General features: G+C 36.8%; 1 protein-coding gene across 1 annotated transcript; it reads left to right on the top strand.

Moving 5' to 3' along the window:
- The first annotated feature begins 29,458 nt into the window (after positions 1-29,458).
- On the top strand, positions 29,459-60,885 carry LOC131413290 (HLA class II histocompatibility antigen, DQ alpha 2 chain-like). The gene is made up of 4 exons (XM_058553869.1): positions 29,459-29,553; positions 59,367-59,737; positions 60,198-60,479; positions 60,721-60,885. Exons 1-4 carry the CDS (start codon positions 29,459-29,461, stop codon positions 60,873-60,875), a joined length of 903 nt encoding a protein of 300 aa, XP_058409852.1. The 3' UTR covers positions 60,876-60,885.
- Positions 60,886-72,089: the final 11,204 nt, after the last annotated feature.

The raw sequence follows: 72,089 nt of genomic DNA, 5'->3' as shown, positions 1-72,089 counted from the left end.
GTTCTGTCTAAGATCTCTAATATAATAGCAAATATAATAGCAAATATTTATTTTCTATTATATATAAAAGTGTATAGTAAATGCTATGTTATATAGTACATATAAGGCATGAAAATGGGAAACTTTGTCTCATTCCCAGCCTGAAGAGGAAAACTTTTAATAATATACCATTACATATAATATTTGTTGTAGTTTTTTTCTAAAGATAATCTTAACAGGTTAAGAAAATTTCTCTCCATTCTTATCTTGTTCAAAGTTTTTATCATGACTGTGTGTTGAATTATATCAGATTTACCACATCAATTAAGATAATGTCATGATTTTCTTCATTTATTTTTAATAGTATAATTCTGTAAGTATAGTGTACTTACATTTGAAAATTAAATCAGTCTTGCATTACTGGAATAAACCCTATTGTGTCATGAAAAAATATACTATTTTACGTATTGCTGGATTTAAATTTTTGTCAATATTTTGTGCAGAATTTTGTATCTTTGTTCATAAGAGAGATTAGTCTATAATTTATCTTCTGGCTATTTTGGGTTTAATTTGCTATTTTTTCCCTAAGTTCTTAAGGTGGAAGCCTAGCTTATTGATGTGAGATCTTTGCTCTTTTCTAATAGATATATTTACAGCTATAAATTTTCCTCTAAACACTGCTTTAGCTGCATAACATAAGTTTTGGTATGTTGTGGTTTTGTTTTCATCAGCTCTAATTTCCCTTATGATTTCTTCCTTGACCTGTGAGTCATTTAGGGGTGTGTTTTCTAATTCCTAAATAGTAAGGGAGTTCTCAAATTTCTTTGTGTCATTGAATTTTAATTTAATTCCACATACTTTGTATCAATACTTTAAAATTCTTAAGACATTTTTATGGGCTAGCATATGATCCATTGTGGAGAATATTCGATGTGCACTTGAGGACATATGTATTCTGCTATTACTGAGTGGATGTCAGTTAGGTCAAATTGATTGAATACATTGTTCAAGTTGTCTATATCCTTGCTGATTTTCTGACCAGTGGTTCTATTAATTGTTGAGAACAGTGTATTGAGATCTCCAATTATTTTTGTAGAATTGTCTGTTCTCCTTCTAATTCTGTCAGTTTTTGCTTCATGTATTCAGAGGTTATGTTGTTAGTTGTATATATGTTAATAATTTCTATAACTTCTTGAGAAATTGACCCTTTATCATCATGAAGTGTCCCTCTTTGTCACTAATAATATTTTTAAAATAAAGTCTATTTTTGTCATATTATTGTAGTCACTCAACCTCTCTTATGGTTACTGTTTGTATGACGTATCTTTTTCCATCTTTTTACTTTCAAACTATTTGTATCATTGACTCTAAAGTGTGTTTCTCATAGACACCACATAGTTGGATCATGTTTTTTAATCAGTCTGACAATATCTGCCTTTTGGTTAAAGTATTTAATCTATTTAAATTTAAGGTAAGTATTTAAATGGCTGGATTTACATTTGCCATGTTGTAATTTATTTTTTATACGTCTCTTTTTTGTTGCTTTGTTTCTTCTTTATTGCCTTCTTTTCTGTTGAATAGATTTTTATAGTATACTATTTTAATTCTTTGGTTCATGTTTTAACTTTTTAAAGCTATTTTCTTAGTGTTTGCTCCAGGGATTACAATATGCATCTTAATTTATTACAATCAACTTCAGGTTAATACTAATTTAATTCCAGCAAAATATTAAAACTTTTGCTCCAGTACAGTTTTATACCCTCTCACTTCCTAGTGTGATTATTGTCACATATATTATCTACCTACACTATAAGCCCAACAATTAAGTATTATAAGTATTGCTTTATACGATATTATATCTATTAAAGAAAATAAAAGAAGAAAGAAGAAATATATATTTATAGTGTCTATTGGCCTACGTATTTACCAGTTCTGGTATTCTTGATTTCTTCCTGTGCATTCGACTTAGCATCTAGCATAGTTTCCTTCCTCCAATATAGCCCTATTCCTACTCCCACTTCTTTATGCTATTGTTTTCATATATGTTACATATTTATGTGTTATAAACCCAATAAGACAATTTTATAATTTTGGTTTTTGTCTTTTAAAAAAATTAAGAAAGGAAACCAACAGATATATTAAAAGGTGTTCCAGATCATTAATCATCAAGGAAATGCAAATCAAAACCACAATGAGATATCACTTCACACCAGTTAAGATGACTGGTGGCCCTGTGGCTTAGTGGTTAAGTGCATGCACTCTGCTACTGGTGGCCCGGGTTCCGATCCCAGGCACGCACCGACGCACTGCTTCTCCAGCCATGCTGAGGCCGCGTCCCACATACAGCAACTAGAAGGATGTGCAACTATGACATACAACTGTCTACCGGGGCTTTGGGGAAAAAAAAAAAAGGAGGATTGGCAATAGATGTTAGCTCAAAGCCGGTCTTCCTCAGCAGAAAGAGGAGGATTAGCATGGATGTTAGCTCAGGGTTGATTTTCCTCACACACACACAAAAAAAGTGACTACTATCAGAAAAAAAGAAGAAGATAACAAGTGTTGGTGAGGATGTGGAGAAAAGGAAACCCTTTTACACTGTTGGTGGGAATGTAAATTGGTGCAGCCACTATGGAAAGCAGTATAGAGATTTCTCAAAAAATTAAAAATAGAGCTACCATATAATCCAACAATCCTACTTCTGGGTATATATCCAAAGGAATTTAAATTAAGATCTTGAAGAAATATCTGCACTCCCATGTTCATTGCAGCATTATTCACAATAGCCAAAATATGGAAGCAACCTAAATGTTCATTATTAGATGAATGAATGAATGAATGAATGAATAAAATGTGGTATATACATACAATGGAATTTTATTCAGTCTTTTAAAAAATAATGAAATCCTGCCATTTAGGAAACATGAATGAACCTAAAGTACATTCATCATGCTAAGTGAAATAAGCCAGACACAGAAGGACAAATACTACATGATACCACTTATATGAGGAATCTAAAATAGTCAAACCCATAGAGGTTGAGAGTATAATGGTAGTTATCAGGGGATGGGGGAGGGAGAAAAGGGGAGATATTAGTCAAAGGGTATAAAGTTTCAGTTATGCAAAATGAATAAGACCTAGAGATCTACTATACAGCATGTGCCCATAGTTATTAGTACTGTATTATATAATCAAAATTTTTCTGACAGAGTAGAACTTATGTTAAGCTTTCTTTTCACAAAAATAATAATGATAATCAAAATAATATAATTTAAAAGAGTGAGAGGAAACTTTTTGAGGTGATGGATATGTTTATGGAATAGATTGTGGTGATAGTCTCACAGATGTATACTTATCGCCACAGTCATCAAGTTATGTACATTGAATATGTACAGCTTTTTGTATGTCATCATACCTCAATAAAGTGATTTTTTTAAAAAGAAATATGTATATATCATATATATACTCTTTTATAATTACCTACATGATTACCTTTACCAGTGTTCCTTCTTTCTTTATGTGGATTAAAGTTTCTATCTGTTGTTATTTTCTTTTAGTTCAAAGAACTTACCTTAGTATTTCTTGTAAGGCAGATTTGCTAGCAACAAATTCTCTCACTTTTTCTTTAGCTGAGAATATCTTCATTTTGACTTCATTTTTGAAAGACAGTTTCACTGGTTATAGAATTCTTGGTTGAAAAGGTTTTTTGTTTCAGAACTTAAATATGTCAACTGTCTCTCTACTGCCTGCCATTATTTATGATGAAGAGTTAGTTGTTAATACTATTGGAAAACCTTTGTGCACATTACTGCTTTCAAGATTTTGTCTTTACCTTTAGCTTTCAAAGCTTGGCTATGATATATCTAAGAGTGTATCTCTGTGTTTCTTCTACTCGGATGTGTTGATTAATGTTTTTCATCAAATCTGGGAAATGTTCAGCCATTATTTCTTCCTCTTTCTCTTTCTATTCCATTACATGTATGTTGGTATCCTTGATTATGTCCCACATGTCTGTGATGCTCTGTTTATTTTTCTTCATTCTTCTTACTTTCTATCCTTCAAATTGGATGATTACTATTGACCTATCTTCAAGTTTCTGATTATTTCTTCTGCCAGCTCAAATCTACTGTTGAGCACCTGGTGAATTTTTTCCTTTCAGTTACCACACTTTTCATTTAGTTCTTTTTATAATTTCTATCTCTTTATTGATATTCTCTATTTAATGAGTAGTTTTCACATACTTCTCCTTAACATTTTAAACATGATTTCTTTCAGTTCTTTAAGCATATTTATCAAAGCTTCTTTGAAGGCTTTTATGGGCAAACATCTGGATCCTGTCAGAGACAGCATCTGTTGAATTCTTTTTTTCCTGTGTGATGGTAACTCTTTCCTGTTTCTTTACATGTCTTGTAATTTTTTTGTTGTGAATTGATATTTTATATAATATACTGTATTAACTCTGAATTCTTATTCCACACCCTCCAGGAGTGAATGTTCTTGCTGTTTGTTTGTTACTTGTTTTAGTGACTTGCTTGGGCTAATCCTGTGAAGTCTGTTTCCCCATGGTATGTAGCGTGTGGTGTCTCTTCTCAGTTTCTTTTATAAATCTTATTTTTATTTTTAAGTCTGCCTTCCCAGGGTCACCCATGGGTCATCATAACTTAATGGTAGCAGTGATTCATCAGATGTTGTGCTTCAATACCTTGAGCCAGTAAGGCTTTACACTTTGCCATTGGATCTGTGTATGACTTGGGAAAGTTTTCAAGGCTCAAGGAGTTTACAGATGTGTCCCAGTTTTTGATTTCTGCATTCACAAAGCCTCACATTCAGTCAGGGATGAGTAACTTCCTAGGAATCTCTTTGGTCCCTCTTCTGCAGGCATAGCCAGCTCATGCACACAGCCTTACAGACCAACAGGGATAAATGGGATTTTAGCAAGATTATCTTTGGATGTCTCATTCCCTGGATCTCCTTGGTAAATTTCTGACTGGTCTGCCATTTTATTGCTTGCCTCAACCAGTATTGTGACATCAAGCTAGTCGAGATGTTAGTCTTCCCTGATTATTTGCCCCTAAGATCTCTGCTTTTTCTACCCCAGGATATTTAATTTTTTATGCTCTTTTCCAAATAATGTCAGCTACATCTGGTAGAGCAGAGGAGTTGCCGTATCCCTTGACCTGCTTTCCCACCCAGGTAGAAATTCTGCACTACCAATTTGATTTGAGAGGGGGTGCAGCTGTAAGCAGCCTCTGGCTAAAGTGCTGTAGATTTCTGCTGTATTATTAGGATTCAGTATAGTTATTTAATTGAATGTTCCTTAATTTTATGCCTTTTGGTCAATTTCCAGAGTCTTTAGATGGTTGTTTTTAACAACGTTGCCCAGTTTTATCTTTGCTTTTTACATTTATTTAAATGTTTTCAAAATGTCAATATATGTGGAATATTTTGGTGTATATTCCAGGTGACTTTGAAAACAAAGTATGTACAGCAGATGTCGGTACACACAAACTTAAGATTATACTTCTTTTTGGTGTATTGACTCATTTCTTATGAAGTGTCTCACTTTATCTCTCATAATATTCTTTATTTTGTAAAGTTTACTTTGTCTGATACTAATGTAGGCCCTCCAACTTTCTTATTAGTATGTGCACAGTGTATCTTTTTCCATATTTTTACGTTTAAGCTATGTCTTTACACCTAAAATGCTCTTCTTGTGGGCAGCATATGTTTAAAATGCTTTTATTTTGGGAAGTCTTGCTTTTTTATCCAATATAGCAATTTCCGCCTTTTAATTGGCGTATTTGATGATATGCATTTAATGGAATTGTTGTGATTGGATTTAAGTCTACCATCTAGTTGCATGTTTATTTTTTGCCTCATTTACTCTTTTTATTTTATTCCTCTTTACCTGCCTTTGTTGATATTCATTTTATCTCTTCCCTTGGAAGTTGAGTAGAGAGATGTCAGAACTTGGGCCTTTAAGATTTGTGGAACTTGAGTGGAAAATCTCAGAAAACAGGAATACCAATACAATTAAATCCCAAAATACTGCATTTGAAAGGAATGTAGAATATAGCTCCCTCTTTGAGTCTTCATTCTTTTTGTTATTTTCTCCTCAATTTCAACCAAATCTTTCAGTATCAAACTCTGACCTCTGTCTTCTCACCCTAATAAGACTGTATATTTTTGCTTAAGCTCTATTCTTCCATCTACTACATTAAACCAAAAAGCAACCTCAAGGTAAGATCTAGGTAAATGTTGAGCTGGGTAAATGTAAGAGCTGGGTAAATTGTCTCCCAATTCATTCTGTCTGCTTTGAATGATCTCCAATGATTTCAAATAGTTTTTCAATCATTTGTTTAGCTGGAATTCTATAATTTTTATAAGTAGGAGTGCTAGATGTAGATGTATGGTTTTTGATATAAATGTAAACATGTTTATGTGTATGTCCACAAATAGGACCTGAGATTTTTGACATCCCAATAGCAATGAGTACACCTAGCACACAGATCTTGCTCTCCAAATACCATTCTTTCTGAAAGACATCAGAACTCCCGCGAGAGATATAACTAATTCTAGAGCTGAGGAAGGGAAAATGCAAGATGATCATAGAAAGTAAGAATGTATTCAAAATGGTGGATACATGTCAGATGTCAGAAAATAAAGATGAAAAATAACTGAAAGAAAGAATGCATAACATGAAAACTCAAATCACAATAAAGATACTATGGCCATATTAATATCAAACAAAATAGTCTTCATGAAAAGAAGTTTTGCTAGAAATAACAAAGGATATTTCAGTGATAAAGAAGACAATAAAAGAAAGTGAAATCAAGAACACAATTCCATTTACAATTGCATCAAAAAGAATAAAATACCTAGGAATAAATTTAATCAAGAATGTGCCAGATCTGTTCTCGGAAAACTTTATGACATTAATAAAATACATTGAAGAAGACAAATAAAGGGAAAAATATTTCATGATCATGGCTTGGAAGAACTAACATTGTTAAAATGTCCCTAATACCCAAAGCAATCTACAGATTCAATGCAATTCTTATCAAAATTCCAATGACATTTTTCACAGAAATAGAATGGACAATCCTAAAATTTGTATGGAACTACAAAAGACCCCAAATAGCCAAAGCAATCTTGAGAAAGAACAAAGCTGGAGGCATCATGTTCTCTGATTTCAAACTGTATAACAAAGCAATATTAAAAATACAGGATAGTACAGTCATCCCTCAGTATCCACAAGGGATTTGTTCCAGGACATGCCCCCCCCCCAACCCCGCAGATTCCAAAATCCATGGATGCTCAAGTGTCTTATATAAAATGGTATAGTATTTGCATATAACCTACACACATCCTCCAGTATACTTTAAATCATCTATAGATTATTTAATGTACCTAATACAATGTAAATCTTATGTGCATAGTTGTTATACTGTATTGTTTAGGGAATAATGACAAGAAAAATAAGTCTGCACATGTTCAGTACAGAGACAACCACTGTAGATCTTTTGCTCTGTGGTTAGTTAAATCCACAGATGCAGAACCCACAAATACAGAGGGCCAACTGTATTGGCATAAAAACAGACACATAGATCAATGGAACACAACAGAGAGCTCAGAAATAAATCCAAGCATATACAGTTAATTAATTTCCAACAAAGAAGCCAAGAATATATAATAGGGAAAGGACAGTCTCTTCAAAAATGGTAATGGGAAAACTAGATGGCCACATGCAAAAGAATAAAACTGGACCACTATCTTACACCATACACAAAAATTAACTCAAAATGAATTAAAGACTTGAATGTAAGATCTGAAATCATAAAATTCCCAGAGGAAAACATAGGGAGTAAGTTTTTTGACATAAGTCTTGGCAATGAGTTTTTGGATTTAACACCAAAAGCAGAGTCAACAAAAACAAAAATAAACAAGTGGGACTACATCAAACTAAAAGCCTCCTTCTCTATGTGTATTAGGGAGGTGCCACTAAACTCAGTGACAGCAAGGAGACAAACCTGAAAAACCTTTTCACTTAGGTTAAATTATTGACTAAACTTCAATTTTTTTCAGTTTATCGGAGACATCCCTATCTGTGACGAGGTACAGATTATACTCTCCAACAAACAGATATAATTCTGTCATATCCCAGTCTATCCCAGTTACCAAGGGATGCTGCTCATTGAGTTATCCACAGAATCACAGCATCTTCCAGTATTGAAATACCCAAAAGATTGCGGTGCCTTCATTTCAAGGGTGAGAGGTTAAGTAATTTTCCCAAATTTACAACACTAAATTATGGGGCAATAAGGACCAGATTAAAGGTTTCCTAACTTGAAATCATCTTCCCTCCACCTCCTCAACTCCCAGACACAAACATACATTTGTCAAAACAGCTCTGTCTTCAAGTGAGAGAGATGAATGCTCCTAAAAGGCTCAACTTATGTACACATCACTCATCAGCACAGAGATGGCTCACAATAGGGGCCCAATTGAATTGTTTCAGATACAACTGGATCAAACCTTTAAAGTACCAAATTAAAACAATCCTCCTATGTGCCAGACCCTGTGATTAGGGACCTGGGGACATCTCAGGGTGATTGGGAAGCTGGCCAGTGCCCTGAGGTCACAGAATAGCCAATTGGCCAAATGACTTGCTTCTTATAACTCTTAAGTTCAAATTAACCAGATTTTGTTTCGTATCCACTAGACCATTTTATAGAATATTAAATTCAGTTTGTCATTGACCCAGGTCCCTATTGCTACGGCTGGAGACTTCAGCAATGAGGGGGCGAGTGGGGTAATTCAGAACAGCAGCCTCAGGAGGGAGGGGTTTGTGGTAAAGGAGACAAGCAGTGACAGACAAAAGCAGGAGGGCTGCCCTGCTGGTCTGGAAAGCTTCCACCCCCTCTTCCCTCTTCTCTGAATTTTCATATCACCCATTACTCCCTTCAGAGCCTCGCAGATTGAGGTAATGTGAGAAAGGAAGGAGATGAGAAGGCTACCTGGGGAAAGCCCCTTTGAAAACGTTGGGTTTTCACTGGGATTCTCACCACAGAGGAAGTTGAGAAAATCAATTTACATTTCGGTCTCCAGTGCCATCTGGTAGTCGAAGTGCACATCACCTTCTCGGAGCAATGACCTGATCCTTGCATAACAAAACCAGATTCAAGTTTAAGACTGTTAAATTTCTAAACTTCTTCAAACTGGAATTTTACATGAAGGTTAACCTAGCATTGTGGAGGTGCTCCTCACTTTGACATGAAACCCTAGTCTTCTTTCAGCTCATCCTTGGTTTATTAAGGCTGCTATAGATGAGGAGACCTTTCTGCCTGGAAAATCCTACCCACAGAAGACCCATGACTGCCTCTCACATCTTACCTTCCCACAGTCACAGAACATTCTGGGGCCCAACCTTAAGATGTCACCACACTTCCCTGGAACAATGATGAAATGAAGAAGTCTTCCTGATGAAGCAAGGAGGCAGAACTGCAGATTCAGGCCAAATTCTGGGTGAAATCTTTGCTACCAGGGATACTCCACAGAATCTTACTCTCTTAGAACTCACATAGGCACAGTCAATAAACACTGAAAAGCAGAAAAGATGATCATTTGTGGACACCCAGGGGAAACCAAGAAACCCTCCCACTGACAATCCATCAAAAACTTTTCTTCAAATTGAGGACAAAACACTTCAAGAACAGCATAGACAAGTAGGATTGGAGTGATCAAGATAAAAATCAATGCTGGCGTGGTTGAGGCAAATCAGAACATAACAGACATGGAGACTCCATGACCATGAGAGCCACAAAAATTAAAATCTGCAATCTGAGCAGATATGGAGGAGGATGGGGCACAAGGTCTGAAATGGTAAAGACTTGGCCCAGGTGGAAGAGGTTCAGAAACTTAAGAATCTTTGTTATTGCCCTGAGGAAGTGAAGTGGCTACAGAGACAAGAACTGGACAGATTGTTTTTATTGTTGGAAGTTGGTAACAAACAAGGCAGGAACAATGAAGGATAGCTGTTCATTTTCAAGCACTTGTGTGATGGACAGTTAGCTGAGCTATGGCAATATAAAAATGAATTAATTAATAAGATGTGGAGCCCTGCTTACCATCCAGAAAACACAGAAACAAACAAGGGGGCTTGGCAGAGGAAAGTCTAAAATACTCTGGAGTCATAAAGGATAAGGAAACTCTCTAGTGGAAAAGACATTCAAGCTGATCCAGAAGGATGTGAAGAATGGCTTCCAAGTCTAATGACGCTCAAGAGGCGTGGAGACAGGGAGAGGCACAGGGCTTTGAGGAAGGTCATAGTAGTTTGGAATTGGTAAAGCAGGAGAGGGACAGATAAAACTAAAGGGTTGGGGATAGGTGTCTCATACATCAGACTAAGGACTTTGGATGTTATTCTGCAGACAGAAGGGGCCATTATGCAGGTTGATAATAAGGAAAGTACCATGAGCAGTGTCACATTTTAGAAAGAATATTCTGGTGGGAAGGGTGGATTAGAGGGACACAAGAAAGCAGTTAGATGATGTTGGAGTAACACAGGCCAGACATGATGGAGCCAAAACTAAAGTAAAGTCAGGGTGATACAGAGGGTCAGGGAGATGCAAGGAAGTGGATGCAGGATGATGTGCTTTCATCAGTTGTATACGGGGGACAGAAGAAGGGGAAGAGTAGAAGATGCTTGAGAGGCCAGGAGGGTAGATATTCCAATCACTAAGGAGGTCAAGACAGATGGACGGAGAGTTTACGGAGAAAGAAACATTTCCATTTCAGATATTTTGCATTTACTATGGGACACTCACATGAAAATTCACAGTAGGCAGAATAATGCCCCTTCCTCAAGATTTCCACATATGAATTCTTGGAGCCTATGAGTATATTACCTTACTTGGCAAAAGGGACTTTGCATTTGTGATTAAGTTAAGGTTCTTAATATGGGAAGATTAACCTGGATTGCCTAAGTGGGCCCAAAATAATCACAAGGGTACTTGTAATTGAAAGAGGGAGGCAGGAGAGTCAAAGAAGAAGATGTGCTGACAGAAGCAAAGGTCAGACAAAGCAAAAGTGATTGCTGGAAGAGCCACAAGCCAAGGAGTGCAGGTGGCCACCAGAAGCTGGAAAAGGCAAGAAATAGATTCTCTTCTAGAGCCTCCAGAAGGAACACACAGACCTGCTGACACCTTGATTTGCTCCATATGACCCATTTAAGGCTTATAACATCCAGAACTGTCAGAAAAGGAAATTCTGTTGCTTTTTGCCACTAAATTTGTGGTAATTTGTTACAATGGAAATAGGAAACTGATACATCTTGTAATTGAGAAGCAATATAGTTCAGAATTCAGGCTCTGGGGACAAAAGGATTTGAGTTCTTATCACAGCTCCACCACTGCCTACCCATGTGAACTTGGGCGTGTTAATTAACCCCTCTAAGTCTCTGTTTTCTCACCTTGAAAATGGGGCTATCTAATAGAGTTTGTGTCTGGAAAGGGAATAGGGGAGGCAGTGAGGTCTGCTGTTTTTTATTACAAGCCTAATAGAAATACCTGATATTTTAAACCATGTCCATGTAAAACTTTGTTTAAAACATAAAATGATTCTAAAATATTAAAATACTTAGGAAAATCAAAGGAGGAAAACACCTTCATTTCTATCTTCTAAGATGAAAACTCTGATGCATTTCATTTTTAATCCCCTTCAAAAAAAAAAGTAACTACCATACTTGTGAGATTTATAGAAAGTTCCATACAGTTAATATTAAATATATTTTTAATCAATACAAATTGAATTAACTGTTTTTGGTTAAAATGTTAACACTATTCTACTAAATTTTCACTGCACTTGTCTGACTTAAGGGCTTGGGACATGGTCAGCAGAGGAGATAGAACTTGCTCTTCTTACACAACAGCCAAGAAAGTGAAATAGACAAGGTGCTGAGTGTTCACTACACTGTTAACTCCAAACAGTTCTAATGTCACTTGATGGACAGAAAGTACTAAGAAACTGAGACAAGCGCATCACTCTACTTAACAGTAAGGTAGACAAGCTAAGTGAAAAAATTTCAAGCCCTGACTGCAAAAGAGACTTTCTAAGCATAGAAATAAAGTCTGATAGATGATTTGAGATGCAGAGTATTTGGAAAATAAGTCAGGATTCCGTTTCTGGATAATTCTCAAAGTATAACACAGTAATGGCTCTTGAATGATCTGTTAATGGAGATTACATCAGCCTGAATAATCTTAAATGCAGGCTTGGCTCCAAAATAACGTAGAGGGTTTGTCTTAGAGGAAAAGATAATACAACAGGACTCTCCAGGAACAGACACTGTAGCACTGGAAGAGATAATGCCCTGGCAACAGAGAATATATAAATATTGTGGGTCCAAGTACATGTACCACATGTGTAAGAGAAAAAGATGCTAGCGGTATAAAGGAGAATCAAATGTAAGTGCATTCATAAAAAAGCTAAACTGTAGGAGGCATAGACCAGAATAAGTGCTTAAGTAGCTGAAATGGTATCAATTTATGTTGGAAACCTGAAAGGAAGTAAATAGATGATATAGACTCCATGTTCAAAGACATTATGCAGGCAGTAAATGGGAAGAATACAGCTCGTTTGACAACCAGTAGAAAAGGCAGCTGTAAGAAAAGTATAATCCAAGTTAATGATGTATATATATGGAGTTACATAATTCAACACCCATTCATGATAAAATGATCAGAAAAATAAGAATAGAGGGAGACTTCCTCAACTTGATAAAGATCATCTACAAAAAACCTTATAGCTAAATAATAGTGGTAAAAGACTAAATGTTTTCCCCCCTATAATTGGGAAAAAAGCAAAGATTTCCATTCTCACCACGCTCATTCAGCATCTTTGGGAGTTCTAGCCAGTGCAATAGGCAAGAAAAGGAAATAAAAAGCACACAGATTGCAAAGGAAGAAATAAATATGTTCCTATTTTCAGATGACATGATTCTCTACATAGGAATTCCAAGGAATCTGCCTATAAACTACTAGAACTTACAAATGAGTTCAGCAAGGTTACAAGATACAAGGCAAACATATGAGAATCAATTGTATTGATGCAATGAACACACAAATATGAAAATTTAAAAATGTAATACTATTTAAAATTTCTCAAGCCTTTTTGGAAGTGACTGACTACCCTTGAAAACATGCCTCTTGTAAAGGCTCTCCTTCATCTCTCTCCAGAAGAAGAAAAACAAGAAGGAGTGCCTGGTGCAGAGACCCACTTCCTACTTGACGGATGTGAAACGTCCAGGATGCTATAAATTCGCCATATTCTTAGTCGTGCAGAAAGACTCACAAGAAGAAAATTTAGCTTACAGAAGATGTTCCTTCAGACAGAAGCAGCACTAAAAGCACCTTAAATCAAGATGAGTGGGAAACCATCTAATAAACACATTTTGGAACTTTAAAAATTGCTCAAAAATGAATTATTTAAGTATAATTCTAACAATACATGTGCAAAATTTGAATGCTGAAAATTACACAATACTGATTAAAAAAATCAAAGAATAAATAAATGGAGAGACATACTGTGTTCACGGATTGGAAGATTCAACAAAGTAAAGATGATTCTTCAAAACTGATAAACAGGTTCAACTAAATTCCTCTCAAAATCCCAGCAAGATTTCTTTTAGATACAGACAAGACTATTCTAGAATTTATACGGAAAGGCAAAGGAATTAGAGCAGATAAAAATAATTTTGAAAAAGAATCATTATATGGAAAAACCCATATACCTTATTTCAACTTATTATACAGGTAGAGTAATCAACACTGTGTGGTATCGGCAGAGGTACAGAGACACAGATCAATGGAACAGAATAAAGAACTCTGAAATAGACCTGTGCCTTATGCACAACTGATTTTTGACAAAGATGCAAAAGTAATTCAATAATGGAAAAGTAAACTTTTCAACAAATGGCGCTGGAGCAATTAGACATCCATAAGCAAAAAGTATCACACATTATATAAATATAAAGTTAAAATGGATCACAGACTAACATGTAAAATGTAAAACCTTAAGACTTTCAGGTGAAAATCTTCAGGACTAGGGCTAAGCTAAAAGTTCTTAGACTGGACAGCAGAGCATGATTCATAAAAGAAAAAATGATTAATTGGATTTCATCAAAAGTAAAAACTCTTTCTCTACAAAGGCCCTCTTATGAGAATGAAAAGACAAGCTACAAACTGGGAGAAAATATGTGCAAATCACATAACTGAGGAAAGGCTAGTATCTAGATATATGTATAAAGAACTCTTGAAATTAAGCAGTAAAAAAGGAAACAATCCAGTTAGAAAATGAGCAAAAGACATAGAGTGACATTTCACCAAAAGATATACAGGTGCCAAATAAGGATATGAAAAGATGTGCAACATTGTTAGCCATTAGAGAAATGCAAATTAAAACTACAATGAGATATCACTACATATCTATCAGAATGGCTAAAATTAAAAATAAGGACAATACCTAATGGTGGTGACATTGCAGAGAAACTGGATCTCTAATACGTTGCTGGTGGAAATGAATATGGTAAAGTCACTCTGGAAAACAGTTTGGCAGTTTCTTTAAAACTTAAACATGCAATCACCATACAACCCAGCAGTTACACTCCTGAGCATTTATCCCAGGGAAATGTGTCCACACGAAAGACTGAACATGAATGTTTATAGCAGCTTTATTCATAATAGCCAAAAACTGGAAACAAACTGTGGGACATATATATCATGGAATACTACTCAGCAATAAAAAGGAACAAAGTACAGATACACACAAAAACTTGGATGAATCTCCAGGGAACTAGTCTGAGTGAAAAAAGCCAATCTCAAAAGCTATACTATATGATTCCATTTATATAATATTTTTGAAGTGACAAAATTATAGAAATAAAGAGATTAATGATTGCCCGGGATTAAGGAAGGAATGGAAATGGGAGGGAAGTGGATGTGGCTCTAAAAGGGCAAGATAAGGGAGATTGTGGTGATGGAAATGTTCTGCATCTTGACTATATCAATGTCAATATCCAGACTGGGATAATTTACTATAGTTTACAAGATGTTATCTTTAGGGGAAACTGGGTAAAGGATGCGTGGGATCTTTGGACTATTTCAGTAAGTGCATGTGAATCTACAATTATATCAAAATTAAAAATTTAATATTAAAAAACATAATAACAATATTTTCAACAGAACTAGGTGACAAGGTACCCCATGAACCTCAAAAAACAAGTTGGTGGAGACAAACCAGTAATAGTCACATGATCTGCCTGGAATAAGCGTCTGTGCTAGAGAAGACAGAGGGAAGCAACCAGGCATTTGATATATCCGAGAATATGATAAATCTCAAACAGATAACAGGTCCTCATTGAAAAACACAGCAGACCAATATAAGAACAGCAGAAAAAGATGAGGAGGGGTCTGCCCAATCCAATAGCAATTGAACACAAAGGGCCTGGGTGAGGTTAGAAGGGGATGGAGGCGTCTCACCTCTAAGAATTCCCTAAATTAACCATCTAGTGGCCTTTCCAAGGCAGGTCCTATACTGAGGAAAAATTGGGTATAGAATCAAAATTGAGCCAGACAAGTACAAGGAGATGAAGGAAAAGAAGTTCACAGTGAGAGATGGAAACAGAATCAGGAATTCTCAAAAAGCAAGCTGCCATATTTTTGAGCACTACGCAAAAGCAACAGAAGAGAGAGCTCTGTGAAGTGAAAGGAAACCATCTTGGAGTATTGCATCCTTCTAAAATTCAAGGCACTTAATTTCATATAAAATGAGCAACAGAAAAGGTCTGAAGCTATATTTCATAGAAAAAAGAGAATATGGAACAGAACGAAACCCTTACAATGAAAGCACACCAGAAAAATCATACTACCAAAATAAACTATAACCTATTTCAAAAGAAGCTAAAAGTCATTAAGAAAGTGTTAGAGGATGTGAAATAACAACATAAATCAAAATCAGAAAATCTCATAAATATGGTGACAGTACTCAGGAAATAATTAGAAATAAAAGAAAACCCATTTCAAAAATGAAGACTAAACTAAAAGGAACAGAAGAACAAATAAACACAATGAAGAAGGCGTCAATAGGAAGAGAGAAAGTGAAAAGGAGAATAATATTTTAAATGAAAAAGAAATGAGAGATAAAAAGGATTCAAAAGAAAATGACAAAGATTGAAAATATGCAAAAAAATGAACATGTAGATGAAAGGACTTCCTGAAAATGGAAAATCAAAGGAAATACTGAAAAATTAATTGAAGAAAACATTCCTGAAATTAAAAAAGCTTTGAATAACATATTGAAAGAGAACATAGTTAATCTGAGAAACTCAACCCAAATGACCAAAACCAAGAATGAATTTTATTCATTCTAATAAAATTTCTGGACATTAAAGAAAAAGAAAATACCATTTGGACATCCAAGTAAAAACAGTAAGTGACTTAATAATTAGATTGTCATCAGACTCTTTGATAGCAATGTTACATGAAAATGTAGTAACATTATTAACGTACTCAAAAGCAGAAAATAGGAACCTAAGTTTTATATCCAGCAAAACTGACTTTCAAAATATAAAGGGCAAGAACTTCAATAAGGTCTTCCTGAGGAACAGACTAGAGAAAGAGCTTCAAACAACGACAATGATTACATCAGAAGTTCATATCCAAAGAACTTGAAAACACCAATTTGTAAAGGTACATGCACCCCTGTGTTCATTGCAGCGTTATTCACAATAGCCAAGACTTGGAAGCAACCTAAGTGCCCATCAAGGGATGAATGGATAAAGAAGATGTGGTATATATACACAATGGAATACTACTCAGCCATAAGAAACGATGAAATCCAGCCATTTGTGACAACATGGATGGACATTGAGGGTATAATGCAAAGTGAAATAAGTCAGAGGGAGAAGGTCAAATACCGTATGATTTCCTTCATTAAGTAGTAGATAATAACAACAATAAACAAACACATAGGGACAGAGATTGGATTGGTGGTTACCAGAGGGGAAGGGGGGAGGGAGGAGGGTGAAAGGGATAATTTGGTACATGTGTGTGGTGATGGGTTGTAATTAGTATTTTGGTGGTGAACATGATGTAATCTATGCAGAAATAGAGGTATAATGATGTACACCTGAAATTTTTACAATGTTATAAAACCAATGTTACTGCAATAAGCAAAAAATTAAAAACAAAAAAAAAAGAAGTTCATAAACTTTTGGTATCAGGATCTCTTTGCATTCTTATAAATTATTGAGAATGCGAAAGAACTTTAGTTTATGTTGATTATATCGAATGTAATTCACCACATTAGAAATTAAAACTGAAAAAAATTAATATTTACTTGTTTGTTTCAATAACAGCAGTAAACTCATTACATGTTAACATGAATAACATACTTATGAAAAGTAGCTATATATCCCAGCACAGAAAAATAGTGAAAGAAAAGGAATTGTTTTACATTTTTTAAAATCTCTTTAGTGTCTAGCTTAATAAAGATAGCTTGGTCATATATTCTTCTCCATTCAATCTGTAACAATATGTTGTTTGGGTTGAAATACATGAAGAAAATGTGGCCTCACTCAGATATGTGCAAGTTGGAAAGAGGGGACGAACTTTAATAACCTTTCAGCTCTTGTGTATATTCTTCTCTGATAAGACACCAAAACTCAACAAATGGTAGATTCTTACAGATTAGTCGCAATGTGGAATCTGAAGTCTTGTCAGTGAACTTTTCAGTTTGGTATGTTAAATTACTAAGTATCTTAGTATTGGTATAAGTATCTTAGTCTACTAAGTATCTTAGTATTGGTATAAAAATAGCTTTAACCTTTCAGACTCTCCAAAAGGGTCCCAGCGACCTCCAGGAGAACCTTGAGAACCACTGCACTAGAGGGACATCGACATAAGGAATAGTAGTAAGCATTAAACATATTATTACTCACAGAACTAAGACTAAAAAGAAAGCACATATTCTATGTAATGGCACACGATCCATTAATATAGATATAGAACAACCATAAAAAAGAGGGATGAGGAGGAGAACAAAGGCAAAAGAAATATGAATTGTTTTCAGAAATCGTTTTGGTGGTTGTAGCATGAGTATCATTATCCTTAGACTGCTGTGTATATTAATGTGGGAAAAGCAAATGAGTAAGTATGTATGTGGGAGAAAGGAGACACAAATGTAATATAGAAGAGATTAATTTTCTTAAGATATGCATATATAAATTTTATATTTATATACATATGAATATATATATGAACATAAACATTTCTGTTTCCATTGAAAAGTTCTGACACAATGACCAATCCCTAACTCTGGATTATGGATGGATATCCTAGTTCTGTCTGCCTTACATCCTTGAAAACCAGAATTCTTGGTGTGGAAAAAATGGGACACAAAGGGATACAGAAGAGATTAACTTTTTATGTATATATATTTAAATTATTTATTTCTATAAATATGAACAAATGTATATAAACATAAAAATTTCTATTTCCACTGAAGGGGCCTGATACAGTGACCAATCCCTAATGCTGGATTATGGTCTTCAATGGCATTTTCCACTAAAAAAAAGCCAGGGCTTTCTGCAAGTGGCTGATTTCAGGTCTGAGCAGGAGATGTACAGAATAGACCCAGAATATTTTGTCATACCAGATAACAAACTGTCAAAACACTTGTGTCAAAAGAACTCAGGAGCCACTTAAAGAAGTTTCCATTCACCAAAGATGAAATATTTGAACTTCAACATGGATAAAATTGCAATGAGTTAAAATCTACCAAATATATTTAAATTCTTGAGTTTATAAAGATACAAAAATAAAAAGTAAAAGCTAATTGCTCACATTTCAATAATAGTAGGAAACAAATTCATTAACTTGAAAACTAGTAAATAAAGGGAGTTAAACGTTTATCCTTTCTTTCCACTGTGCCAGTGGGCAACCCACTAGCAAATGAAGGGCAGTGTCTCCTTATAGAAGCAAAAAAGCATATAAATGAAGAAACAATGGCAGAATTAGAATATCCCCATTCTGTAATCCCCAATGACTTCAAGAACCTAGGCAATGAGCATCAATGGTTACTAACATCATAAAAAGAGAGACAACTAGACATTACATGCCTCATGGTGAAAGACCACAACACCACCTACAGACTTTGCAAAGGAATGAAACCTGAGTCTGATCCAGCCTCTGCATCCAGATGTCAATTTGCAGGAAAGGCAGAGGACAGAGAGACATGTTAAAGTGCACCGTGTGTGTGCAATCAGCAAAATTCAGACTGTGAAAAACACAGCAGGTCAAATGGCTCAGGCTTTTCAACATATTAATCATAAGGAAAAGAAAGGGGTGGATGAGAAACTCGTAAAGTAAGAGACAGAAAAGACAAGTAGGCTATAGTGTCCAGGAATTCATATTGAGTGAATAGACTATAAAGAAATACAAAAAGTGGTCACTATAAAAGTCAGGATATGATTACTTTTGAGAGGAGGGAGGGGGTTTTGATTGGCCTGAGGCACATAGATACTCGGCGATGGCTGGCAAAGTTCTATTTCTATACCTGAGTGGTGATTACAGGAGTTATGCTCATTATCTCTGTTGGTGTTGGGTAAATATTGATGTATGGCTTGAAGATGCCTTTTATCATCATCATCATCATCATTGGCACTATACCTATGTGAAAATTAATAAAGGGAAACCTCATTTAAAATGGAGTTAGCAGGCCAGAAGGGAGAACTCCCACACAGCACCACTCAAGTCAATTACAGGAAAAGTAGTCAATTATAGACCCCAACGGAACTCGTCAAGAGGAAAGAATCCTTAATTATAGGAAGAAACGCACACTGAATCCCAAATAGAATTCAACTACTCCAGCAACTCAGCCAGTGAGAACCCATCACCACCCTGAACTCTTGCTTTTATCCAATGGACTTTCCTTCAAAACAACCCCTCCAAATTTCCTCTTTTTTCTCTATAAAATAACATTCCTCTCTCTTGTTTGTTGGGTATGCCTGTGGTCTGTCATAGCATGCACATCCTGGATTGCAATTCTTTGGCTATTCTTGAATGAACTAGTTTTGCTTGTAAACAAAATCTGTCTATCTTGTTTTTAAGGTAAACCCCACCTACAATTCTAGTAGTTGTGACAACACGGTGATGGGGAACATAAGGTTAACTTAAACTTTCTTTTGGGGCTTTTATATTAAGCAGTGCCATTGAAAATGGAATTAAAAACTCCAATTCCATTGTCCATTATGATTTTCTACTTACAAAGTACCTTACTTATATTGATAGTGATTAGTTTGAGCTATAGATTAGTTTTATACAGTGTATTTCATTTCTAATCTACTCATGTTCTCCAAAGTAAGTTAATTTTCCCAAGTTATTTAAATAGCCCTCATAAGTAAGAAAATGTATGATTCTTATTTGTAGAGTACACAATGTGCTATAGTCTGAATGAATAACCTCCCAAAATTCATATGTTGAAACCTAACCCCCAAAGGTGATGGTATTAGTAGGTGGTGCATTCGGGAGGTGCTTAGATCATGAGGGTGGAGCCCACATGAAGGAGATTAGTGCCCTTATGAAAAAGGCTCCAGAGAGATTCCTAACTCATTCCACCATGTGAGGACACAGCGAGAAGCTGTGAACCAGGAAGAGAGCTTTCACCAGAACACAAACATGCTGATGCCTTACAGCCTCCAGAATAGTGAGAAACAAATTTCTGTTGTGTTTATAAGCCACCCAGGCTGTGGTATTTTGTTATAGCAGCCTGAATGAATGAAGACAGTGATATTTGTCTTAGATTTGAAGATCTGGAAAATTTTAAGAGACAGACCGGTAAATGGCCCTGGGTTAGGTCTCAGTTGATTTGAGTTCTAGTTCTATATCCAGTAGTTTTACACAGAAACAGACACTTACCTTCCCTGACCTGCTTCCCACTGGTAAAGACACTGAGGTAGAGCCCAAAAGCATAGTATTAAGCAAGAAGAGAAACAGAATGTGATCCAGTGCACAAAGACATTTATTAAAATTTAAAAATACACACAGAAAAACAATGCTACGTGTTTTTAAAGGCCACCCTTATACTTAAAGACATAGCAGACACATTAGAATGTGTATCTATGGAAGGGAAGGAGTGAGAAAAGGTACAAAGGAAGAGAGGAGATAGTCCTTGTTCTGACAAATGATTACAATGCGCTGTGAATTCATTGAGTAAGATTAACTCGATTCTATGCACTTGAGAAAAACAATAATAAAAGGAAATTCAAATGGGTTAATAATGCAGGTTGGTCAGGAAAGATTTCCCTGAAGAAATAGCCTTTAAGTCGAGACTTGAAGGATAATTGTCGCTTATCTTGAGTTGTAAATTTGCTTTAATTTCTAAGTTCAGAGGCCTCCTCCAGGAACTACTCACTGATCATAAGGATGGTAGCATCCTTCCTGGGTCAGCTGTACTTGTCTCTCACTCAGTAGCTGCTTTCAGATGAGGTTCTAACCTCCAATTGTCTATACCCTCTTACAGTCCAAATCAGAAAAATAATTATCTTTTATTTAGATCTGTGTCAGATTTAAGATCAGGGCTGATTTTTTTCCCCTTTGTGTTGATTAATGGACGTTAGACACTCTAAAGGGTTTCCATTCTCTAAGAACAATGATTTTCTCCCACTCACCCTTCCCCCAGGTTTGTTCCCCTTTTGTATTTGAGACTGACATTCAAAGAGGTTGTTTTTAGCCTAACATACCCTCTTATCTGCTGATAAATACGTTATGGTATAATAATGCTTCATGTTTGCATAGCCTATCTCCTCAGCTAGAAAAATAACAGCAATAAATACATGTACCCAGTAATGTGAGGACAAGGATAACACATTCAACTTCTCTTATTTCTCAAAATTTCTTGGTACGATTCTGACCATATAATAGGGGCTTAATAAATGCCAAGAGAAGCAACTTTTGTTCCCAATTACTTTCGTTCACATAGACCTCAACTGGATAAATAGAGAAATAGTCACAATCTTCAGAGCAAAGAACAGCAGCTATTCTCTGTCAGCCTCCATTTTTTCTAGTTCTCCAGATGGACACTGATACAATAAGGACTCTAAGTGAGACAAAATGTTTCCCTTCTTCCTGCCTCCTTACTCCTCGAATCTGCGGCTCTGGTACAAGAAGTCCCTTTTCCCAGCAGTCCATTTTGCATGGTAAAGAGGCAAGAAATACTTTTCTGTCCAAGGCGAGAACACTCTATTTGAAGCAAGAAGCCATTTCCAGTATTATCCGTAGTCTAGACCTATAGGGAAGGGACTCCCTCCGCCATACCAATTATTGTTTACACACCTGAAAAAAATTGCTCTGCTCTTACCTGGAGAGTCTCTGTCTTGAGTATGGAGGAATCCAGCCTGATTAGATTCACTAACAGAGCCACCACCTAGGCAACCCACAGAGAACCCATTCTAAAAGAAAAAAAATGAGACAATAAAATCATCAGCCTCTTCAGAATAGGGCTTGCCTCTACACAACACAGTCAAAAAATATTCATTAATAATATAGATACCTTACTAGCCTCCCCAGAATTGGAAACTTCTCAGATTGATAACCAAGCAGGATAGAGGAGTTATTCATCATCAGGTGCTGGGTAGAATATTTTCATAAAGCTGTATTATACCACTCAAGAACTGTTTACCTGAAGAATCACTGACAGTAGTTTAGGTATGTGGAAAATGGGCTGGGAGGAAAAAAAAATACTCTACATAGTATGTGATCCTAGAAGAACTAGGCAGATTGATTATGTATCCTGCTACCCTCATTTAGCATTGTCCCTGGCCTGTGCTGACCAATAGGTCTCCCTTCCTATGGTGTGGTTGAAATTGTCAACAGAGAGTGTGTAAATAAAAAAGAATGTAGACAGCATTCTAAAGCATATGCCTTAAGAAGAGTTAGTGAAGAGATTATCAGAGAAGAAGTAGACGAGATTGAGAATAACCTGGAGAGTATGATTTCCTGTAAACCAAGAGAGGGCCACAAAAATTGGAATACCCAGTACATGTGGACAACAGAGAGGAGATAAACAGTGAAACAAAACTTTTATCTGGAATCCTTTAAAAATTACTGATTATTCACAATAAATATAAGCAAACTACTTCATTGAATTGGAGAAGATACAATAGAATTTTTTTTTCCTTTTTCACTTCCCTAAAGGAACACATGCTTTGATGAGTATGTAAGGTGGGATTATAATGGTAGTTGATCAGAAAACCCAGGAATACTTGAGTTATGTCTTACCAAATACACTGGGATGCCCTCATGAAAGCTCTAACCATAAATAGCAATAGTATATTGTAAATTAAAGGGTTACTCTATTATTAGGTGGTCAAATCCCTGATATGTCAATAGAGAGTTGTACGGTAAGCCTCTCTGAAGCATGAGATCCCAAGCAAGGTCTCGTGTTCCCTCTAAAATCCCACCTGTCCCACTATCCAGCTGTAAATCCTGAAAGGTAGAACTGCCAAGCACATGAGCAATAGTGTGGGAAGAAGAGAGATGATTGGGTCATAAAAGGACTCTGTTTAAGATGGCATAAATAGGATTCAGAGCAAAGAGATGAAATGCAACTATGTAACCTTTTAAGATACTGTGACCACCACTCTTAGCAAACATGCCCTGCCTTGGAATCTGACAAATGAGACTAATTTCTTCTCCTGGGAGATCATGACAGATAAAGTAAAAAAAAAAAAAAGAAAGAAAGAAAGGGAGGTGTGGACAACAACACTAGTGTTCACTAGCCTCCTCTACTTCCTGGGCACATGGAAAACTATACTTTCTAGTCTCCTGGGACTATTTGACTAGTTCTAGCCCATGATTAGTGACCAAAAGGTTCTTGATCAAAGAATTTACCATCACATGACTTTTCTCCTCTTCGCCTACCAAATCAACCAAGACAACTTTGTGTTGAAAGGGTGGAATCAAAATATTAGCAAATCAAATACAACAATACATTAAAAGGATCATACATCATGATCAAGTGGGATTAATTCCAGGGATGCAGGGATGGTTCAACATCTGCAAATCAATCAACGTGATACACCACATTAACAAAATGAAGAATAAAATCACATGATCATCTCCGTAGATGCAGAGAAAACATTTGACAAGATCCAACATCCATTTATGGTAAAAACTCTCAATAAAATGGGTATAGAAGGAAAGTACCTCAACATAATAAAGGCCATTTATGACAAACTCACAATCAACATCATACTCAATGGTGAAAAACTGAAAGCTCTTCCCCTAAGAGCTGGAACAAAACAAGGATGCCCACTCTTGCCACTCTTATTCAATATAGCCTTGGAAGTCATAGTCAGAGTAATTAGGTAAGAAAAATAAATAAGAGTTATCTAAATTGGAAAGGAAGAAGTAAATTGTCACCATTTTTGGATGACATGATTCTATAGATGGAAAACCCTAATGAATGCACCAAAAAAGCATTAGAAATAATTAACAAACACAGTAAAATTGCAAGATACAAAATCAACATATAAAAATCAGTCACATTAGTTGGGGCTGGCCCCGTGGTGTAGTGGTTAAGAGTGTGTGCTCCACTGCTGGAGGCCCAGGTTCAGATCCCGGGTGCACACCAATGCACTGCTTGTCAGGCCATGCTGTGGCAGCATCCCATATAAAGTGGAGGAAGATAGGCACAGTTGTGAGCCCAGGGCCAGTCTTCCTCAGCAAAAACAGGAGGATTGGCATGGATGTTAGCTCAGGGCTGATCTTCCTCACAAAATAAAATCAGTCACATTACCGTACACTAACAATGAACTAACAGAAAGAGAAATCAAGAAAACAATCCAATACTACACTTGAGTAGTATTTCATTGTATGCTACAATATATGCTACGATTTCTTTATCCATTCACCTATTTTTGGACACTTGGGGCTGTTTCCGGTTTTTTCCTACTACAAATAAATCTTCTATGAACATTCTGTACAAGTCTTTGTGCATACATATGTTTCCTTTTCTCTTAGGCAAATACCTAGGAATGAAATGCTTCAAAAATATAGTATGTGGCCAGCCCTGGTGGCCTAGTGGTTAAGTTCAGCATGCTCTGCTTTGGTGGCCTATGTTCAGTTCCCAGGCATGGACCTACACTGCTCTGTTTATAGCCATGCTGAGCTGGTGGCCCACATACTAAAAAATAAAGGAAGATTGGCATGGATGTTATCTCAGGACAAATCTTCCTCAGCAAAAAAAAAAAAAAGAGTGTTAAGAGTTGGCATCTTTATCTCATTCCTCTTCTTAGAGGAATAGCTTTCAGTTTTTCACTATTGAATATGATGTTAGCTGTGGGTTTGTCGTATATGGCCTTTATTTTGTTAAGGTACTTTCCTTCTATATCCATTTTATTGAAAGGTTTTTTTTTTTTAATCAGAAATGGATGTTGAATCTTGTCAAATGTTTTCTCTGCATGTATTAAGATGATCATATGATTTTTATCCTTCATTTTGTTAATGTGGTGTATCACATTGATTGATTTATGGATGTTGAAGCATCCTTGTATTCCTGGAATAAATCCCACTTGATTGTGGCTTATGATGCTTTTAATGTATTGTTTTATTTATTTATTTATTTGTGAGGAAGATCAGCCCTGAGCTAACATCCGTGCTAATCCTCCTCTTTTTGCTGAGGAAGACCGGTTCTGAGCTAACATCTATTGCCAATCCTTCTCCTTTTTTTCCCCCCAAAGCTCCAGTAGATAGTTGTATGTCATAGTTGCACATCCTTCTAGTTGCTGTATGTGGGACGCGGCCTCAGCATGGCCGGAGAAGCGGTGCATTGGTGCATGCCCGGGATCCAAACCCAAGCCACCAGTAGCAGAGCACGTGCACTTAACCGCTAAGCCACGGGCCTGGCCCGCTTTTAATGTATTGTTGCATTTGATTTGCTAATATTTTGTTGAGGACTTTTGCATTTGTGTTCTTCAGTGATATTGGCCTGTAATTTTCATTTCTTGTATTGTCCTTGTCTGGTTTTGGTATCAGGATAACATTGGCCTCATAAAATGAGTTAGGAAGTGTCCCTTTCTCTTCAATTTTTTGGAAGAGTTTGAGAAGATTAGTTATTAAATCTTCTTCAAATGTTTGTTAGAATCCACCAGAAAAGCCATCTGCTCCTGGACATTTGTTTTTTGGGAGGTTTTTCATTAGCATTTCGATCTCCTTGCTAATGATTGACACATTCAGACTCTCTCTTTCTTCTTGACTCAGTTTCTTAGGTTGTATAATTCTAAGAATTTATACATTTCCTCTAGGTTATCCAATTTGTTGGCTTATAGCTTTTCATAGTATTCTCTTATAATCTTTTGTATTTCTGTGTTATTTGTTGTAATTTCTCTTCTTTCATTTCTGATTTTATTTATTTGAGCCTTCTCTTTTTTTTTCTTCATGAGTCTGGCTAAAGGTTTATCAATTTTGTTTATCTTTTCAAAGAATCAGCTCTTAGTTTCATTTATCTTTTCTATTGTATTTTTAGTCTCTATTTCATTTATTTCCACTATGATTTTTATTATTTTCTTTCTTCTACTGATTTTGGGTCATTTGTTTTTCTTTTTCTAGTTCTTTTTGGTGTCATGTTAGATTGTTTGAGATTTTTCTTGTTTATTTAGGTAGGCTTGTATTGCTATAAACTTCCCTCTTAGAATCACTTTAGCTGTATCCCATAGACTTTGCTATCTTTTATTTGTCTCCAGACATTTTTTTAATTCTCCTTTCATTTCTTTATTGACCAAATAGTTGTTCAGTAGCATTTTGTTTAATCTCCACATGTTTGTGACTTTTCTGGTTTTATTCTTATAATTGATTTCTACTTTCATACCATTGTGGTTGGAAAAGATGCTTGATATGATTTCAATCTTCTTAAATTTATTGAGATTTGTTTTGTGGCCTAATATGTGACCTATCCTGGAGAATGTTCCATGTGGATTCAAAAAAAAAAATGTGTGTGTAGGGCCGGCCCCGTGGCTTAGCGGTTAAGTGTGCGCACTCCGCTGCTGACGGCCCGGGGTTCGGATCCCGGGCGCGCACTGAGGCACCGCTTCTCCGGCCATGCTGAGGCCGCGTCCCACATACAGCAACTAGAAGGCTGTGCAACTATGACATACAACTATCTACTGGGGCTTTGGGGGAAATAAATAAATTAATTAATTAATTAATTTAAAAAAAATGTGTAATCTGCTGTTTTTGGATGAAATGTTCTGTATATATCTAAGTCCATCTGGCCTAATATGTCATTTAAAACCAATGCTTCTTTATTGATCTGTCTGGATGATCTACCCATTGACAGAGTTTTATAGTGGTGTGGGCGGTGTGTTAAAATTCCCTACTATTATTGTGGTACTATCAATTTCTCTTTCTATGTCTGTTAATATTTGTTCTATGCATTTAGGTATTCTTGTGTTGGGCATATAGATATTTACAAGTGTTATAGCCTCTTGTTGGATTGTTCCTTTTATCATAATGCAATGCCCTTCTTTGTCTCTTGTTACATTATTTTGTTTTAAAGTCTAATTTGTCTGATATAAGTATTGCTACATCAGCTTTCTTTTCATTTCTATTTGCATGGAATATCCTTTTCCATCCCTTAACTTTTAGTCTTTGAGTGTCTTTAGACTGAAATGAGTCTCTAGTATGCAACATACATATGGATCTAATTTTTTATCCATTCTGTCACCCTATACCTTTTGATTGGAGCATTTAGTCCATTTACATTTAAAGTAATTATTGATAAGTATGCACTTATTGCCATTTTGCTACTTTTTTTCTGGATGTTTTTGTAGTTCTTCTCCGTTCCTTTCTCCTTCTCTTGCTTTCTTCCCTTCTGATATGATGACTTTCTTTAGTGTTATTTTTAGGTTCCTTTCTCTTTATTTTTTGTGTATTTATTATAGGATTTTGCTTTGTGGTTACCATGAGTTTCATATATAATAATATATGTATATAGAAATCTATGTTAAGTTGATGGTCTCTTAAGTTTGACCTCATACTAAAAGCTCTACTTTTACTCCCCTCCTCCCCTATGTTTTATGTTTTTGATGTCATATATTACCTCTTTTAATTTTGTGCATTGTTTAACTTTTTATTGTAGATACAGAAGATTTTAGTACTTTTGTCTTTTGACCTTCATACTAATTTTATAGGTGGTTGATCCACTACTTTTACTGTATGTTTGTCTTTACAATTGATTTTTTTCTTTGATAATTTTCTTATTCCTATTTGTGGCCTTTTCTTTTCCACATAAAGAAATCTCTTTAACCTTTCCTATAAGGCTGGTTTAGAGGTAATGAACTCCTTTAGTTTTCCTTGTCTTGAAAACTATTTCTCTCTCCTTCCATTCTGAATGATAACCTTGCCAGGTAGAATATTCTTGGTTGTAGTTTTTTCACTTTCAGCACTTTGAATATTTCATGCCACTCTCTACTAGTCTGTAAGGTTTCTGCTAAAAAGTCAGCTGATAGCCTTATGGGTTTTCCTTTGTACATAACTTGTTGCTTTTCTCTGGCAGCTTTTAGGGTTCTCTCTTTATCTTTAATTCTTGGCATTTTAATTATAATGTGTCTTGTTGTGGGCCTCTTTGGGTTCATCTTGTTTGGTACTCTCTGAGTTTCATGTACCTGGATGTCTGTTTCCTTCCCCACGTTAGGGAAGTTGCCAGCTATTATTTCTTCAAATAAGTTCTCTGTCCCTTTGCCTCTCTCTTCTCCTTCTGGGACATCTATAATGCCACCATTAGTATGCTTGATGTTGTCACTGAGGTCCCTTAAACTGTCCTCATTCTTCTTAATTCTTTTTTCCTTTTATCTGTTCAGCTTGTGTGATTTCCTCTACGCTGTTGTTCAGATTGTTGATCCATTCTTCTGTGTCATCTACTCTGCTGTTGCTTCCCTCTAATGAATTTTTCATTTCCATTTTTGTATTCTTCAGCTTCGATTGGTTATTTTTTATATTTTCTAATTCTTTGTTGAAGTTCTCACTGTGTTCATCTATTTTTCTCCCGAGTTCAGTAACCATCCTTACAACCATTACTTTGTACTCTTCATCAGGTAGATTGTTTATCCCTGTTTTCTTTAGTTATTTTTCTGAGGATTTGTTCTCTTCTGTCACTTGGAGTATATTCCTTTGTCTCCTCATTTTGCCTACTTCTCTGTGCTTATTTCTATATACTAGATAGATCAGCTATGTCTCCCAATCTTGGAAATATGATCTTATTTGAGAGGTGTCTTGCAGAGCCCAGCAGTGTGCTCCTCTCTCATCACACTGCCAAATGCTTCAGGGGGAGCAGCCCCTGTGTGGGCTGCATGTACCCTTCTGTTGTGGTGTGGCTGCTACTGTGGGTAGGCTGGCCTGGCCCCCAGTCTAGCTGGTTGTGATGCCCAGCCATGTGCAGCTCTTACCGGCAGGTTATTGAGCAGGGCAAGCCACCTGCTCAACTGGCTGAGAGGTCTGGTAGCCTACAACTACTGCAGGTTCACCGGTAAGTGAGTCAGGCCCCCATTGTGGCTGGTTGCTAGGCTGGGGGTGCACAACTGTTGCAGCCCTCTTTGGCTAGCTGCACAGCCTAGCAGTGCCTTGGTGCCTCGGGTTCTCTGGTGGGTGGAGTAGGCCCTCAGTGAGGCGGGAGCACACCATGTGGCTGTGCTATTTTGCTCTTGGGCAGGGCAGGCACAGGCTGGCTGTGTGGCACTAAGGTGTACAACTGCCTCAGGTGCACTGATGGAAGTGGCAAGCCCCTGGGATGGCAGTGCACAATCATTTCAGATGCATTGATGGGGGAGGTCCCCTGTGTCATTGTTTGCAAATCCCAGTGGCACAAGTTTGCTGCAGGCTCACTGGTGGGTGGGGCAGACCTCTGCACTAACAGGAGACAGGAAGGATTCCAGTGGTACCTGCCAGCATCTGTGTCAGCATGGTGAACTAGGTCACAATAATGGCTGCCACCAGTGTCTGAGTCCCTGGGGGGTGGGCCCAGCTGCCTCTTGCCTCTCCAGCATGCACTTTGAGCTTAGTAAGTGAATCTCTTTTACCAATGGACTATGTACTTTTCTCTCTGGTGTTTTTGTGCTGGTTTCCAGGTCAAGTGAGTGTGTGTGTGGGCCTTTAAGAGCAAGTTTTCATTTACCCGAAGTTCTATAGTTTTCCTGGGCATATTACCCATTGGTTTTCAAAGCCAGGTGTTTTGGCATATCACCTCTCTTGTGCTGGATCTAAGGGTTGGGGTGCCTAATGTGGAGCTCAAATTCCTTGCTGCTCCAGGAAAAGCTCCATACCTTTGAGATCACTCCTGACTGTGAAGGCCTGTGTCTAGGGTATGGTTTTTTCCCTCAGCAGGACTGTATCTCTGCCTCTTCCATCCATCTCTATGTTGTCCTTCTTGTTGTAGAGGTTCTTTTCATCTAGTTTTCAGATCTCTCTCAGAGGAAATTGTTCCACAAGTGGTTGTAGGTTTGTTGTGTCTATGGAAGGAGGTGAGCTCAGGATCCTCCTATGCCACCATCTTCAAAACTCTCTCCTGAAAACCTCTTGAAATCTTTTGACCATTTTTAATTGGGCTGTTTTTTTCCTCTCATTACCAAATTGTAAGTGTTCTTTATATATTAAAGATAAAAATTCTTTGTCAAATATTTGTAAATATTTTTCCCACTCTGTGGCTTACCTTTTTATTTTTGTAATAGTATCTTTGGAAAACAAAATTTTTTAATTTTATGCTTTCTGTTTGTTACTAAATCTTTGCTAAACTTAAAGGCACTTAGATTTTCTCCTATGTCTTCTTATAGAGCTTTAATAGTTTTCACTATTATGTTAAGGGCAATGATTCATTTGAGTTAATTTTTGTATGGTAAAAAATTTGCATTGTTGTTGCTGATTAAGCTCTTTTCTGTCAGCTTCCTAAGGGCAAAGTCTGGGTGGATATCCCTGTGTTCTCAGAACTTATAATGCCTAGTATCTGAGTAGGAGATAAGGGTCTATGTTCAACTTTTTATTGATAGATATTCAATTGTCTCAGCACCAATTGTTTAAAAGATTACCATTTTCCCCATTGAGTTGCCTATGTATCTTTGTCAAAAGTTGATTTTATACATAGAGGTCTATTTCTGGAATCTCTATTCTGTTCCATTTGTCTATATATTTATCTTTATACTAATACCACTCTGTCTTGATGTAGCTGTATGAAAACATCTTAAAATCAGTAGTATAAACCTTCCAACTTTATCCCTATTTTTCAAAATGCTTTTGCTATTCTATGTCCTTCACATTTCCATATAAATTTAAGAATAAACATCAATTTCTTCAATAATTGAAATAATTGGATTGCAATTGTATTGAAGCTATACATCAATTAGGAAAGAATTGATATATTAACAACGTTGATTCTTCTAAACTTTGAACATGGTATATATCTCCATTTATTTAGGTATTCTTTAATTTCTCTGGGAAATGTTTTGCAGTTTTCAGTATACAGATTGTACCATCTCCGTCAAGTTTATCCCTACATGTTTTATATTTTCAATGCTATTGTAAATGAAAGTTATAAATTTCAATTTTTGATTGTTCATTGATAGTACATAGAAATAAAATTTGTAATCTTTATTGAACTTGTATCCTGCAGCCTTACTAGACTCACTTTTTCCTTATACTGGATTTTTTGTAGAGCCCATAAGATATTCTATTACAGGGACTGACAAACTATGACCAGTGGGTCAAATCCAGCCAACCATTGTTTTTGTACAATCTATGGGCTAAGAATGATTTTCACAGTTTTAAATGGTTTCACTTTGGATAGTTATCAAAGTATCTACATAATATCCTTGATTTTGCCTCTTAGACCACAAAGTCTAAAATGTTTGCTATCTACCCCTTTACAGAAAAAATTAGCTAATCCCCATTTTATAGAGTCAATCATGTTATCTGTAATAAAGACAAATTATTTTGTCCTTTCCAATTGGCGTGCTCATTGTTTCTTTTTCTTGCTTTTTGCGCCAGATAAAACCGTCAGTATTGTATTGCCTAGAAGTGGTGAAAGCAGAAATTTTTGCCTTGATCTCAATCTTAGGGGGAAAGAATTCATTCTTTCAGGAGTAAACTTGTTATCAGTGGGTTTTTCTTAGATGCTCTTTGTCAGATTGAGAAAGTTCCCTTACCTAGCTTGCTGAAAATTTCTATCATGAATAGGTGTTGAATTGTGTCAAATATATTTTTTGCATTAATTGAATGGATAGTTTTTCTTGTTTTTGTCTGATAATATAGTGAATTACTTTGACTGATTTTTGAATGCTAAAGCAAACTTGCGTTCCTTGTATACACTCCACGTGGTCATGCTGTATTCTGATTTTTATAGATTGTTGGATTTGATTTGCTAAATTTTATTAAGAATATTTTGTATCTATGCTCATGAGGGATATTGGTCTATAGTTTTCTCTTCTTGTGGTGTCTTTGATTTTGGTAAAGGATAATAATGGTATTATAAAATGAGTTGAGATGTATTTCTTCCTCTTTTATTTGCTGGAACATTTTGTGTAATGGTGTTATGTCTTCCTCAAATGCTTAGAAGAGCTTGCTAGTTGAAAACACCTGGGCCTGAAGTTTACTTTAGGGAAGGATTATAGCTACAAATTCAGTTTCTTTATTAGATATAGGGTTGTTTTAAGTTATTCCATTTTCTCAAGTGACCTTTGGTAGTTTGTAGTTCGTATTTTTCAAGGAGTTTTCCCATTTTATCCCAGTGGGCCAATTTATAAAGTTTTTCATATATTCTTTTTATTATAATTTTAATTTCTGCACAATCTGTAGATGGCCCTTCTCACATTGTTGATATTTGTAAATTGTGTTTTCTCACTTTCTTTCCTGATCAGACTCACTAGAGGTTTGTTAATTTTAGTGACCCTCCCAAAGAATTGTATTTTTGTTTCATTGATTTTTCCCTATCATTTTGTCTGATTTGTATCCCATTGATTTCTACTCTGATCTGTACTATATCCTTTCTTCTGCTTAATTTGGGCTTAAGTTTCTTTCAATTTTCCAGTTTCTTCAGGTAGAAACTTGGTCCATTGATTTGAGACTTCTTCCCATTTCTAAAATAAGCATTTAATGCTGTAATTGTCCATTGAAACACTGCTTTAGATGTAATGCATAAATTGTGATATATTGTGTTTTATTTCATTCATCTCAAAATACTTTCTAAATCTTCTTCTGATTTTTCTTCTTTTTTTTAATTATTTTATTGAGGTCATAATGGCTTATAACACTGTGTAGTTTCAGGTGTACATTATTATTTATCAGTTTTGTATAGACTGCATTGTGCTCACCACCAATAGTCTAATTTTTATCCATCACCATATATATGTACCCTTTTACCCCTTTCACCCACCCCCAATCCCCACTGGTAACCACTAATCTGTTCTCTTTATCCATGTGTTTGTTTATCTTCCACACATGAGTGAAATCATGCAGTGTTTGTCTTCCTCTGTCTGGCTTATTTCACTTAACATAATACTCTCAAGGCCCATAAATTTTGTTGCAAAGGGGATGATTTTGTCTTTTTTATGACTGAATAGTATTCTATCACTTTATTCAGAAGTAGTGTGTTTCTTAGTTTACAAATATTTGTAATATATTTTTGCTTTAATTTCTAATTTAATTTTATTTTGGTCAGTGAAAAAACTTTGCATGATTTTAATCCTCATAAATCCATTGATCTTTAGATTTACCCCTCAAAACAGCACAATTTAGAGTCCATTCATGTTAAAATTACTCAATAAAATAGCAATGTGTGGATACTTTCTTGATTATATGTGTATGTGTGTATGTCCCATTGCAGTAAAGGGAAGGCATGAAGGTTTTATTAAAATACATCTCTAGTGTTAAATTTTTAAATTATGTACATATATACTTCTGATAATTTTTAAATATAAATTATAAAATATCACTCTTTCTGAAGTATCAAGAATGCATTATATAATGGCAGAGGATAATGAAAGCTCAGTGTGAAAATGGATAGTGGCTTGCACTAGAGTGGTGGCAGTTATTATTTTTTTAAGCATGCAATTTTATAGTAGCAATCTCTTACCTGTTAGGACACATAAGACACTGAGCTCCTTGGTCTTCAGGCAAAAGCAGGCTTTAAGTCCTGCTCCACTTCATGCTTCTTTGCTTCTCAAACATACAACAGCACATCTCAGATTGCACCATATTTTGGAAACATGGAAGGAATAGTCAGGAAAATAAGAGCTAGCCCTGTTGCCACCCTCTAGGAAGGAACGCTGGCCTCTCCAAGTCCAGATCTCTGAAAGTGAGATGAAGAAGGCAAAGTCTCAGCTTGCGTTGAATTTCTAAAATGCAGTGTCTCCACCTGCTGGTCCATGCAACCCAATTAATATCCTTACAGCTGTCAATATCTTAGGACACTAAGAGAGATATGGAACTTCCAGGAGAATCAATGTGGGCTTTAGCAGTTTTACATCAAAAGAAAAAAAAACCATAACTCCAAAATTTTTGAAATGTAATTTAGGTCTCTAAGAGTGTGGCAATGAGAATTTTGCCATACAGGGCAGATTTTAAAATAACACTCTCATCAGCAATCCCTTTCTCCAATATCTACTCCTCAGGGCTTCTGGTCAGATTTTCTTCTTTCCCTTGTCTCTCTTCCGTCTCCCTACCCAAAATCTCCTCTCTTTCTCTGCCTTCCTAAAACACCCAGCTACTTGTATAAAGTTAGATTCCTTGGTTTTGCATTGTTTTCAGCTTCTGATATTTCAGATAACAAATCTCTTTCCTGCCTGGTTCCTGTCCTTCTATATATAAACTATTTGCTAGTTAGCTTGTTTTTTTCCTTTCTTGAAGCTTTGAGAGAAATTTTTTATTGGCATTGTTTGTTTTTCTTTTGTTTCTAGTCTCATAGTCAAAAAGATTATCACTACATGTGTAACTATCTGTATATTTTCATTATTCCTGCTTGATGCCTTTAAATTGCATGAATCTTATCCATCCAAAAACTAAAGTCTTCCCTTAGCTCAGGAAAAGGCTTTCTATTATTTCTTCCATTATATTCTCTTCTACACATATTATGTAGCAACTGGAGGATGCTGTACAGAACTTCTTCAATATATTTTTTCAATTTTATGTGACTCAGTGTAGCTAGAACAAAGGTCCAGTTTTTCTTTGTTCTCTCTTTCCCATCCACCTATATTTTTACAACTATAAGGCCATTACCTGAGTAGTCTAATTGATAACTGCTTACATAGCACTTCTTTACCTGCCTTAAATAGTGCTCTCTCATTGCCTTCAAGAATGAAAGCACTTTAAAATTAATCTACTTTAATGTTATCTTATTCTTTCCTCTCTTCTTTAAGAATTCCAATATACGTATTTCGCCTTCTTTTGCCTGCCTTCTGTATGAATCACTGTATCACTGTGGCAGACACACTTCAGAAAGATCAAATGGCTGGAGAATTCAGTGACGCAAAGGGCCCTCTCAAGAGATTAAAGGTGTTCCTCACCCATCCTCTTAAGTGTTGTCCCTCAGACATCTCAGCAGGGACCAACACAGAGAACTGATTGTCTCAGAAAGATTGATAGATGTGGATTTTGTCTAATGAAGTGAATCAAAAAAATACACAGAAGACACACAAAGTTTTTAAGAACTACTGCTGCCAGGAATGAAAGGGAGAAAGTAAAAAATGAAAGGAGGCTATCGGACTCCCAAAATTCCACTGTCAGGAAGCAGTCTGATAAAACTACTCAGCTGCAAACAAGTGCTACCTTCAGGAGAAAAGAAGGATGACTCAGAAGGCAGAACCAAGAATCCTTTGAGAGCCAAGAGCCACTGAGGTTTAGTCAGGGAAATAAGAGCTGACAGTGTTGCCATCCTTTAGGAAGGAATGCTGGCCTTTCCCAATCCGGACTAGTGAAAGTGAGATATGGGATTATTTCTAATCAAGCAACTCAGGCTGGAGTTTTCCCAACTGGAATTCAGAACTGCCATGCACCAGTGACTCCTTTTTACTTTCCTCTTTCTGCCCTTTTGAATAGGAATACTGTCCCTCAATTTTAAGTTTGGTGTATTGGAGGCAGATGACTTGTCTCTAGTTTCACAGGTCCACAGACTGAGAGGAATTGTGCTCTAGGAGTTGTACTTAAGGAATTACCACCAGGAACCTTATCATCATCTGGACCTGATTTAGATGATGAGATTTGGGGCTTTGAGCTGATGCTATAATGGAATGAAACTTTGAGGGACCTTGTGTTGGAATGGATGTATTTTGCATGTTGGAGGGACATGAATCATTGGGAGCCAGAGGGTGGACACACTCTAAAGTGACCCCCAATGAGTCATGCTCTTGTGTAATCTCCTCTAGTGAAAGTTGAAGGGACCTGAGACTTGCTTCTAACCAGTATAATATGGCAAAAGTGATGAATGTCACTTCCTTTATTAGTTATGTTACATGGCAAACGTGATAGAATGACATTTCCTTGATTAGGAAATAGGGCAAAGCTGATGGGATGTCAATCCATGATTATGTTTTGTTGTATAAGACTTCACTTTAGCGTGCTGGAGAGAAAGACTCTTTGCTGACTTTGAAATACACTTCATATTTTCAGAGGGCCTGGGAGAGGGCAATGTGGCAGGGAGCTGCAGGTGCCCTCCAGGAGTTGAGAGTGGCCACTGGCCAGCAGCCAGCAGGAAACAGGGACCTGAGTGCTGCCTTCTTGAGTAGATGAATACTACCAACAACCTGAATGAGCTTGGAAGCGGATTCTTCCCTAGTCAAGCCTCTAGTTAGGAACGCAGCCTGTCCACACCTTGACTGCAGCCTGTGAGACCCTGTGCAGAGGAGCCAGTTAAGTTGAGACTGGACTTCTGACCCACAGATACTATGGGAAAATAGATGAGTGTTATTTTAACCTGCTATTTGTGGTAATCTGTTATGCAGCACTAGAAAACCAATACAATCACTAATACCTGTTTACCTATTTTATTTCATTGTCATTCTCTTAACTCTTTTTATGCCATTTGGCAATGCCTCTTGTGTTTTAATTTGAATTTGTTACCCATTTGCAATTTAGTCTTCACTTCTGAAACAATTTTGTCTTTTTTAAATTATTTTCTTTCCTGAGTTCAGTTAACTCTCATTTCACTATTTCTTTTTTTCTTTCCATCTAGTTCCTTGGTCTTTAGTTTCTAATTTGAATTTTTTTCAATTCATGAAAGCCTGATTCAATTTGGGGCAAAATGTTACAGTTCTCTTCTGCTTCACTGGTGTTGATGATGTGCTTGTTGTTCTTGTTCTCATTCTTGTTTTAGAGAAAATATGCACCATATGATAGTAGCTTTAGTGGATCACATCTGCAGTTTTGTGTTCATTCTGGATTGTTTACGTTCCTGGACCAGCAAAAACAGTAGTATGTAGGCTAGAGTAAGAAAGTTTGTGGCTTACTAGGTTCTTAATTCAAGATCATCTTCTTCAGTTAGCACAGTGAAGTACAGTTTTATTAATAACAGATATCTTTGGGGAGGAGAAGAGGTTGAGAAATTTTCTGATTTTGTGATTCTCTGTTGTTTCTGAAAGTAATTTAATGCCCCCCACTTGCTTCTTTCTTCCCTTTACTACCATTCTTCTTAGGGACCCTCCAAGGTTTAAGTCATCACTTCACTCCCTGCATGAACACCTTCTCAAGGTATTCTCCATGAGAATCACCTTCTCTGATTCTCCCTACATTCAAGTTCCTTTGTTTGGATTCCACAGCAAGCAGTGCACTTGTGTACCATGTCCCAGTCTTGCTTTCCTACTTTCCCTACTCAGAAGAAAATGCTATTTTTACAGAATGGTTTTCTCTCTGCCCATTCCCCCTAGTCACTACTCCATTCTTTTGTTTTCCAGTCATGCGGGCAATTCTGACATGGTCTCCAAATTTTGCTTAGCTGGATTTGGGTATTTTTTTCCCTGCTTATCTGTTAATTCAAAGTTCATAGCATTTTCTGTCTTCTAGTTACACATACTGGAGTTTACACATGATTTTCTCGTCTGCCTTAGAGCATAAATCATGAGTACAGTTGGATGATTGCTAACAAAGTGAACACATTAATTGGACCAATATTCACATCAAGAAATGGAATATTTACCTCAAATTCAGGAGTCCCATCATGCCAGTTTCCAGTGACTTCCTCCCCAAGGGTAGCACTAGCCTGATTTTTAGAAGTATGGATTAATATTGCCTGTTTCAAGCTTTACATAAATGAAGTCATGCACTATGTAGTCATTTGTATCTGGCTCCTTTCATTCAAAAATATGTCTGTGAGATTCATCCATGTTGTTGCTGTAAGAATAGAGCATACATTCTTATAAATATCTGTTGTATACACATTCTTAAATTTTTTTGTATATTTTACTCGATGTATATTTTGTAGTCTCTCATTAGTGGTTATATTGATTAGCTCCATTATAATCGTTCTTTTATTTGCTTTTTGATGAGCATATAAACACAATTCTTTTGGGTATATACCTAGAATAGAATCTCTAGGTTTTAGTGTATGCATATGTTCAGCTTTAGTAGATTCTGCCAAAGAGAATTTTTTAAAAGTGTTTGTACCAATTACACTCCCACCAGTGGTATATGAGAATTCTAATTGCTTCACATACTTGCCAAAGCTTAATATTGTCTTTTTTTCTTATAGCATTTCTGGTGAGTACATAGAGATATCACATTGTAAATTTAAATATCATTAATCCAGTGATTAATGTGGTTGAGTCCCTATTTACATGTTTTTTGGTCACTTGGATATTCTCTTTCATAAAGTAGCTATGAAAGTTGTTTATCCACTTTCCTATTGTATTTTCTGCCTTTTTGAACTGATTAATAGAAATTTATTGTATATTCTGGATACGAACCCTGTTGTTGAACATATTCATTGCGAACATCTTGTCCCACTCTTTGTCTTGAAATTTTATCTTTAATGAGTTTCTTTCATAAACAAAAGTTCTTAATTTTTATGTGTCTACTTGCCATGTTTTCCTTTACTGTTAGCATTTTGTTATGTAGTTTGAGAAATCTTCACCTATACCAATATCATGAAGATATTCTTTTCTATTTTCTATTAATAGGTTTTATTATTTTACCATTTACATTAAGAAGCACAGTTCATCAGAAATTGATTTCTGGATAGGTGTGAGATGGAGTTTAGGATTCATTATTTTTCCCCATAGATATTACTTTGACCAAGCATTATTTTATTTAAAAGACAACAATTTCACGGCACAACAATGTCACTTTTATCATAAATCAGGTAATCATATCTGTGAGAATTTGTTTCTGAATTCTATTCTATTCCATTGTTCTACTTGTTTATCTCTGCAATAAGAATGCAGTCTCAGTTATTGTAGCTTCTTAAATTGGTCTTGAACTTGGCAGTGTAAGTCCTTCACATTTGACACATACTTTTACAATTCCTGGCTATTTTGGGCCAATGATCCTATGATTTTTGCATTTCTATATAAATTTTAGAATTACCTTATCAATTTCCACCATGAATAAAGTCTTTTCTGGGATTTTGTTTGTGCAAAACCTACAAACAATTCAAAGAGAATAGACAATTTCAAAAAAAATTCAATCTTCCAGTCTATGTATGTGACATATTTTCTTTAATTGAGATTCTCTTTAATTTTTCTCAAAAATATTTTATAATTTTTCAATGTAGAGGTCACATCTTTGGTCAGATTTATGTCTAGGTATTTAATGCTTCTCAAAGCTATAATACAATATAATAATATATTGTAATATATTATTACAAATTGTAATATAATACAAATCATATTTACATGGTATTTGCTATATACTTTTTACAGGTATGTAGATTTATAATTTATTATTATCTATTGATTCTGTATCCAGCAAATTGAAAATTTCCCTTATTAATTCTAATACTTTCTAGACTTTTTAATGTCACCTTTGTATGCCATGTTATGTATGTATCTATTTATTTCCAATAATTGCGTTACATCTTTTTCATGACTTATTGTACTGGCTAGGATCTCTAATATAATAGTAAATATTATTTTCTACTATACGTAAAAAATATACAGAGCCAGGCCTGATTGCATAGTGGTTAAAGTTTGGCGCTTACTGCTTCTGCAGCCCAAGTTCACTTCCTGGTCGTGGAACCACACCACCTGTCTGTCAGTTGCCACACTGTGGCGGCAGCTCCCATAGAAGAGCTAGAATGACTTACAATTAGCATATACAACCATGTACTGGGGCTTTGGGGAACAAAAAAAAAAGAGGGAAGATTAGAAACAGATGTTAGTTCAGGGAGAATGTTTCCCTGCAAAAAAATAAAATATAATAAGTAAATAATTTACAACATATATCTCTTGTCTTGATCTCTCATGAGCTACTCCTATACTGTAAATATATATGTATATTATATTGTATTATATTATATTATATTATATTATATTATATTATATTATATAGTAAATATAAGGCATGAAAATAGGGAACATTGTCCAATTCCCTATGTCAGGAGGGAGGAAGAGAGCAAGAGAGGAAGAAAGGAATAGAGGAACTACAAAACTGCCAGAAAACATTAACAAAATAGCAGTAAGTATATCTTATCAATAACTACTTTAAATGTAAATGGACTATATCCTCCAATCAAAAGACATAGAGTGGCTGAATGGATAAAATATCAAGACCCATCAATATGCTCCCTACAAGAGACCCATTTCTGATGCAAAGGTACAAACACTAAAAGTGAAAAGATGGAAAATGATATTCTATGCAAATAGAAACCAAAAGAAAACTGGGTTATCTTATACTTAGATACAGTAGACTATAAGAAAGAGACTATAATAAGAGACAAAGAAGGTCAGTATAGAGTTATCTGCTGCATAATGATGTTTTGATCAACAATGGACCATATATACAACGGATGTCCCATAACATTATACTAGAGCTGAAAAACTATTGTCTAGTGACATCATAGTTGTTGTACATCACAGGTTTTCATTAATAGAGAGGAATGTCATACTGGGGCAGCGTCCCACATACAGCAGCTAGCAGGATGTGCAACTACAACATGCAACTATCAACTGGGGCTTTGGGTAGAAAAAGGAAAAAGGAGAGGAGGATTGGCAATAGATGTTAGCTCAGGGCTGGTCTTCCTCAGCAAAAAGAGGAAGATTGGTATGGATGTTAGCTCAAGGCTGATCTTCCTCACCAAAAAAAATGAATAAATAAAGAGAGGAATGTTCATGGTGCATTTTCAGCTTACCAGCAAATATATGGTGAAAAAAAGAAACAAACCAAGCAAACCACCATGGACGTATTTCTGAAAAGAGTGACATCTCCTCAAGAAGAGCCTCAGGAAGGTCCTTCAGGAAGTATTTCAGTAGAAGGCATTATCAAAGAGATGACAGCTCCACGCATGTTAGTGTCCCTGAAGACCTTCAAGTGGGACAAGATATGGAGAAGAAAGACAGTGATATTAATGATCCTAACACTGGGTAGGCCTAGACTAATGTGTGGTTTGTGTTTTAGGTTTTACCAAAAAAAAGTTGAAAAAGTAAATAAAATTAATAAATAAAATTAAAAATAGAGAAAAGCTTATAGAATAAGCATATAAAGAAAGAAAATATTTTTATACAGCTGTACTATGTGTTTGTGTTTTAAGCTGCTATTACAGTCAAAAAGTTAAAAAAAATTAAAACGTTTATAAAGTAAAAAAGTTACAGTAAGCTAAAGTTAATTTACTATTGAAGAAATAAACTTTTTAAAATAAATTTAGTGTACCATATTTATAAAATCTAAAGTAGTGTTCAGTAATGTCCTAGACCTTCACATTGACTCACCACTCATTCACTAACTCGTCCAGAGCAACTTCCAGTCCTGCAAGCTCCATTTATGGTAAATGCCCTATATAACGGGTACCATTTTTTATCTTTTATACAATATTTTTAATGTACCTCTTCTATACTTAGATATGTTTAGATACACAAATACTTTCCATTGTGTTGCAATGGCCTACATTATTCAGTATAGTAACATGCTGGATAGGTTTGTAGGCTAGGAGCAATAGGGTATACCTTGTAACCTAGGTGTGTAGTAGGCTATATCATCTAGGTTTGTGTAAGTACACTTTATGATGTTAGCACAATGACAAAATTGCCTAGCAATGCATTTCTCAGAATGTATCCCCATTCTTAAGTGATGCATGACTGTATAATGATAAAGAATTCAATCCAACAAGAGGATATAACATTTATAAATATTTGTGCACCCAAAATAGGAGCATCTAAATATACAAAGCAAATATTAACAGACTTAAAGGGAGAAATAGAGACCAATACCATAATAGTAGGGGACTTTAACACCCGACTTTCATCAATGGATAGATCATACAGACAGAAAATCATACAGAAATATTGGCCTTACATGACAGGTTAGATCAGGTAGACTTAACAGACATATACAGAACGTTCCATCCAAAAGGAAGAGAACACACATCTTCTCGTGTGCATGTAGAACATTCTTCAGGATAGAACATATCTGAGGCCACAAAACAAGTCTTAATAAATTTAAGAGGATTGAAATCATATCAAGCATCTTTTCCAACCACAATATGAAACTAGAAATCAGTTACAGGAAGAAAATGGAAAACTCAGAAATATGTGGAGATTAAACAACATGCTACTGAACAACCAATGGGTCAAAGAAGAAACCAAAAGAGAAATTTAAAACAATACTTTGAGACAAATAAAAATGGAAATATAACATACCAAAATTTATGGGATGCAGCAAAAGCAGTTCTAAGAGGAAAGTTCATTGCAATAAATGCCTACCTCAAGTAACAAGAAAAGTTGCGTATAAACAACCTAACTTGACACCTGAAAGAACTTGAAAAATGAGAACAAACAAAAGCCAATGTTAGTAAAAGGTAGGAAATAACAAAGATGAGACTGGAAATCAATGAAATAGAGACTAAAAAGATAATAGAAAACATCAACGAAACTAAGAACTGGTTCTTTGAAAAGATAAACAAAATTGACAAACTTCTGCTAGACTCATCAATAAAAAAAGGGAGAGGGCTCAAACAAATAAAATAAGAAATTAAAGAGGAGACATTACACTGATACCAGAGAAATACAAAGGATCATAAGATACTACTACAAACAATTATACACCAACAAATTGGACAACCTAGAAGAAATAGAGCAATTCCTAAAAACATAAAATCTACCAAAACCAAATCAGGAAGAAACAGAAAATCTGAACAGACTGATTACTAGTAAAGTGATTGAATCAGTAATCAAAAAATTCACAGCAAATAGGGGTCGGCCCCATAGTGGTTAAAGTTCTGCGTATTCTGCTTTGGTGGCCCAGATTTGCTAGTTTGTATCCTGGGTGCACACCTACACCATTCATCAGCCATGCTGTCATGGTGACCTAGGTAAAAAATAGAGGAAGACTGGCAACAGATGTTAGCTCAGGGCTAATCTTCCTCAGGAAAAAAAAAAATTCACAACGAACAAAAGTCCAGGACTAGATGGCCTCACCAGTGAAATCTACAAAACATTTACAGAAGAATTAATACCAATCCTTCTCAAACTCTTTCAAAAAATGAAAGAGGAAAGAAAACTTTGAAACTATCTTTACGAGGCCAGCATTACCCTCATACCAAAACCAGGCAAAGATGCCACAAGAAAATTATGGGCCAATATCCCTGATGAGCATAGATGCAAAAATCCTCAACAAAATATTACCACACCCAATTAAACAATACCTTAAAAGGATCATACACATGATCAATTGGTATTTATTTTCTGGATACAAAGGTGGTTCAACATCAGCAAATCAATTAATGTGATAGAACACATTAACAAAATGAAGGATAAAAATCATATGAACATCTCAATAGATACAGAAAAAACATTTGACAAAGGCAACTTCATTTGTGATAAAACTCTTAACAAAGTGGGTATAGAGGGAACTTACCTCAACATAATAAAGACTACGTATGACAAGCCCACAGCTAACATCATAGTCAATAGTGAAAAAGTAAAAGTGTTTCCTCTAAGATCAGGAACAAGACAAGGATGCCCACTCTCACTGCTTTATTCAACATATTATTGGAAGTCTAGCCAGAGCAATTAGGCAAGAAAAAGAAATAAAAGGCATTCAAATTGGAAAGAAAGAAATAAAACTGTCACTGTTTGCAGATGACCTGATATTATATACAGAAAACCCTAAACACCACCACCAAAAAGCTGTTAAAACTAATAAACAAATTCAGTAAAGTTGTGATACAAAATCAATGCACAAAAATCTGTTGTATTTTTATATACTAATAATACACTATCGAAAAAAGAAATTAAGAAAACAATCTCATTTACAATTGCACCAAAAAAAAATTAAAAACCTAAGAATAATTTAACCAAGGAGGTAAAAGACCTGTATTCTGAAAACTATAAGATACTGGTAAAAGAAATTGAAGAAGACACATAAATGGAAAGATATTCCATGTTAATGGATTGGAAGAATTCATATTGTTATAATGTCCATACTACTCAAAGCAATCTACAGATTCAATGCAATCCCTATCAAAATTCCAAGGCCATTTTTCACAGAAATAGAACAAACAAACCTAAAATTTATATGGCAACACATAAGACCTCAAATAACTAAAGCAATCCTGAGAAAGAAGAACAAAACTGGAGGCATCACACTTCCTGATTTCAAGCTATATTCCAAAGCTATAGCAATCAAAAAAGTATGGTATTGGGATCAAAACAGACACATAGATCAATAGAACAGAATAGAGAGCCCAGAAATAAACACATGCTTACATGGTCGATTGATTTACAACAAAGGATCCAAGAATATACAATGGGCAAAGAATAGTCTCTTCAATAAATGGTGTTGGGAAAATTGGGCAGCCACATGCAAAAAACTGAAACTGGACCCTTATCTTACACCATACACAAAAATTAACTCAAAATTGATTAAAGACTTGAATGTGACACCTGAAAACATGAAAGTCCTAGAAGAAAACATGGGCTATAAGCTTCTTGACATTGGTCTTGTTAATGATTTTTTGGGTTTGACACCAAAAGCAAAGGCAACAAAAGCAAAAATAAACAAGTGAGACTACATCATACTATAAAGCTTCTGCACAGCTAAGGAAACTATCAGCAAAATGAAAAGGCAACCTATTGAATGGTAAAAAATATTTTCAACTCACATATCTGATAAAAGGTTATTATCTAAAATATATAAATAACTCATACAACTCAACAGCAAAAAAACAATTTGATTAAAAAAATGGGCAGAGGATCTGAATAGACATTTTTCCAAAGAAGACATACAGTTGGCCAGCAGGTATATGAAAAGGTGCTCAGCATCACCAATCATCAGGGAAATGCAAATCAAAAGCATAATGAGCTATCACCTCACACCTGTTCGAATGGCTATATCAAAAAGACAAGAAATAACAAGTGTTAGCAAGGATACACAGAAAAGGGAACACTTTCTCCATAGTGCATTGTTGGAGGAAATGTAAACTGATACAGCCACTATGGAAAACAGTACGGAGTTTCCTCAAAAATTAAAATAAAACTACCATATGATCCAGCAATTCCCCTCCTGAGTATTTATCCAAAGAAAACAAAACACTAACTCGAAAAGGTTTCTGCAACCCCATGTGCATTGCAGCATTATTTAAAATAGCCAAGATGTGGAAGCGATGTACATGTCCATCCATGGATGAATGGGTAAAGACAATGTGGCATGTATATACAATGGAATATTGTTCAGACACAAAAAGAAGGAAATCTTGCCATTTGTGACATCATGGATGGAACTTGAGGGCGTTATGCTCACTGAAATAAGTCAGACAGAGAAAGACAAATACTATATCATCTCACTTCTATGTGGAATTAAAAAAAAAGAAACTCATAGATACAGAGAACAGAATGGTGGTTGCCAGAGGTGGGTTTTGGGTTGGGGAAAATGGGTGAAGGTGGTCAAAAGGTACAAACTTCCAGTGTTTTGTGCTGGTGTCATCCTATGGATAGAGATGCTATAGGCTAGAAATGTCTGGGGGCACTCACTTGGGCCTGTGGTGAGCTTCCACAGACATTTCTCCTTTCAGAACCAGTGTTGTGGTTGGACTAACCCTGTGGTTCTTGTTATGATTGCAAGACACTCTCGGCAATAACCATCAGGAAACTGAAAAAAAGGTGTATTACTCACAGGTCCTGGAGTGTACAGGGCATGTCTGGAACCACACAATGAGGTCACAGAAAGAGAGAGAGAGAGAGATAGCACAGGCCTGGGGCTCTGCTTTTATTTGGGTCAAGGGTGGGGGCCCTAGAGTTTCACAAGTTCACTCTTTATTGGTAAATTTAAAACATAAGAGTGGGACTCAAAGTGCAGGAAGGGAAAACAAGTCAAAATGTCAGTGTCTGAGTCAACCAGAGATCTCTAAAACAAAGGAAACTTCAGGGGTTGAGTGGTCTGGCTCTTTAGTCATGTAGCTGTCAATGGGTTTATTTGAGATCGCTGTCTTTGAAGTGAATGCCCCGGCAATCCAAAGCTTAATGTCAGGAACTTGCATTACAATATGAAAATAAACTGTCAGGTGCTTATACTACATCCAGGTAAAAAATAAATAAGTTTTGGAATGTAATGTACAGCATGGTGACCATAGTTAATAATACTGTGTTGTTCAAGCTACTAAGAGTAAAACTTAAAAGTTCTCATCGCAAGAAAAAAATTTGTAACTATGCGTGGTGAAAGATGTTAACTAGACTTCTTATGGTGATCATTTTGCAATATATACAAATATCAAAACATTATGTTGCATACCTGAAACTAATATAATGTTATATGTCAATTTTACCTCAATAAAATGTCAGACACAAGAAGATACATACTATAGAACCATATTTATATCAAGCAAAACTAATCTTTAGTGATATAAATCAGATCATAGGTTATTTGTGTTGGAGGTAGAGGGAGATTGAACCCCAAAAGGGCAGAGGTAACTTTCCAGGGAGACAGAAATATTCTATATCTTGATCACGAAGGTGTTTATGCAGGTGTCCATATTTGTCAAACACTGTTGAACTGTGTACTTAAAATGTATAGCTTTGGCTGTATGTAATTTATATCTCAGTAAAGTTGATTTTTAAAAATAACATAATGTACAATAATATATCAGGCAAGTACAAATAAAAAGAAATTAGGGGTTATGGTCACAGCATTCAAAACAGAACATATTAAATAAAATTAAATGGACATTTTGTGATGCTTAAAGGCCATAATTCACAAAGAACAAATAACATTTATTAATTTCTATGCATCAAATAGTACAACAGCAGCTTAAAGACAAAATAAGAGAAGATTTAATTTTCATAAGAGAAGATTGTTACACACCTCAGTCAGTCAAAGACAATAAAGTAGAAACAATAGTAAGGACTTAGAAAATTGAAAAAGCATAATCAATAATGTGGAGTTTATACATATATTTTCAACTCAGTCTACTTGTAATAGAGAAAACATCTTCTCTCCAAGTGCTCATGATATATCTGTGAAAACTGTCCGTATATTAGGTCACAAAGGAAACCACTATCAATTCCATATAGTAGAAATAATACAAACAGTATTCTCTGTGTACAAAGTAGAAATTAGAAAATAATAAACAAATGAAAAGCCCTAAACACTCTGCTGCCTAGAAATTTCAGAGCTTCTGAAAAGTAATTCTCAATTCAGAGGCAAAACAGAAAATAAACATTTTTGATTTCTACAGGAAACGAAATGAAAACATGACATATAGACTGTGGTATTTAACTAAAGCAATGTTTAGTATAAAATTTGTAATAGTCTTACATACTTATATCAATAACTGAATTTCCAACTCAAAAGCTACAAAATGAATAAAACAGTAAACTGAATGACAGAGAATAAGAAATTAGTATGAAGCAGCTGGCTGTCTCATGTGGAGGATCAGAATTCGCCACCCCAAAATGTGTCTCTTTGCCTTGATTATTTTTAAGAACAAGAGACTCTGAGAGATACAGTGACCTTCCCCCTAACTGCCTAAAAGAATTTAAGATAAAAGGCCCTGTTCCAGGAAGGAGCCAGTACCATAAGTTAACTGTAATGTAATGTAAAATCTCATTGTCTATTGAGGGCCCAGCAAACACTTGTTTAACAAACATTACCATTTCCATATCCATGTAAATTGCCTTCTTCCCCTTTGAAATCCCAAATCAGCACCCCCAATATCCACCTTTGTCTTTGGCTGAAGATGATATTTAAGGTGGAAGCTTCAGCCATTCTGGTGAGTTATTCAGTTTTCCTGGGTTTCTCCCATGTATACATGTTATAAAACTTTGTTTTTTAGGGGAGGAAGACAATTCCTATACCCTCTAGGTCCTTCTGACTGGTCTAAGAATTAAATTGACATGAGACAGAATAAGAAGAGAAAATAAAACAAAGTTTAATAACATGTATACATGGGAGAAACCCAAGAAAACAGAGTAATTCACCAGAATGGCTGAAGCTGCCACCTTAAATATCATCTTCAGCTAAAGACAAAGTAGGATGTGGAGCTGGAGCGTACTGGTTTGGGACTTCAAAGGGAAGGAAGGCAATTTACATGGAGATAGAAGTACAAATATTTGTTAAACAAGTTTTTGTTGGGCCGTCTGTAGACAATGTGACCTGAGAGACAGAACTTTGATGAAAATGGGGTTGCTGGTGCCTTTTTATCACACCTGTGTTACATTATTATTAGCTCCTTCCTAGAACAGGACTTCTATCTTAAATTCTTTTATGCATTTAGGGGGAAGGTCAAAGTTTCTTTCAGAGTCTTTTGTCCTTAAAAATAACCAAGGCAAAGATTAACACATTTAGGGGTGGCCAATTCTGATCCCTCACAGTTTGATTTTCTCCTATTATCCTGTCTGACGTCAGTTTAATTTTTAGACCAGCCAGGAGGACATAGAGGGTAGAGGAATTGTCTTCTTCCCCTACACTCATCTTCCTCTACCCAAATATCCTTAGTCTGGTCTCTGTGTCTAATCACAAACCTTTCCCCTCACAGCAGATACTAGACATAAATATCCTTTCTGCTGAGAGGGGCTCTGCTATTATTTTGAGCTCCTTTAAATCTTACCTTGGTTCTGGAATTGTAGAGAATTATTTTTCTTATATTCAGTCTCATAGACCCCAGGAAGAACTTCACAAAAATGGAATTCCAGAGAAGAAGCTGCCCTTCACTCAGTAGAAAATGTTTTTTCCTGCACCATGAGTACATTCAATTCCACCTGCTTTGCATTAAAGAAGGTCCTTAGGCATCTGAAAAAATATCTTTCCAAAGATGAAGAGGACAAGTGAGAAAGAGGACTAGCAGTCTAGACAGCTCCAACAGAATGACTTATATTCCCACATCTCGAAGGTAAGAATTAATGCATGTCTTTCTCAAGTGCACAGACAGGGGAAGAGACCAAATGGGTTGTAAATGCATACCCCTGCCTCCTTATCCTTTCTGTTCAGCATTCACCTTAACCCTTCTCAAACTCTGCCATCTCTCAGGTGCAGGACCGTCCCTAACCAGATATGGCTATGGATTTTTTTTTTTTAAATAATGGAATAGTTATAGAGAAATTCTTCAGCAAGGATAATTTATAAGAAACTTCTATTATTTTAAACAGAGTTTTAGGAGGAAAGTGGTCAAGATGGCGGCGTAGGCAGACTCTGAACTCACCTCCTCCCGTGAACACAGCCAATTTACAACTACTCGTGGAAAAATTACCCCTGAGACAGAACTGAAAACTGGATAAGAGGAACTCCTGCAACAACGGACAATCCTAACTGAGGTACAACAGGCAGAGACTCCCTTCTGGAGAGGAAAAAACGCCGCCTTCACAAGCCGCCACCTTCTCGGCCGCCAGGAGCAGCTCACAGGTACACAGCCTCCCTGGAGGCGCGGGGTCCTGAGCCGGGGAGCGCCCCCGCTGTGGGCATTTTGTGGACCCAGCACAATCGAGACCAGCAGCATAATATCTGACTTTGCCTGCTACTAAAGCATTGGGGAGCACCCCCAGAAAACCCGGTTCACAAAGAAACTAAAACTGGCTCTTAAAGGGCCCACGCACAAACTCACCTGTTCCAGAAAGCATCCTAAAATCACCAGAAAGAAAGGTGCACAGTGCTTTGGTGACAAGAGACTCACCTAATAGGCCCTAAGTGCATCTCGGTGAGGGGTGAGACCTCTCCAGGGACTGGGACATTGGTGGCGGCCATTGTCGTGGCCTGGTGTGAGCGTGCTGACACAGAGACCATTGGAGTTCTCCCTGAGGCCTGCTAGCCCAGGGTCTGCTCCACCCACTAGAGCACGGATTTAATCCAGCTCAGCCAGGGCAGGCAGCCCTCCCTAGAGACTGGCCCCACCCAACAACAAGCCCTCAGGCAACGTGTGGGCCTGCATAGATTGATGACTGGATTCTCTGCAGCCTGGCAACTGAGCCGACTTGAGCGGGGCAGGGTGTGCACAAGGAGCTGGTGGAGAGTGTGGGGCAGTGGCGGAGTGTGTGGGGCTCCCGCCGTGGAGAGACTGGGTCCGCTTGGGGAGGTCAGGGCACTCACACGGGGCAGGACTGTGTTGACCGTGTGTGTGGACCTGTGAGCAACAGGGCTTGTCAGCTGCAGAAGACTTGTGCTTCTCAAAGACCCACATAGGAGGGTGCCCCACCTTCCAAAGCCTAAAACGATTAGGTGCTCCTGTGCCTGAGGCCAGCCCCACCCAGCTGCAATCCTCAGAGAGCTGACAAGAGACCTAATAGGCTAGAGGCTTACAGCAATTGTAAGGCCCTGAGTCTAACAACCTGCCACGCTGGGGGCCCACTCACTTAAAAGAAATACTGCAACACAAATGTGCTATTAGAACTTACAGCCAACTGTGCTGGGGCTCCCCACACCTGATAAAGAGACTGAAGGGCCCACAACAACTACAAGAAGCTGAGCATTACAACAGCTGGCCAGGAGCATAACTCGGACTCCCTGGGCACCTACAGGGAGAGCAAACAAGCCACAACAGAAGGACACATGTAGCCCACACAGGGGTCACACCTGGAACGTTGAGAACTGAGGGAATCACACTGGAAGTCTCCTAAGGCATCACTTACATAAGGTCACCTATCCAAGAGCAGGAGACATAGCTGACCTACCTAATACGCAGACACAAGCACAGGGAAAGAGGCAAAATGAGGAGGCAAAAGAATACATTCCAAGTAAGGGAACAGGACAAAAGCCCAGAAAAGGAACTAAGTGAAACAGAAATGAGCAACCTACCCCACAGAGACTTCAAACTAAGAGTGTTAAGGATGCTCACTGATCTGGGGAGAAGAATAGATGAACTCAGTGAGAATGTCAACAAAGAAATGGAAGATATAATAAAGAACCAATCAGAAATGAAGAATACAATACTGGAAATGAAAAATTCATTAGAGGGACTCAAAAGCAGAGTAGAGGATACAGAAGAACGGATCGGTAAGCTGGAAGAAAGACTAGAAGAAATTACCCAAGCTGAACAGGTAAAAGAGAAAAGAATTAAAAAGAGTGAGGACAGTCTAAGGGACCTCTGGGACAACATCAAGCGCACTAACATCCATGTTATAGGTGTCCCAGAAGGAGAAGAGCAAGACAAGGGGGCAGAGAATCTATTTCAAGAAATAATAGATGAAAACTTCCCTAACCTAAGGAAGGAAACAGACATCCAGGTACAGGAAGCACAGAGAGCCCCAAACAAGATAAACCCAAAAAGGCCCACACCAAGACACATCATAATCAAAATGTCCAAAATTAAAGATAAAGAGAGAATCCTAAAAGCCGCAAGAGAATGTCAAGTTACATACAAAGGAAACCCCATAAGGCTATCAGCTGACTTCTCAGCAGAAACCTTACAGGCTAGAAGAGAATGGCACGATATATTTAAAGTGCTAAAAGGAAAAAACTTACACCCAAGAATACTCTACCCAGCAAGGTTATCATTCAAAATGGAAGGAGAGATCAAAATTTTCCCAGATAAGCAAAAATTAAAGGAGTTTGTCACCAAGAAACCAGTGCTACAAGAAATGTTAAAGGGACTGATTTAAGGGGAAAAGAGAAAACAACAAATAGGAAAAATTATCTATTTCCATGATTAGAACGTAATGGATACAAATGCACAAAAAAGAGGTTAGATATGATATCAAAAACATAAAAGGAGGGAGGAGGGGAGTTAAAGAGTACAGCTTTCAGACAGAGGTCAAACTAAAGTGACCATCAATTCTGTATAGAAGAAGTAAGGAACAGAGAAGGACTACTAAAACACTGAGAAAAAAAAAAAGTTAAAAAATGGCAGTAAGTACATACTTATCAATAGCTGCTTTAAACGTCAATGGACTAAATGCTCCAATTAAAAGGCATAGGGTGGCTGACTGGATAAAAAAACAAGACCCATATATATGCTGCATACAAGAGACACGCTTCAGACCTAAAGACACTCACAAACTGAAAGTGAAGGGATGGAAAAAGATACTCCACGCAAATGGCAATGAAAAGAAAGCTGGGGAAGCACTACTCATATCAGACAAAATAGACCTTAAAACAAAAACTGTAAAAAGAGACTAAGAAGGGCATTACATAATGATCAAGGGAACAATCCAACAAGAGGATATAACACTTGTAAATATCTACGCACCCAATGTAGGTGCACCTAAATATATAAAGCAATTATTAACAGACATAAAAACAGAAATAGACAGTAACACAATAATAGTAGGGGACTTGAACACTCCACTTACACCAACGGATAGATCATCCAAACAGAAGATCAATAAGGAAACATTGGCCTTAAACGACACACTAGAACAGATGGACCTAGTAGATATATACAGAGCATTCCATCCAAAAACCGAAGAATACACGTTCTTTTCAAATGCACATGGGACATTCTCCAGGATTGATCACATATTAGGCCACAAAACAAGTCTCCATAAATTTAAGAAGATTGAAATAATACCAAGCATCTTTTCTGACCACAATGGTATGAAACTAGAAATCAACTATAGGAAGAAAATCAGAAAAGCCACAAATACATGGAGATTAAACAAAATGCTACTGAACAACGACTGGGTTAACGAAGAAATCAAAGAAGAAATCGAAAAATACCTGGAGACAAATGAAAATGAAAATACGACATGCCAGAATTTATGGGATACAGCAAAAGCGGTTCTAAGAGGGAAGTTTATAGCAATACGGGCCTATCTCAACAAACAAGAAAAATCTCAAATAAACAATCTAACAATGCACCTAAAGGAACTGGAAAAAGAAGAACAAACAAAGCCCAAAATCAGTAGAAGAAGGGAAATCATAAAAATCAGAACAGAAATAAATGAAATAGACACCAAAAAAACAATAGAAAAAATTAATAAAACCAAGAGCTGGTTCTTTGAAAAGATCAACAAAATTGACAAACCTTTAGCTAGACTCACCAAGAAAAAAAGAGAGAAGGCACAAATAAGTAAAATCAGAAATGAAAGAGGAGAGGTTACAACAGACACCTCAGAAATACAAAAGATTATAAGAGAATACTATGAAAAGCTATATGCCAACCAATTCGACAATCTGGAAGAAATGGATAAATTCTTAGAATCATACAACCTTCCAAAACTGGATCAAGAAGAAGTAGAGAATTTGAATAAACCAATCACCAGTAAGGAGATCGAAACAGTAATCAAAAACCTCCCCAAAAATAAAATTCCAGGACCAGACGGCTTCCCTGGTGAATTCTACCAAACGTTCAAAGAAGACTTAATACCTATCCTTCTCAAACTCTTCCAAAAAATTGAGGAGGGGGGGAAGCTCCCTAACTCATTCTACGATGCTGACATTACCCTGATACCAAAACCAGACAAGGACAACACAAAAAAAGAAAATTACAGGCCAATATCACTGATGAACATCGATGCGAAAATCCTCAACAAAATACTAGCAAATCCCATACAACAATACATTAAAAAGATTATACACCATGATCAAGTGGGATTTATTCTAGGTATGCAGGGATGGTTTAACATTCGCAAATCAATCAACGTAATACACCACATTAATAAAATAAAGAACAAAAATCACATGATCATCTCAATAGATGCAGAGAAAGCATTTGACAAGATACAGCATCCATTTATGATAAAAACTCTGAATAAAATGGGTATAGAAGGAAAGTACCTCAACATAATAAAGACCATATATGAGAAACCCACAGCTAATATCATCCTCAATGGTGAAAAACTGAAAGCTATCCCTCTAAGAACAGGAATCAGACAAGGATGCCCACTCTCACCACTCCTATTTAACATAGTATTGGAAGTCCTAGCCAGAGCAATCAGGCAAGAGAAAGAAATAAAAGGGATCCAAATTGGAAAGGAAGAAGTGAAACTGTCACTATTTGCAGATGACATGATTTTATATATAGAAAACCCTAAAGAATCCACCAGAAAACTTTTAGAAGTAATAAACGAATATGGTAAAGTTGCAGGATACAAAATCAACATACAAAAATCAGTTGCATTTCTGTACACTAACAACGAAGTAGCAGAAAGAGAAATTAAGAATACCATCCCATTTACAATTGCAACAAAAAGAATAAAATACCTAGGAATAAACTTAACCAAAGAGGTGAAAGATCTGTACACCAAAAACTATAAGACATTTCTGAAAGAAATTGAAGAAGGCACAAAGAAATGGAAAGATATTCCATGCTCTTGGATTGGAAGAATTAACATAGTTAAGATGTCCATACTTCCTAAAGCCATCTGTAGATTCAATGCAATCCCTATCAAAGTTCCAACAACATTTTTCACAGAAATAGAACAAAGAATCCTAAAATTTATATGGAACAACAAAAGACCCCGAATAGCTAAAGGAATCCTGAGAAAAAAGAACAAAGCTGGAGGTATCACACTCCCTGATTTCAAAATATACTACAAAGCTATAGTAACCAAAACAGCATGGTACTGGCACAAAAAACAGACACACAGATCAATGGAATAGAATCGAAAGCCCAGAAATAAACCCACACATCTATGGATAGCTAATCTTTGACAAAGGAGCCAAGAACATACAATGGGGAAAAGAAAGTCTCTTCAACAAATGGTGTTGGGAAAACTGGATAGCCACATGCAAAAAAATGAAAGTAGACCCTTACCTTACACCATGCACAAAAATTAACTCCAAATGGATTAAAAACTTGAATGTAAGACCTGAAACTATGAAACTTCTAGAAGAAAACATAGGCAGTACGCTCTTCCACATCGGTCTTAGCAACATCTTTTCAAACACCACATCTGACCGGGCAAGAGAAACAATAGAAAAAATAAACAAATGGGACTACGTCAAACTAAAAAGCTTCTGCACAGCAAAGGAAACCATCAACAAAACGAAAAGACAACCTAACAATTGGGAGAAGATATTTGCAAACCATACATCTGATAAGGGCTTCATCTGCAAAATATATAAAGAACTCATGCATCTCAACAACAAAAAAACTAACAACCCAATTAAAAAATGGGCAAAAGACCTGAACAGACATTTCTCCAAAGAAGATATACAGATGGCCAACAGACACATGAAAAGATGTTCAAAATCACTAACTATCAGGGAAATGCAAATTAAAACCACAATGAGATATCACCTCACGCCCGTCAGAATGGCTATAATTAACAAGACAGGAAACAATATGTGTTGGAGAGGATGTGGAGAGAAGGGAACTCTCATACACTGCTGGTGGGAGTGCAAACTGGTGCAGCCACTATGGAAAACAGTGTGGAGATTCCTCAAAAAATCAAGGATAGAACTACCATATGATCCAGCTATTCCACTGTTGGGTATTTATCCAAAGAACTTGAAAACACCAATTTGTAAAGGTACATGCACCCCTGTGTTCATTGCAGCGTTATTCACAATAGCCAAGACTTGGAAGCAACCTAAGTGCCCATCAAGGGACGAATGGATAAAGAAGATGTGGTATATATACACAATGGAATACTACTCAGCCATAAGAAACGATGAAATCCAGCCATTTGTGACAACATGGATGGACATTGAGGGTATAATGCAAAGTGAAATAAGTCAGAGGGAGAAGGTCAAATACCGTATGATTTCCTTCATTAAGTAGTAGATAATAACAACAATAAACAAACACATAGGGACAGAGATTGGATTGGTGGTTACCAGAGGGGAAGGGGGGAGGGAGGAGGGTGAAAGGGATAATTTGGTACATGTGTGTGGTGATGGGTTGTAATTAGTATTTTGGTGGTGAACATGATGTAGTCCATGCAGAAATAAAAGTACAATGATGTACACCTGAAATTTTTACAATGTTATAGACCAATAAAAAAATAATAACAATAAAATAAAATAAAATAATAAAATAAATAAATAAATAAATAAATAAATAAAGGAAGATCAGCCCTGAGCTAACATCTGTGCTAATCCTCCTGTTTTTTTTTGTTTGCTGAGGAAGACCAGCTCTGAGCTAACATCTATTGCCAATCCCCCTCCTTTTATCCCCCAAAGTCCCAGTAGATAGTTGTATGTCATAGTTGCGCGTCCTTCTGGTTGGTGTACGTAGGACGCGCCCTCAGCATGGCCAGAGAAGCGGTGCGTCGGTGCGCACCCGGGATCTGAACCCGGGCTGCCAGTAGCGGAGCGCACGCACTTAACCGCTAAGCCACAGGGCTGGCCCCTCTTTTCCCTGTTGTTTTATAGACATGAGGAGTGGGTTTGTAAAAACCAAAGTAGAAAAGCCAAATACTTAAAAGGGGGAGTGAAATGAAATTTACTTTAATTTTCAGCAAACTTTATTAATCATAGCTGCTCCCATTCTAATTTTGTTTGGTAGTGGAAATTTCACCTGCTTCTCCAGAGCACTTCCAAATTTCCTGTCTTCAGTGTCACACCACAGTGCCCTGCTCAGGCTTGACTTATCCATTAGGAATGGTGGGCACAGTGCTGAGGGCCTGGATACTTGCAGGGTTCTATGAACATGTTTTAATTTCTTTTAAAATTAAATGAACTTTGAGAGTAGAATAAAATATTTTAATTTTTAATCCAGCCTGAATTATATTTTTCTTTATACCAATAAAGTCATAAAACACGATTTTTGATATTTTTATGGAAGAAGGGGCCCACAAAAGCAGCAGTGCTTACGGCTTACAAGTTAATCATGTAGCTCTGGTCACCACTGATTCTGACTATCATATGGCTCTGCTACCTCTGTGTCTGCCAGTCTTCCCCAATATCTCTGTGATTCTTGAGAATAGCAATTGACATTCAGTACCCGTTTTTGAGCACACAGCAAGCTAAATTTTGGGGATTCAAAAATGCTGTCTGTCCCCTGGAGGGTGCACAGTTTAGTGACTGAAAAATATGGTGCAGGAAAGCAGAAAGACCATTGCTGAGCAGTGGACCCAGTTGAGGCTAAATCTATAAAAGCGAATTGGTTCCAGTTGGCCCAGCAGTGTGACATCCTTAAACAGTTGGCAGCCCAAGACAAGTACCAGATGAAAAGAATAATTGCATATATTCATCTTTGAAAAAGGAGTCAAGAAGATTCATTGTAAGGATAAGGAGGCTTTGTTGGAGAGCCCTTTAAGTGTTCAACTGAGGGGGTTATGCTGGGTAGGGAAGAGAGTGAGCCTGGTGAGGAATAGACAAATTTAGAGAGCAGGATATTGGGATGGAAGGGTTGGAGGTCATAATGTGGTCAAAAAACATGTTTAGTAAGAGAAATTAGCCAAAAAGTTGGTAACTAAGCAGGAATTTCAAGAATGAACTGGATTTGTCCAGGAAATCTTAAAAGCTAATTTCATTTCAGGGAGAAAAACAGACCCCTGCAAAGACCAAGGCACATGCAAGGATACTATCGTTTGGTTTCATTGGCAGATGAGGTAGTTGCAGAGGACGTTGGAATATAAGGGTGTCTATTCTTCCATCACAGAACTCACCACGGTGTACTATATTGGCTCCTTTACTCGCCTGACTCTCCCACTACTCAATAGGCTCCTCAAGGGCAGAGACTGGGCCTGCTTGGTGTTTTAACCCTGCTCCCCATGATGTCTGATTCCTTGTTGATACTCAGTGAATGAGGAAGAAAGGAAAGAGGATATGCTAAAAGGATTATACGTATCTTGACAAAATTCTCCAGTTAGGCTCATTTGGGTAGAGTCATACTCTACTGGCTGCCATTCTGCTTTGGCATCCTCAGAGAAGGACACTGTCCCTTGGGGGAAAGGGCCATAGTTTACCTTGAGTCCTCGATGAATATAAGTGTAGAATCAGAAAAAGGAGAGGTTTAGTAACCTCCTTCAAGAAAAAAAAAGAAAGGTGAGGAATAATAGAAATCCAAAATCTAATAAAACTTCCATTTTTCTTTCAGAAGGATTCAGGTATTTCCTCTAAGGATCACTACCGACTATTAAAACAGAGACCTTAGAAGCATTGTTTATTTTTTGTATATTTTGTAATGTCGTTGTCATTGTCATAATCTTTATTATATCCTATAACAGTTAGAGGAAACTCTTTTAAAATAGTAAGATTTTGGGGCTGGCCCTGTGGCGTAGCGGTTAAGTGCACGCGCTCTGCTGCTGGTGGCCCAGATTCGGATCCTGGGCGCAGACCGATGCACCGCTTGTCAGGCGGTACTGTCACATCATCCTATATAAAGTGGAGGAAGATGGGCACAGATGTTAGCCCAGGGACGGTCTTCCTCAGCACAAAAAGAATTAGGATTGGCATGGATGTTAGCTCAGTGCTGATCTTCCTCACAAAAATAAATAAATAAATAAGTAAAATAGTAAGATTTTATGTGCTTTTCCTTGGTAAACCAAAAAAATGAGGAAGAAATCTCTATGTAGAAAATGTTCTGCTCTGTGCCAGTCCTGAGGGGAGAGGAACCAGAATGAATGTGTTATTAACTGATGAAAGGACTAAGTGAGAGATAAAATTATGAAGCAGAGGGAAGTAAACTGAATCTCTGGGGCAGAAAGCTAAATACCATGATAATTAATTCATTTCTTCTTTCTTTCCATTACAATCTTTATCATAAGCCTATGATGTGTCAGGTGCTGAGCTAGGAACACAGGGAATAACAGTAAACAAGGCCTGAGAAATCCTCCCCTCATGAACTAGATTCTAACTGGACAACTATGAACACTAAGGGGGAAGGACACTGCTGGGAATTTTGTCTAGAGACTGTGCCAAAGATGAAGCCCACAATGTTTGCAAGTCAATTTCTTCTGTCACTTTGTTTAATAAGGTTCTTTTCTCTCCCACTGTTTTCCACCTTCCTGCTCTTCACCCTCACTCATCAGCTGACCACATTGGCTCCTACGGCACAAACATCTACCATTCTTACGGTCCCTCTGGACAATTCACCCATGAATTTGATGGAGATGAGGAGTTCTACGTGGACCTGGAAAAGAAGGAAACCGTCTGGCGGCTGCCTGAGTTTAGCAAATTTGCAAGTTTTGATCCACAGGGTGCACTGAGAAACATTGCTACAGCAAAATACAACTTGGACATCCTGATTAAACGCTCCAACTCTACTGCTGCTACCAACGGTGTGTGTTCACCATTCTGTCTCTCTTTATTGAATCTATCCCTTCATACCAGGCCTCACTCCCTTCTTCCCTAGGAAGAGATACCCTTCGCTACTCTATAAAACTCTCTCCTTTTCAAGGAGTCTCCAGATCTTCTCATGGTAATTACTGAGCCCTCATCCTCACCCTCCATACAAGTTACATATTTCCATGTAATACAAAGATCTTTACTCCTATAGCACAATCTTTGAATCTTTCAAGAAGAGGTCCCACAGACCTCCGACTTGAACAAGCAGGTCCACAGAGAGAGAGGCACAGGGATTTAGCAGAGGCAATGTATAGGCTCCCAAGCAGAAGGGAAGCAAGAGCTCTTCCGTTATCAGATGGGGAAATATTGATGGGAGGGCTCCTCCAGGATGCAATGTGGAACCTCAGGGCAGAGCTGTTCGCAATTCATACAACTGCTGTTTCCTCACAATAGAGGTTCCTGAGGTGACTGTGCTTCCCAAGTCTCCCGTGACGCTGAGTGAGCCCAACACCCTCATCTGTCTTGTGGACAACATCTTTCCTCCCGTGATCAACGTCACGTGGTTGAGGAATGGGCACTCAGTCACAGAAGGTGTATCTGAGACCAGCTTCCTCCCCAAGAGTGATCATTCCTTCTTCAAGATCAATTACCTCACCTTCCTCCCTTCTGCTGATGATATTTATGACTGCAAGGTGGAGCACTGGGGCCTGGATGAGCCACTTCTGAAACACTGGGGTAGGTATGAGTTCCACCCCTTTTGAAATCTTTTCTCTGTCAAAACCAGAATATCCTGCCTATTATCCCCTAACTGTCATGGTCCTAAACTTAACACTTCAAGAGTTTCCAGTAATAGACGTCACTCTCCTTCCTAAGCCCCACGCCCCAAGTCTCTGCAGAACCAACCCCTCCCCACCCCATCCCACGTACATGCACAGGAACACTCTGTATTCTGACTTCCACAACTTCGCTTTCACAGAACCTGAGATTCCAACGCCTATGTCAGAGCTGACAGAGACTGTGGTCTGCGCCCTGGGGTTGGCTGTGGGCCTTGTGGGCATTGTGGTGGGCACTGTCTTCATTATCCAAGGCCTGCGTTCAGGTGGTGCCTCCAGACACCAAGGGCCCTTCTGAGTCACATCCTAGAAGGGAAGGTAAGGATACAGATTCATTAGACTGGAGACACAGAGTACAGGAGGAAGGAAAGTGGGAGGAGATTATGGACACAAACGTGGTTGAAAAGTTGTAGAACAGGGAAACAGCAAGATGATGGCACGGGCGCCGCCTAGGACCCATCGATCTCATTTCTGTCCTGTTGCAGGCACGTTGCCGATCTATGAGAGATGAAGAGTGGACACGCTGGGGACCTAGCACTATTTTCTGGCCAAGTTCATCATATTCCTTCTCTCCTCTTATGCTCCTCCTCTCCCTTCTTCTGTGGGACTCAAGGAGCTGTATTCTCTCAGAGCTCACATACCCCTCAAAATTCTCCCCAAACCTCCTAAGTTTTTTTTCTTTTCTCAAGTGTTACCTGTTATGGGAACCCTGGAGTATCCCACCCAGCTACCTAACCCTTCAGTGACCCTGAAATAATATCTCCATGGAAACAATAAATCCCCCTTTATGAGGTCTTCATTGAATTTTTTTGTCTTCATCTCAGAGCTGACCAGAACCAGGGCCCCTTATGTTTCACAAAATCTCATTTCCCAGACCATGTTTCATGCCCAGTAACACAGGAGCAACCAAGTATAGACTGATACTATTTTGATATCTTAGCTGAGGTTAATATTTCTCTCTTCCTTTTGTTCCCACCCTTGGCCACTGCTACCCACCCCACAATTCAGACATCAATGAAGGTAATATATACCCTCTGCCTTTGGTGTAGTTTTGTTAGAACAGAAATACAAAAACCAAGAAAGAAATCTGTACTCATTTTAATATAGCTTTTAAAAGTTATAGCAGGGAAATAAGTCAAGAGAAAGGAATTTTGAATCTCAAAATTACCAAAAGTCAAAATTGGTTTCCAAAATGTTTAACTTTTGAAGAATGAATGATGATAAGAGAAACTTTCTTCTCTCCTCCTCACACTTGAAGAGATAACAATTCTCTAGGCAGGAAAAGAAATGGAAGTTAGTTAGAGCATTAGGAGAACCTTAAAATAAGACAATAATACAGGTATCTGAGAAGGACCAAATACTATGTCTTTACTTAAGATTGGTAACAATAGGAAAAGGGATGAGAGTAGAAACCACAGACATATTTAGGGTTCCTAGAACACAGGAGTAGTTTGCCTCACCTCCTACATGAATCCTTGCTAGATCACCACATAGACTTTCCTGTGTCACCACAGCATGTCAGGGACAGAAGAGTAAATGTGGCTGCAGGATGTTTCTAGGCAGATAAGCCTAAGTCAGACTCATTGAATCTCTGTGCATCCAAGTGTGCCCTGGGGTACCGCAAAACACCCTGTTTTCCCAGCTCCCTGCCCCTCATCCTTCCTGGCTGAGGAAAGCGAGAGCCTGTGAGACAGTAATCCCCAGAAAAACAACATTGTTGAGATAATGTAGCAGCAGCTATGAGTACTGCATCCTCCTCTATATTCACGGTCTCCTAGTAGAAACCTTTGCACAGGAAATGGATCAACAGATGGGATTCTCTGGCTTTCATGAGTGTTTCCAAGACCTCACTCTTGAGAGTATGTGTGACTTTACTTGGAGGCATTTTGACATTTGAAATTGTTTTAGGCACATTGCCTCAGTCTTTCCACTCTGCAAAGACTGTGTCCATACGTTGCATCTAGGATGGTATTGTGGAATGCATGAGAATGTCCCTGTCCATGCCATCTGCATCAGTGAGCTTAAAATGTAATTGGGGAAAAAAAGACAAAATATTAACACAATAATTGCTACAGATAATTTGATGCAAAGAAACCTATATCCAAATCCAGGTCTCAGTAGTTTATAGCTACTATTTTAAACTTCGTAACGCTGGGTAAAGTATCTAACACTTCTGAGCCATATATTTCTCATCCATAATTTGGAAGTGATGATACTTTCCATAAACACCTATTGAAAGAATTTGAATAATCTCAATATAGAGGCAGGTCCTTATAGATAGTATACAAATACATGAGAAAACATTGCTAGTTGTATCCATAACTAATTTATTTAAAAGAATGAATCATATTATCAAAAAACCACCTTTGTTTTTCTGAACCCTTTAATGATATAGGAGATTCAAACAGGAGTTATGGATGAATTTCTTTTCATGAGTTAATTGGAAAATTTTTTTTCCTCTATAGAATGAGAGCGGCCAAGATTGAGTTAGGCTGAGAAAATAGAGTATAGTTGCCAGTGACGTATCATTGGTGAAGGGGTTGCTAAGAGAATTCTTACGGCAAGAAGTTGTAATATATGACTTTGGTCTTTACTCTCTAATAAAATATATGTCCTCTCCATATGGCCCACAAAATTTTAGTCAAATTACATTATATGCAACAGATCTTTATGCATGTCTACTCTGGTGAGGGGATAGGAAAGATTCAAGGAGAAAAAGCTACCTATGATGGCAAAGTAAGAGAATAGTTAAAAATGCAGACTAGGAATTAGTAAATGCAGGGAATCTGAACGAGAGAAAATCCTTAAAATGCACGTAACAGAGCACAGAGGATTTTTAGGGCAGTGAAACTACTCTGTCTGATACTATAATGGAGGATACATGTCACTATACATTTGTCCAAACCCATAGAATACACAACACCAAGAGTGAACCCTAATGTTAACTATGGACTTTGGCTGATAACGATGTGTCAATGTAGGTTCCTCAATTATAACAAATGTACCAGTATGGTAGGGCATGTTGGTAATGGGGGAGGCTATGCACGATGAGGGCCGGGGGGATATGGAAAATCTTTGTGTCTTCTGCTCAGTTTTGCTGTCAACCTAAAACTGTTCTTAAATAAAGTGTATCAAAAAAAGAAAGCAAAAGATAATCTATTATAATCTCAAATGCATAAAATAAAAATTTTAATATGAAAAAAAGTGTAGGTCACCTGAAAATGCACAAATGTGCTGAGAGGAGTTTTCAACAATAGTATTTCAAATGAATTTTTTGTAAATATCAATGATTCATGGGTAAGAATACAGCATTTTGGACGTGGGGGGTGTGTGTGTGTGTATTATTGTAATATAAGTGTTATATTAAATGTCATTTTGACCAGTGTTCTAGAAATACACATGCTCCCCTATTCAGACTCCTTCCTCATGAAGTACTGAGGAAAGTAAATTTAATAACTTACTGCATTTTATTAAAGGATTCATCGTAAAGTGTTTGTATAATTTTAACATTAATTCTAAAAAATAAGAGCAATCATTTCTTTTTAATAAATGAAAAAAAAGTTTTCTATTTAGAGTCCTTAGTAAAAACATATTGCGTGGCTGGCCCCATGGCATAGCAGTTAAGTGTGCGCGCTCCGCTACCGGCGGCCCGGGTTCGGATCCCGGGCACGCACTGCTGCAGCGTTTGTCCAGCCATGCTGAGGTGGCGTCCCACATACAGCAACTAGAAGGATGTGCAACTATGACATACAACTATCTACTGGGGCTTTGGGGAGAAAAAGTGAAAATAAAGGAGGAGGATTGGCAATAGATGTTAGCTCAGGGCTGGTCTTCCTCAGCAAAAAGAGGAGGATTGGCATGGATGTTAGCTCAAGGCTAATCTTCCTCACAAAAAAAAATAAATAAATAAAAATAAAATAAAAAGATTGTTTAAAAAAAATATCGCATCTATAAAAGTAATAATAGGGGGCTAAAAAATGAAATATATACTAGAAAGTTGGGAAAATGAAATTAAGAAAATCTCCCTGAAATGAAAAAGACGACAAAGAAATATAATACATGGTAGAAAAGATGACAGACAATAGACCCAGGATGTCCAACATCAAGTAACAGAGCTAGACAGAGAAACAGAGAAATGAAGGGGAAAATTACCAAAACAAATAATACAGGAAAATTTTCTAGATATAACAGACATAATTCTTTTTACATAGAATGAGACTTTCTGAAATTTAGCAAAATTAATAGAAAAAAACTCATCACTAAATACATCATTTTGAAAATTTCAGAACCTCAAGTATTAAAGGAAAATCATAGAATATTTCAGTGGGAGAAAACAAAACAAAGCAAACTGACAACAGACTAAAAGTCAGACTGCCAGATACTTCTACCATTAAGTTAGTCAAGAAGACCTTGAAGTTCTAAAGGAAAATTATTTTCTATTAATAAATGTAAATTTTCAAAATCACAATCAGGCATGAAGAAAGAATAAAAACACTGTTAGACATGAAAAGATATAAAATTTACCTACCACATACAGTTTTATTGGAAGCTGGTTAGGGATATGACTTAGTAAAGTGAGGTTGTTAATCAAGAAATAGGAACACACTTGGGGAGTGACATCAGCAACATGGCCGATTTAGACATCTCTCATTCATATCCCCCTCTTAACAACAATTGGCATTTATCCATGGACAAAAGTGCCTTTATGGAAGCTATATGATCCAGCATCATACACTAAGGGACCTGGGAGGAGTCTCACCAACGTGTGCATCAGGTAACAGGCTTACAGACCTCAGGCCCACCTAGGGACCCTGTAGTGGCCTGTGAACCAGCTCTAGCCCCTTTGAGCCATGGTCCAGGGGCCCCTGGAGAACACTGTCTTAGACAATCACCCACAGACAAGGGAGCCTTTGTGGAAGTGCAGGTTTCCAGCAGAGAAGTTCCAGCATACCATTGAAGCAAAGAAATAAAGTTTGGATGCATTGGAGAGGGTAAGAGGAACAGTTTGACTTTACTTGCATCATCCCTCCCCCAAGGTGGCAGAGCTCCATGCCAAGAGAGACCTTCTCAATGTGTGATTTCTCCCATGGGGAAAGTAAGAGAATGTGAGTGAAAGCCTGGCCTCCCCAGCTCTGCAAGACACTGCCAAAGAGGCCCATTTGTCTCTCACCCCATTTAGAGTACTGAGTGATGAGTTGCATAACTAGGGGTGGGAAGAGGCTGAGAACGTGGCAGATAGGACTCTTGGGGGACATTAAAGGGGACAGATCCTGTTAACTGTGTCATGGACTCCATCAAGAAGCCCACCCATGAGCCACTGGGGATCCTTCACCAGCAGATACCCCTAAATGAACCACAGGCACCCTCAACACTCCATGAATCTTACCAACACACCCCTCACACTGTGGCCAGCTCCCTGCGCACACTACTGATGGCAGCAAGTGCAAGCTTAGGCAAACTAATAGTGAGTAGTGCAGAAAGATGGCCCCAATCTGCAGGCCAATGAGAGAACGCAAACTTGAGCTTTAGCTCTACCCCTGGGAAAGCAAAAAGGAGGCTGTCAGCACCCAGCCTGGTGTGTTAGAGGATCTAGAGGAAGCATACAAGCTTAATAATTCTTCCACAAGAAGTAACAAGAAGCATGGTAAAGGTATATCCATAGAAGGTTTGAGAAAGCCTCAGAATCCCTAGCAAGATCAATGAAAGATATTTCTCTCCTTAAGGCAGTTAGTAATGACTGCAGTAGGTAACTGCTACTTTAAATGCAAAGGCAGTAATAGAAGACTTCAAGGAACAGGAAAAATCAAGGAAACATACACCACCAAAGGATCAAAATAACCTTCCAGTAACCAATGCCAAGGCATGAAGGTCTGTGATTTACCCAATAAAGAATTCAAAAAAACTGTTTTCAGGAAGCTCAATGAGAACACAGAAAATAATTCAATGAAATCAAGAAGACAATACATGAAAAAAATAAGAAGTTTAACAGAGAAATAAAAATCATAAAAAAGAACCAAACAGAAATTCCAGAGGTGAAGAATACAATAAATGAAAATTGCAATTGAGAGCATCAAACAGAGTGGGTCAAGCAGAAGAAAGAATTTGTGAATTAGAAGACAGGAACTTTGAAACTGTTCAGTCAAAGCAGAACAAAGAAAAAAGGAATGAAAAGCAGTGAAGAAAGGCTAGGTATCTATGGAACACTATCAAAAGTAACACTGAATTACTGGAGTCCCAGAAGGATAAGGGGGAAGAAAGCTTCTTTAAAGAAACAATGGCTGAGAACCTGACAAATCTGGGGAGAGTTTTGGATATCTAAGTGCATGAAGCTCACAGGTCAAGAAACAAACCCAATTTAGAGATCTTCTCTAAGATTCATTACAATACAACAGTAAAAAATAAAAAACAAAGAGATAATTTTAAAAGCAGCAAGAGTAAAGAAGCTTTTAACTTAAAAGGGAATCTCCATAATGCTTTCAGCAGATTTCTCAACGTAAAGTTTACAGGTCAGGAGAGAGGGGGATGATATATCCAAAATTGCAGAAAGAAAAAATTGCCAGCCAAGAATACTCTAGCTAACAAAGTTGTCCTTCTCAAGTGAAGGAGAGATAGACTTTCTCAGACAAACAAAAGTCAAGAGAGTTCATCACCACTAGACTTGCTTTACAAAAAATGCTGTAATGAGTTCTTCAAGCTAAAGTGAAGGACGCTAATTAGTAACATGGAGACATGAAATTACACAACACACTGGTGTAGGTCAGTATATAGTCAATTTCAGAACACTTAATAACTGTAATATGGTGGTGTATTAACCACTTAAACCTAGTATAAGACTAAAGAAAAATTATTTGAAACAACTATAGATATAATAATTTTTAATGAATACACAATACAAAAAGAGGTAAATTGTGACATCAAAAATATAATGGGGGAAAGGAAAAGGGGAGAGTTTTTATATGCAATTGAAGATAAGTTGTTATCAGTGTAAAATAGATCATATGTAAACTTCATGGTAACAACAAAGCAAAAATTTATAGTAGATACACAAAAGATAAAGGAGGGAATCAAAGGATACCACTAGAGAAATTCATCAATTCACAAAAGAGGGCAGCAATGGAGGAAGAAAAGAACAAGGGAACTACAAAACAGCCAGAAAACAATAAGATGGCATTAGTAAGTCCTTAACTATCAATAATTACTCATAATGTAAATAGGTTAAATTCTCCAATCTAAAGGCATAGAATGGCTGGATGGATTAAAAAAAACAATACTTAACTATATGATGCCTCGAAGAGACTCACTTTAGCTTTAAGGACACACATAGGCTCAAAGCAAAGGGAGGGGGAAAAGGTATTCCAAGAGAGGGGAAACTAAAATAGAGCAGGGGTATCTATGCTTGTAAGTATAGGTAAAGTAAGTACAGATAAAATAACTTTAAGTCAAAAACTGTGAAAGAGGCAAAGAAGGTCACTATATAATGATAAAGAAGTTAATTTGTCAAGAGGATATAAGAATATAAATATATATGCACCCAACATAGAAGCATCTAAATATATTAAGCAAATACTAACAGACCTGAAGGGAGAAACAGACAACAGTACAATAATAGTAGGAGACTTCAATATCCCATTTTCAACAATGGATAGATCATCCTGAAAGAAAGTCAATAAGGAAATAATGGACTTGAACTATACTTTAGACCAAATGGACCTAACAGACATATACAGAACATTCCATCCAACAGCAGCAGAATACACATTCTTCTCAAGTGCAAACGGAACATTGTCCAGGATAGATCATATGTTAGGTCACAAAAGAAGTCTTAATAAATTTAAGAAGAGTGAAATCATATCCAGTATCTTTTTCAACCACAACAGTATGAAACTAGAAATCAAAAACAGAAGGAAAGCTGGAATTTCTACATATATGTGGAAATTAAACAACACACTCCTAAACAACCAATGGGTCAAAACAGAAATCAAAAGGGAAATCAAAATATATCTTGAGACAAACGAAAAGGTAAACACAACATACCAAAATTTATGAAATGCAGCAAACACAGTCTAAGAGAGAAATTTATAGCCTAAATGCCCACATTAAGAAAAAAGAAAGATCTCAAAAAAGCAACCTAACAATCCTCAAGAACTAGAAAAAGAAAAACTAAGCCCAAAGTTAGCAGAAGGAAAAGAATAATAAAGGATACAGCAGAAATAAATGAAATAGAGACTAAAGAGACTATAGGAAAGAGCAATGAAACTAAGACTTGGTGTTTTGAAAATATAAACAAAATTGACAAACCTTTAGCTAGACTAAGAAAAAAGAGACATGACTCAAATTAACAAAATTATAAATGAAAGAGGAGACATTACAACCGATACCATGGAAATGCAAAGTATCATAAAAGACTACTATGAACAATTATATTCGAACAAATTACATAACTTAGAAGAAATGTATAAATTCCTGGAACCTACAACTAAATACAGACTGAATCTTACAGAAATAGAAAATCTGCACAGGTCAATAACAAGTAAGGGGATTGAATCAGTAACCATAATCCTCCTAACAAAGTAAAGCACAAACAGTTTCACTGGTGAATTCTACCAAACATTTAAACAACAATTAACGCCAATGCTTCTCAAACTCCTCCCAAAAACATAAAGGAGAGAACACTGCCCAAATTCATTTTACAAGACCCGCATTACCAAAAGCCAGATAAGGACACTACAAGAAAGGAAAACTACAGGCCAATGTCCTTGATCAAAATAGATGCAAAAATTCTCAAAAAAATTTAGCAAACTGAATTCATCAGCACATTAAAAGAATCATACTCCATGATAAAGAGGAATTTACCCCTGGGATGTAAGGATGTTTCAAGGTGGAAAGCTTTTCCTCTAAGATCAGGAACAAGACAAGGGAGCTTACTCTCACCACTCCTATTCAACATAGCACTGGAAGTCCTATCCAGAGCCATCTGTCAAGAAAAATACATAAAAGGTATTCAAATTCGAAAGGAAGAAGTAAAATTGTCTCTGTTTGCAGATTATGTGATCTTATTCATAGAAAATCCTAAAGACTCCACCAAAAAACTGTTGATTAGTTAACAAATTCAGTAAAGTTGCAAGATACAAAATCAACATACAGATCAGTTGCATTTATATACACTAATGGTGAACTATCTGAAAAAGAAATAAAGAAAACAATCCCATTCACAATAGTATGAAAAAGAATAAAATACCTAAGAATACATTTAACCAAGAGGATTAAAGATCTGTACACTGAAAATTAAAAGACAGTGATGAAAGAAGTTGAAGGAGACACAACAAAATGGAAAGATATCCTGTGTTCATGGTTCAGAAAAACTAATACGGTTAAAACGTCCATACTACACAAAGCCCTCTATAGATTCAATGTAATCTCTATCAAATTCCAATGGCATCTTTCACAAAAATAGAAAAAACAATCCTAAAATGTGTATGGAACCACAGAAGACTCCAAAGACTCCATAGCAATTCTGGGAAAGGAGAACAAAGCTAGAGGCATCACACTTCCTGATTTCAAACTATATTACAAACCTGTAGTAATCAAAACAGTATGGTACTGGCATAAAAACAGACTCATAGACCAATGGAATACCATTGAGAGCCCAGACATAAATGCATGCATATACGGTTAACTAACATTTGACAAGGGAGTCAAGAATACTCAGTGGAGAAAAGTCGGTGTCTTCAATAAATGGTGCTGGGAAAATTGGATATTTGCATGTAAAAGAATGAAACTAGAGAGGTGGGCCCCATGGCCTAGTGGTTAATTTCAGTGCACTCTGCTTCAGCAGCCTGGGTTCATTTCCCAGGCACAGACCTACACTGCTTGTTAGTGGCCACGTTGTGGCAGTGACCCACAAACAAAGTAGAGGAAGATTGGTGACAGATGTTAGTTCAGGGCGAATCTTCTTCAGCCAAAAAAAAAAAAAGAATGAAACTAGACCCTTATCTTAACCCACATGCAAAAATTAACTCAAAATAGATTAAACACTTAAATCTAGGACCTGAAACAATAAAACTCCTAGAAGAAAACATAGGGAAACATCTTATTGACATGGATCCTGGCAATGATTTTCTGGATATGACACCTGGAGCACAAGCAACAAAATATAAAATAAACAAGTGGGACCACATCAAACTAAAACACTTCTGCAAAGCAAAAGAAACAATCAACAAAATGAAAAGGCAACCTACAGAATGGGAGAAAATATTTGCAAACCACACATATGATAAGTGGTTAATATCCAAAATATATAAGGAACTCATACAGCTTAATAGCGAACAAGCAAATAATTGAATTAAAAAATAGACAAGAGACCTGAATAGACAGGTTTCCAAAGAAGGTATTCAAATGGCCAACAGATACATGAAAAAGGTTCTCAACATCATTAATCGTCTGGGAAATGAAAATCAAAACCACAATGAGATATCATCTCACATCTGTTAAAATGGTTGTCATCAAAAAGACAAGATAAATACTGGTGAGGATGTGGAGAAAAAAGAACCCTTGTGCACTCTTGGTGGAAATGTACACTGGTGCAGCCACTGTGGAAAACAGTATGGAAGTTGCTCACAAAATTAAAAATAGAACTACCACATGATCCAGCAGTTCCACTTCTGGGTATATATCTGAAGGAAACAAAAACACTATGTTGAAGAGTTATCTGCACCCCCATGTCCATTGCAGCATTATTTACGATAGACAAGACATGGAAACAACCTAAGTGCCCATCAATGGATGAACGGATAAAGAAAATGTAGTGTGTACCTATATATACAATGGAATACTATTCAGCTATAAAAAAGAAGGAAATACTGCCATTTGTGACAATATGGATAGAGCTTTAGGGAATTACGCTAAGTGAAATAAGTCAGACATAGAAAAACAAACACTGTATGATCACAAACATATGTGGAATCTAAAAAAACCAAACATAAAAGAGATCAGATTTGTGGTTGCTAGAGGCAGGGGGTGGCAGTGGGAGAATTAGGTGAAGATGGTCAAAAGGTACAAACTTCCAGTTATAAGATAGAAAAGTACTGGGGATGTAATGTGTATAACATGATGACTATAGTAAACAATACTGTATTACATATTTGAAAGTTGCTAATAGAGAAGATCTTAAAAAACTTCTCATCACAAGGAAAAAAATTTTTTGTAAATATACGACGTGATGGATGTTGACTAAACTTATTGTGGTAATCATTTTGCAATGTATACATATATCAAATCATTATGCCATGTACCTTGAACTTATACAATGTTATATGTCAATTATATCTCAATAAAACTAAAAAAATTAAAAATTAAAATTAAAAAAAAGACATTGGACTCCTATCTTACACCACTCACAAAAATTAACTGGATTAAAAACTTAAATGTAAGATCTGAAGCCATAAAACTTTTTGACCTCCTTGACATTGGTCTTGGCAATGAATTTTTGGATATGACACCAAAACCAAAAGCA

Source organism: Diceros bicornis, chromosome 14, assembly GCF_020826845.1.
Source record: "Diceros bicornis minor isolate mBicDic1 chromosome 14, mDicBic1.mat.cur, whole genome shotgun sequence".
Lineage (NCBI taxonomy): Eukaryota > Metazoa > Chordata > Mammalia > Perissodactyla > Rhinocerotidae > Diceros > Diceros bicornis.
The sequence above is the reverse complement of the archived record's forward strand: the minus strand, read 5'-3'. Positions and strand labels throughout refer to the sequence as shown.

Bases quoted from the DNA above. Each gene is read 5' to 3' on its own strand.
- LOC131413290 (XM_058553869.1), top strand. From the start codon at position 29,459: ATGTGCAGCTCTTACCGGCAGGTTATTGAGCAGGGCAAGCCACCTGCT. The intron at 29,554-59,366 runs GTAAGTGAGTCA...AATTTTGTCTAG, and splicing joins CAACTACTGCAGGTTCACCG to AGACTGTGCCAAAGATGAAG. The intron at 60,480-60,720 runs GTAGGTATGAGT...TCGCTTTCACAG, and splicing joins GCCACTTCTGAAACACTGGG to AACCTGAGATTCCAACGCCT.